This window comes from Salvia hispanica, chromosome 6, assembly GCF_029641045.1.
Source record: "Salvia hispanica isolate PSC_SH4W2 chromosome 6, Shi_PSC_v1, whole genome shotgun sequence".
In the NCBI taxonomy this organism is placed as follows: domain Eukaryota; kingdom Viridiplantae; phylum Streptophyta; class Magnoliopsida; order Lamiales; family Lamiaceae; genus Salvia; species Salvia hispanica.
This window is the reverse complement of record NC_142697.1, coordinates 13,930,853-14,002,941: the sequence shown is the minus strand read 5'-3', so window position 1 is coordinate 14,002,941 and position 72,089 is coordinate 13,930,853. Positions and strand designations below refer to the sequence as shown.

The 72,089-nt window shown below is 35.8% G+C and overlaps 5 protein-coding genes and 4 long non-coding RNA genes across 9 annotated transcripts in view; 5 read left to right on the top strand and 4 right to left on the bottom strand.

The window, feature by feature from the left end:
* Positions 1-340, bottom strand: part of LOC125203089 (glyoxylase I 4-like) — a 2,310-nt gene extending 1,970 nt beyond the window's left edge. Inside the window, exon 1 of the mRNA XM_048101372.2 lies at positions 1-340. This exon is cut by the window's left edge and continues 55 nt beyond it. Within this exon, the coding sequence (XP_047957329.1) occupies positions 1-157 (157 nt within the window). The 5' untranslated portion in view covers positions 158-340.
* A 9,219-nt stretch (positions 341-9,559) lies between these two features.
* Positions 9,560-14,359, top strand: LOC125206244 (embryogenesis-associated protein EMB8-like). Its single transcript, XM_048105527.2, has 14 exons — positions 9,560-9,934; positions 10,027-10,116; positions 10,219-10,280; positions 10,409-10,515; positions 11,127-11,216; positions 11,797-11,919; positions 12,401-12,478; positions 12,715-12,800; positions 12,872-12,920; positions 13,073-13,129; positions 13,207-13,337; positions 13,528-13,611; positions 13,706-13,766; positions 13,929-14,359. The coding sequence occupies exons 1-14, from the start codon at positions 9,672-9,674 to the stop codon at positions 14,283-14,285; spliced, it is 1,638 nt and encodes a 545-aa protein (XP_047961484.2). The 5' UTR covers positions 9,560-9,671; the 3' UTR covers positions 14,286-14,359.
* A 287-nt stretch (positions 14,360-14,646) lies between these two features.
* Positions 14,647-17,182, bottom strand: LOC125204214 (uncharacterized protein At5g49945). Its single transcript, XM_048102807.1, has 3 exons — positions 16,063-17,182; positions 15,096-15,299; positions 14,647-15,016 (listed from the first exon to the last, which is right to left on the bottom strand). Exons 1-3 carry the CDS (start codon positions 17,137-17,139, stop codon positions 14,786-14,788), a joined length of 1,512 nt encoding a protein of 503 aa, XP_047958764.1. The 5' UTR covers positions 17,140-17,182; the 3' UTR covers positions 14,647-14,785.
* Positions 17,183-23,730: 6,548 nt separating this feature from the next.
* Positions 23,731-25,922, bottom strand: LOC125203560 (protein KTI12 homolog). The gene is made up of 2 exons (XM_048101942.2): positions 25,590-25,922; positions 23,731-24,886 (listed from the first exon to the last, which is right to left on the bottom strand). Exon 2 carries the CDS (start codon positions 24,884-24,886, stop codon positions 23,978-23,980), a length of 909 nt encoding a protein of 302 aa, XP_047957899.1. The 5' UTR covers positions 25,590-25,922; the 3' UTR covers positions 23,731-23,977.
* Positions 25,923-27,636: 1,714 nt separating this feature from the next.
* Positions 27,637-29,731, top strand: LOC125204538 (protein DETOXIFICATION 24-like). The gene is made up of 7 exons (XM_048103226.2): positions 27,637-27,967; positions 28,035-28,576; positions 28,644-28,730; positions 28,813-28,869; positions 28,957-29,195; positions 29,275-29,480; positions 29,557-29,731. The coding sequence occupies exons 1-7, from the start codon at positions 27,689-27,691 to the stop codon at positions 29,599-29,601; spliced, it is 1,455 nt and encodes a 484-aa protein (XP_047959183.1). The 5' UTR covers positions 27,637-27,688; the 3' UTR covers positions 29,602-29,731.
* A 14,480-nt stretch (positions 29,732-44,211) lies between these two features.
* LOC125208212 (uncharacterized) lies at positions 44,212-45,450 on the top strand. Its single transcript, XR_007174069.2, has 2 exons — positions 44,212-44,607; positions 45,182-45,450. It is a non-coding gene; the product is annotated as an uncharacterized LOC125208212 (long non-coding RNA).
* A 12,746-nt stretch (positions 45,451-58,196) lies between these two features.
* LOC125208213 (uncharacterized) lies at positions 58,197-60,498 on the bottom strand. Its single transcript, XR_007174071.2, has 3 exons — positions 60,182-60,498; positions 59,153-59,218; positions 58,197-58,625 (listed from the first exon to the last, which is right to left on the bottom strand). It is a non-coding gene; the product is annotated as an uncharacterized LOC125208213 (long non-coding RNA).
* Positions 59,563-60,802, top strand: LOC125197857 (uncharacterized). The gene is made up of 2 exons (XR_007172263.2): positions 59,563-59,955; positions 60,534-60,802. It is a non-coding gene; the product is annotated as an uncharacterized LOC125197857 (long non-coding RNA).
* A 10,607-nt stretch (positions 60,803-71,409) lies between these two features.
* Positions 71,410-72,089, top strand: part of LOC125208017 (uncharacterized) — a 2,272-nt gene continuing 1,592 nt past the window's right edge. The window contains exon 1 of the long non-coding RNA XR_007174045.2: positions 71,410-71,538. This is a non-coding gene — a long non-coding RNA (uncharacterized LOC125208017). The remainder of the gene's footprint in view (positions 71,539-72,089) is intronic.

Here is a 72,089-nt window from a genome sequence, read left to right as displayed (position 1 = left end):
CTTTGACATAGAATTCCACAGATTTCTGCACAGATTTGCAGACATATGAGACATGGTTCAGCGACAACAATGGCAACTCCCCTTTTCTCATCATGTTTTCACCTCCAAATCTGCTCATTATTGCTTCAATCTCAGCAACATCAATCTCAGCCCCCATTGATAATTAATTCTTTGGAGATCGATCAAAATTGGAAGAAAATAACTGGCTCTCACCTTTGTGTGTGTGACAGAGAGAGAGAGAAAGAGAGGGGATATAATATAATAGTGATAAATGATGATAAGCTGTATGAGATGGGAAGTAGGAGGACATGTAATAATGATCTTAATCAGATTTGCATGTTAGGGTGCTGTTTATATAGAGAAAAGAATGGTAGAGGAATAAAGAGGAGAGGGACCGGATGTCCCAATGGCCATTACCAACAAAATATGGGAATAGTGCATTGTCTATACAAATCTACTGTCTACATAATATTCTCATTTTTTGTATCTATCAAAATAAGGGGTTCACATATAATTTTACATTAGAAGCCTAATTATTAATAATTGGGGACATTACGAACTTAGTACTACTTAGACATAAAAATCGAGATGCAATTACTTATATTGAAATTTTTGAAAAAATAACAATAATTTAGAGCATCTCCGGTGGCGCCCTTTCCACTAGAACTTCCCATAAAAACTTCCTGTCACGTCATCACTAGGACTTCCCATTCCACTGCCACATCACTAGGACTTCCCACTAGAACTTCCGCTAGGACTTCCCGCAATAAAATAAATTCACAATTATTCAATTTACGGAATTAAAATGTCGACACGTAATACGGGAAAATTCGAATAAAAAAAATTACATAATACTTAAAAAAAATTACATAATACTTAAAAAAAATTAACATAATACTTAAAAATTACATAATCATAAAAAAGTCGAGAAATACAACCCTCGACTCTCACTCCTCCTCGTCCTTGTCCTCGTCCCCGTCGCCCGTGCCGCTGCCGACTCCGACGTCCCCGCCCCCAATCTCGACGCAATAATCATCAATGGTTGGCATTCCTAAATCGCGCTGACGTGCGTCGATCACATCCTTGCACATCCTTTTGTACACAGGATCGTGCGTGCTAAACCACCTATGTATGTTCTGACTCAGGGTCTTCGTTAGCTGTGCGCGGGCGAGACGGTCGTACTCATCTGGGGCTTCAGGGGCCTCTGATTGGACATCGAATGACCCGTTGCAGCTGCCGCTCCCCCTCGCCATCCGCTGCACAGCCTTTTGCACCATCGGGCGACGACGACGGCGAGAGTCTGATCGTGGTAGCGGGGACGCATCCTCGGCTTCGGGGAGCTCATGCGAACCAACACTGCTGTTGCACTCACCGGAAGAGTTGATCTTCGTCCGCTTCCAGCCCGAGTCGACACCCGCACAAAACTTTTGTGAACTCCTGACCACGAGAAAGGCCTCCCATTGGTCAAACTCTTTGAACTTCAATTCTTTGTCGGGGTACTGGGACAAGACCCGGTTCTTCACATCCTCCTCAGACATGCCGCTGGTTGCCATGCGCAGATTGTTTTGGTAGAGGCCGGCAAAACGACTGAGCTTAGGCCTCAACCGATCTCACTGTTTCCGGCATTGCTCGGGAATGCGAAGCTTCGCCCCAGCCGATTTGAGTGTGAGGTAGGCCTCACTAATGCGATGCCACAATCAGTCAATATACTGGTTCGCCCCGACATAGGGATCCTCGACTACACCGACCCAAGCCTTCGCAAGCGCGACATTTTCCCACACGGTCCAGATCGACCTCTTCCCCGCTCCTCCTCACCCTCCTCCTCCTCTGCCCCTGTTTGCGAGGAAGAGCCCGGGGGTTTGCCCTTGCCCCTACCCCCACCCCAGGCCTTGCCCTTGCCTTTACCCATGCCCCTTGCAGCAGGCTCCGCCTCATCGGGAGTTTCACGGAACGACGATAGCCCCAACTCCTCAAAAGAGAAAGTCTTGATGCCGGCGTACTGAGTCTCCGGAATAGTACTAGGGGAATCGTCGGACAACAAATCTATATATGGAGGATAGACAGATTCCCTAGGCGTCCTCGGGCTCCTGTGCTGCATCGTCCCACTCATCCCCGGCGTCATACTCCCCATCCCCGCCATATTTGGCGGCATACTTCCCATCCCCGCTGCCCCGGGCATCATCCCACCCATCTGATTCATCCAATTGTACATATTGTAGAACATTTGGGGAGTAATCTCCGCCATCCCCGCCATTTGGGGATTCACCCCTGCCATCTGGGGATTCATCCCCGCAAAGTTTCCCTCCGTTCCGGTGGGAAACGTGGGTGTGTTTCCTCCGCTCGTGGTGGGGGAGTTCCTATTGTACTCCATTTTAGTAGAAATGAAACTTGTAGGTTTAGAGAGAGAAACTTGTCAACACAAGTGGTGTGAATGAAATGAAGTTCAAGAAGTCCTATTTATAGAGTTTTTAAAAAAAAAATTATTTTTTGGCGGACGTCCGCCCGCCCGTGGGTCGGATATCCGAGCCCATCCGACAGGCGCACGGGACGTCCGTGTCCTACCATTTTGCTCACTACGGTGAACGTCCGGTCGGACTTCCGCGACGTCCGCCGTCGGAGATGCTCTTAGAACACCAAAAGAAAACGTTCTTAAATAGTTGAAGCGGAGAGAAATTAAAGTAAGAGAGAGAATAATGTACTAATAAAGACTCTTCTCTGCATTATTCTCTATGAGTATACTCTCTCTCCATTTTAACTATTTAGTACTCCCTCTGTCTGCGAATAGGAGTCCTATTTTTTCCATTTTAGTCTGTCCGCGAATAGGAGTCCCGATTCACTTTTACCATAAATGGTAATAGGGTCTCACCTTCCAGTAACTCACTCTACTCACATTTCATTTAAAACTAAGTGAGATCCCTATTCCACTAACTTTTTTCACTTATTTTTCTTAAATTTCTTAAACCACTTCTAATGGCGGATGGATGGAGTATAAATTTTTCAAAACGAGTGCGAAAAGGAAATGTGCAAACACTAATCGAACGAAGTGAGTACTAGGTTTGAACGAATCTGAATAATTGCATGAAATTTTTGTATACATGAAGATTGAACTTGTAATACTAATAAATTACTACGTACTATAGCCATTTTCTAATATCACTCATTTCTACTTGTAATACTATAGCCTTTTTTATAATATCACTCATTCTTAAAGTAAAAGAATTCGGAAAATTAGGACCTCATATATAAAGTAGCTAGCAACTACATGGACCTTATCTGCACGTTTTGTCTACAAGAATTCTAACAACAAATCAATTACTCTTATCCACCGACGATAGTTATCAAGCAACAATTTATCTTATCTTGTCTATACTACTTATCAGTTTAAAAATTTTCATTTACTTTCCTTTTATTTTGAAAAGTAGAAAATTCATTCCTCGGACAATAGATATTTTAGACTGACTTCTTTTCGACCTGATACATTACATTGTTGTTATAATTATCATACGCAATGTCCAACAATAAAAACGACTTGATCCATGTTTTAATTATCATAATGGCATAAAAATCATGGGCGTATACTGTTGCGTATCTCATCCATACCGCATTTATACTTTTTGTTGGGACATTAAATTTTTTCTAGTTATTTCTTTGCTATGATTGTTATACATTTCAAATTAACAAAATTTATTAAAACATATCTTTCTGAATTTAAATATGTTGAAGAGATTCTTTATTAAAAAATGAACCTCAAAGAGAATACATCCTTTTTTATGCAATAACCGAGCCACCTAGACGACGAGCCATAAGTCCAATATAAATCAGCAACAAGTCTAAGGTGCAAAAAATAATAGACTCAAGGGAACACCAACCAAGTCATAGCTAGAGCTAGAGTCAGTGGCGTATCCAGGATTTTCGATATGGGGATGCGAAAAAATTACTCCGTGCGACTTAAAATTTCACGATGTGACTAATCATTTTTGTTCTCTTTGTTATGTTTCATTAATGTGCCAATATTTAAAATAAAATATGTGTTTATTCTTTTTACCAAAAATCTTCATTTTAGATAAATAAAAAATTATTTTATAGTATCACGTAGAGAGTAAATTATGCAATGTCCTGCGTATAACCTAAAAATGCCCTACGTATAATTTTGTTATGCATTTTTGTATTATATATAATGAGGAGGTTAATTTTATAAATATTACTTTATGATACTTACTCCAAATTAGTAATTACTCCAAATTAGTAATTAAACCTGAGTTGTTTGTAAAATATTATACACTATATACAAGTAGGGGTGCACTAGGGTGCCACCATAGTTAAAATAACATCATACCACCAATATAGTCCGTTAGATCTCATCTATGGACGCCTAGGATTAAGTTTCGTGAAAAAACACGGGTTTGCAGTCTACTGTATTAGATATTGCAGTCTACTGTATTAGATATTGCAGTCACGGTAAACTGCAATATTGTTGTGGTAAGACTGCAATATTCAATGAACAGCACTGCAATCTGGTAACGTAAAATTAGAAATTTCCTATTTTACCCCTCTTTATTTTTACACGTGGCAGCATGACAAACACACGATTTTCAGATCCAATAGCTTAAAATAGTGGTATGGTGTTACAATAAAGATGATTGTCATCTTAGTACATCCCTATACAAGTATCTATTAAAAATAATTAATGAAGATTATTTATGAAAGAATATAAAATTGGTATTAAAAAAGAGCAAGTTAGTAGTGGTTAAAGTAATAAATGTTTGTTAAAAACAAAACAATTAATGAAACGTACACGCGAATTCAGAAGGAGATATGAATTAGAAACAACATTGAATTGATAAGGAGGTGATATGTACCCCCTTTCTCCCATGTGCATACGCCACTGGCTAGAGTGCTAGACAACACAAAAGCAAAAAATAGCAACGGTATTGATGGTCTCGGGTTTCAGTCGGGTGTGTAAATGCAAGAGTGTATCCAACTGATCAGGATAAGATTCCCAAACTAGCTGAGTCGTTGACACGACAACCGTAACTTGGTATCAAATAAATTTCCACAACCCACTTCTATTGGTTAGTATAGTAGAGGTAAGGGTCGAATCCCACAAGGATGGACACGTTCGGATAACTGTGGTGATATTCCTGTGTGTTTTTGGTTAGCTACCACGCTTTTGGGGTTGGGATTCTACCTAGGCGAGAAATAAAGATGGTACTCTACTGACTAGTAGGCGTGAAAATGACAGACATGTGGTTGTGTTCGTGAAAATAGGGGACAAGGTATCTCAGAGACATGTGAAAAGTAAACAGTTACTAAAAGAGGAAACTTAGACAACAGGGTATGTCTGGTGGCTGGGTGGCTTTCTGACAGGTTTGGAAGGTACAACTGAAAAGTAAGAGACAAAAACAAAAGTAACTAAAAAGCAAAAATGGTCCAAGGCAAAAGTTGATTTTGACGTTTTCTTCTTCACCAAGTATTAACAGAAATCATATGAACACAAACTCCATGACTAAACTCAGATTCATAAATTCAAACTCAAGATCCATTAATTAAAATGCTCAACTTAAGATGAACAGCAGGAACTACAGATTACTTCTACTGACTAACATGCAAGGTGGTATTAACAGCGCAAAACAGGAAACTCATGCACGAAAACTTAAACTGAAACATAACTACAAATTTCGATCAACAACTTCAGATCTAGCCTACTCGAAGGAAAACACATGCGCATACTTAGAAATTAAAAGCGATAACTAGATCTAACTTCCCTAGGCAGAATGAAGGAAACTCAAACCAAAGAGACATACGAAATAGAAACTTCATAACTTAAACGTTTGGATCTTCACCAAGTACTTCAAAAGGCAACAAAGATAAATGTTTGCAACAGATCCAACGAAGAAAGCAGGTAAAAATTAAACTAGAAAGCAAATAACGATTGTTTTGCCACTCCGGGCGGTGAAACTGCTAGACTACTACGACGAACTGGCTGGAACGATGGAATGATAACTTCTCCGGCAGACTTTTGGACGTCAAGTGACCATAGCTGTGGCGAGGAACGAGAGACTGAATAATGCTGAAAGACTGATCTTCTAGAGAGGATTCTACTAAGTGTAGTGGTTGGACTTTCTTTCGAACTCCAAAAAACGAGAACTCTTTCTCTCTCTCCAAGTGGCTTCTTTTATAGGGAGGCTTGCCCTTGCTTTTAGGGTAGACTTCCTTCACAATTTGACTTTTCTGCCCTTGTTTATGATCATCCCAGCTATCCGTCTTCTCCATCTCGAGCCTTTTCTCCGGCATGCATCCTGGTCAGTATTGCTTTTTTTTATCGCTCTTTTCACCTGCGTCGTCCGAATCGTCTCTTACTTACTTGGATCCCTTAATCCTGCACACTTAAGCAATTGTTTTGCAGAACATACATGCATTTCACGACATACTGGCCAGTAACCAAGGCTTAGAATATGACTTATCAGGTATCATAATGCAAAACTGTAAAACAACAAGCTCGTTGTCAATCATGACTTCAGCACAACAAACTCTCTCAAATAAGCCAAATGAGTGAGTATAGAGTCTTTGTCTTAGCAACAATGAGCTTAGATATTATTGTTTGAGGTGCCGAGTTCGAACCCTCTTCACATCATTTCCAATTTCCTTCTTTATATAGGAATTTTTTTAAAAAAAGCAGCAAAATGAGGGAGAAGCAAATCGTACCGTTGTGTGTGCACACTCAAGAATTCCTACCTCTATGTGGATTGTGGATCCCATAACTCGAGTCTCTGACCAGCTTCTAATTTTGCTTCAATTTATTAATCACAATTTTAATATTTAGTAGGAGTATATGCACTAGAGTAATTATGTTCTTTTGTATGGGTAAAATGCAATGGCTTTGTTTCATGATACAAAGTTCGTTGCGAAAAAGTGAGAAAGTGTGTATGCATACATGACTTTCAAAATACTAGTGGAATCAAAAATTGTGAGATATGCTTCAATTTTAATAAAGTGATGCTGAGATGTTTAAATTAAATACTCATCTTATCCATATTAATCGTCTCATTTTTATCATTTTTGTTTAATTTTTATCAATCAACTTATTTCATTTTTGTCATTTTTGATAAATAAACTTCGTGTTTTATTAACTAATTTCACTCGCAATTATTATAAAACTAAGTAGCAGTACTTTATTTATCCCATTGCAATTGATTTATTTTTTTTGTTTCGTTGTCCCACTACAAATGATTGATTTTCATTTTTAACTAAAAATAAAATTCTTAATCTCTTTATTTTATTCTATTTTTATCTCTCTTATCTTATCTTCTCTCCTACTTTATTCAATAAATATCATTTTCTTAAATTATATGTTGAATACAAATCAATCATATCGGTGAGATGGAGGAAGTATATACCATTAACCATTTTCTCTTATTTTTTCAATAAAATCGTATAATTTTTTAAAACTAGTGCCAATCAAATATGAAAAACTTATTAAGGATGGGGAGTATATATTTGTAAAATTAAAGTATAGTTTGTAACAATAATACCTAAGGCTAGATTGAGTCTAATTACCCACAAACCTAAAACTGGGTCTATAAAGAACCCGGAAGTCTATCACAATATTAATTAATACCCCGCACATCTCATTCTTAGTGAATCAATTTCTTTTTGACTCGAGATTTTATATAGTAGTATTATTTTATTAGTTGAGTAGAAAGAAAATAAAATAAAGATGTTGATATTTTTATTTTAAAAAATGTGTCAATTAGAATTGGATATACTTATTAAGAGAAAAATATATCGTTTAGAATGAGATGAATATAATTTTTTACAATAAATCGAAAAGAAGACAAAACCTATTAGGAAGAATAGCAATATTTCCAAAGAAATTACACCCGGAAAATAACAATTCTATTTTTAGAGAGTTTCAAATGGGATACTTTCTACCACATAAAATAAATGTCATAATTTTTTTTTGCTGCAAAGATGTTACATTTTTTTTTATAGAAAAAGTTTAACATCAATATAAATATACTATTTTCTCTCTTTGTTTACTAATCCCGTGCTATTACTCAAATATAACATCTATTATGGAAAGAAGAATATAAATATACTATTTTTACTCTTCGCTTACTAATCCCGTGCTATTACTCAAATATGACATCTATTATGGAAATAAGTACAAAAGTCTAAAGGTATAGGAAAAAAGGATTGGATGAACTCAATGATTTTAACTTTTAACCTTTAGATGCCATGAGTTTTAAAATAGGAGTATTTATTTTCTTCTTCCGAAGTTGCATAAGTACTACTTCAATCAACTAATCCTAAAAATATTCACATTTCAAGGACGTCCAAGATTACTGAGTCACTTTATTTTTGGCAAAAATAACAATTTTAATTTCTCAAGTAAGTCTTTTAGTAAGCGTATCGTATATCAGCAGCTTTTTAGTGTATAAGCCGGTGGAGGTTTGTTGAAGATGATGTTACGCGGCGTTCAGAACCAGTCTTGAAGTGGAAGTGAATGAATTAGAAAAAACGAAAAAATGAGACGACTCTTTCTTGAACTATATCATAAACAAATCTTCTCCTCTACACTAATCACGAGTTTTTCTCTATTTCTCTCGTATATCGTCGTAACGCCCTTAATGCTAGGTTTTGAAAAAGACTTTTCATGTCATTCCCATTTAGGTCCGATTCGGATCCCTCCGTTGTTTCCTTTTCCTTCCGCACCCTTTCCTCGAAATGAGAAAGAAGATGGTATACTTGAATTGTATTATTTAAGTGCTTATTGCTTTCAAAAAATCCTACTTCTACAATTGGTGGGTCACCGGGTTATTCAAATAAGTCGTGTTTTCCGTGGTTTTCCCATGTTACAACTTCCGTACCAATTCGGTCGATCCGGAATGGATCGGTTAAACATTCCATTAGGGGGGGGGGCATTATCTGCTTTTGACTGATAGAAAGTATCTCTCTTTTCTCCCTCTCTGACACGAGATTCAATCTTTTTAAGGAGGACCGATCGATAAATCATAGTTTTCCATCGCTTGTATGGAACAAACTGTTCGTCTTCCTCTCCGTAAAGGGTTGTCCTTTTTCCGGCAATAGGTGGATACATGAAAAAGCTTCCTTGCGTTTGAGGCCCTTTTTCCGAAGGGTGTACTTTATCATTGGATTTCTTCCTTTTTTGTCCTTTATTTATTATTCTTTTCATTTCACAGTAAGAATTACATTTTGTCATTTTAGTCTATCCCATAACAAAAGTCACATTTCACTTTTACTAATCAGCATGTCTCACATTCCACAAATTCAATTAACTCATATTCTATTATAAAATTAATATAAAAAAATGAATCTCATACTTCACCAACTTATTCAGTCTACTATTCTCTACATTACTTAAACACCAAATGTGACTCTTATGATGGTTAATATTTTTTAAAAGAAATACTCATGAGGGACGAATTTGGTAGGTTGAATTTGCAGCAACGGCAAATTTAGTTGTCAACTGTCAAGATTACTATATTTTCCTTGAGTACGTGTAAGATTTCTATTGGATGAAAGTAAGTCAAACATGATTGGGGGAAATTACCGGACAAGACTACTTTCTTCCTTCTCAATTCACCCAAAACACGCACCGCGTGTGACTGTGTGTGCATATCATCATCACCGATTAATCGGCGACGACAATGGAATCAATAAATAGGACCGAGTTAACGGCGGTTGAGTCTCCGTTAGAGATGGTGCTCACGGCGGCTTCGTTGATACCGATCAGTCATCATTTATTGGGATTTTCGTTGATTTTAATCGTTTTCCTCTACAATTTTCTCGAGATTCATTTCCTGCAAGACCTGTTCACCGGATTCAGGGGGCAGCCGGTGGTTTTGACTATCGATACTTGCTCTCAACTCTACCGCGACGTCGTTTCCAAGTGTAGAACTCTTCATGGAAGGTATCAGAATAGCACTATTTTTTATGATTCCGCACTTTGCTGTATTGTCTTTGCAGCTAACACTTGTGCTTTTGTTTTTTCTTTCAAATAAGGTATTTATCAACTCCATGGTTATGTAGTCCAAATCTCCAGACAACTTTTCTTCATTATTTTGGAAATCCCCCCAAGGTCAGATACAAAAGGTGAGAATGTGCATAATTGGTTAGAATATTCTGTACAGTAGATTCCTAATTCTGAGAAATAGTTATGTTTGAGTGTTTGAACTGATTGGATGCATTATGCAGGCACATTTTTGTGACCTCTGATGGTGGAACTCTAGCTTTGGATTGGGTCGAGAATGCCCAAGGTAACACGGTATTGTTTTGTTCGATATGTTAATCTTAGACTAGCTGACATATCACAATGAAGAAACCTCATTTTCTCCATATATGATACTACTGGTTAACTCGCTTTGGCTTTGGTTGTTCGTTGTAGTTAAGGGGCAAGCCTTTCAAGTTGATGGTCATGGTCATGTGCAGAAAGATGGTGAAAATCCCATCTTAATTATTGTTCCTGGTTTGACAAGTGCATCTGATTCAGCTGTAAGTTATCTACCTCATATCATTCATGGTGTAATGCATCAGCCAAAAAGTAGAGTATGATTTGTTTTGATTGTAATTTTGATGGTGGCATGTTTGTTGGGTGCATCATAATGACCTAAACAGCAAAACAAATCATACTCTACTTTCTGATTTGCATTCTTCTAAATGTGCAATATTAAGCTCATTTCCACTTAGACAACAAATGTATTGTACAAGAGAATATAAGTTATGTATTGCATTAATTTGTTGGCAACCTATATTGTCTACCATAGTAACCAGTTGCATATTGTTGGCTTCCAGTTAAAAACAAAGTATGTTGTCCTTTTTTCTCGAGAGACTATGCCTAGTGTTATTTATTCCCAGAGCACCAACGTTAGTAGACTATCGCCTTTCTGTTATCTTCTTGCATTTGCTGATATGACATCTTTCATTTTTATCTCCTAAAGCTGATTAATTTCAGTTGTATAACCACCAATGTCCTCTTCGAATTCATTCATTTTCATTATGTTTTTCAAGGTAAATATTACTTTCTCATAGCTTGTCCAACACTTCACACTCACATCTTGTGCTATCCCTCTGCCATTCCGATCTCTGATAATATTGTTACGCAGTATGTTAAACATCTGGCATTCATTATGGCTAAACGAGGATGGAGCGTTGTTGTAAGCAATCATCGGGGACTAGGTGGTGTATCGATTACTGTAAGTATTGGCATTTGAACACTGATAGCTGTAAGCAATCATATTGTTATGTTCGCTGTGTTACTCTTAGACTAGCTGACTTTGAATACCTTTTGGATTTATAAATTACTTTGAAAGTTCTGCAAATTTTAGGTGAATGTAGTTGTACCTTTTGGAGTTCTTTGAAGTTCTGCACCACTTTTTAGTTTTGTCTTAGATTTGATTTAATCTCACACTCAAATATAATAAGTTGGATTATCTATTATAGTTAGATAACAGCATGGTAATAAAATATTCATATTCAGTTGATGATTGCAATTATTGAATAAATAAAATAAATTCCATAGAAGATAGAAGTAAGACCGGAGCTTGAGTACCACGGTCCCTTGAAAGGAACATAAAAATACACAAAATCCTTTCAGTAGGCTAATCATATAGGGACAAGTCTATCAGGTGAAAGTTAATAGTACATCTATTTTGGATGGAATAAAACAGTTCTTCTTATGTCTAAATTATGTATAAATAAAACAGTTCTTCTTATGTCTAAACAGTTCATGTGCTTTCTAATGTTGAAAACATCTCTGAATTACATATTTTACAGTCGGACTGCTTCTACAATGGTGGATGGACAGAGGATATAAGAAATGTGATCAACCATATTCACTGCCAATACCCCGAGGCTCCATTATATGTAGTTGGCACTAGCATAGGTGCTAACATGCTGGTATACATACTTGTGCTCTATACTTTTATAAGAACAGACATTGATGGTATATTTTTGTAGCTGTGCTCTTTTAACTGTATATGGATTTCCCTTGCAAGGATCTGTAAGACCGCCTTTTAGTAGAGAATATTACATACCATTTGAAATACTTTAATCAGTTTAGGAGTTCTTCGAAGAGGTTCAATATACCCATGTACAATGGTTGGCATCTATCACAATAATTCAACAGATTCTGGCTCTTAATTTTGTAACTGTGTAGTTCTGACATGTCAGTATTGGAGTTAGTCTGTTAAAAAACGGCAAGTTCTAGATGCATAAGTCATGATTTAACAAACCAAAGGAAATATGCGTCCGGTTAAATCATGGATGATACAACAGTGACATGCCTTGAGCTTCTTCGGAAAGTCATTGCTCAATGATTTTTGTGCAGTTAGGTCTTGCATCTCGCTAGTTCGTATTTCTCACTCACTTGTGATTTCAGATAAAATACCTTGCTGAGGAGGGAACGAGTGCTCCTGTGGTTGGAGCTGCAGCAATCTGTTCACCTTGGGATCTTTTGGTTGGTACATGTGTCTTATCACCAGTTTTGTTTGCTTTTTGTCATTTCATATCTGCTTCATTTTGCATATCATTAGTGTTTATTTGTTTGTTTTATTTATATCATCTTTTTTTTAGTTGTTTATGTAATCCATATCTGATTTCCAAGAGAACAATGCATTTAACATTTACATTCCTGTTACCTTGATGATGTATGTTGTTAGGGTAATCTAAATTGGATTCCCTGTCATTTTCCAGATATGTGACAGATTTATGAACCGCAAACTCATACAGAGGCTTTACAACAAAGCGTTGGCGGTTGGCTTGAAAGACTATGCCCAAATGTATGTCATCTTAGCTCATCTTCATTCATACTTTTTCTTTAATTGAACATTCACTGTGTGCAAATTTCTAGGCATGAAGCTGTCCTTTCTCGAATTTCAAACTGGGAAGGCGTTCAAAAGGTAGCTTTTGATTTTATAAACACACTTGTCGGTATTCAAACAATGTTTTTCATTTGAGTTCCAACATTATTATGGATTCTATAACTTCATTGAAAAATTCTGCTTTATGTTGAATGAAGATGATTAAACATGATTAAACCTCACATCTGCAGTCACGTTCAGTTCGGGACTTTGATGATTCAGCAACTCGTGTTCTTGGTAACTATGAGGTAATAATCCATGCTCGGAATCATCTTCTCCTTGTAGCCAATGTTGAAGGACTGAATGATCTCATGGTTTTCCTCAGACCGTGGATACCTACTATAGGCGTTGTAGCAGTGCTAATTTTGTGGGAAGTGTAATGGTGCCCCTTCTTTGCATCAGTGCTTTAGATGATCCTATATGTACACGCGAAGCTATTCCATGGGATGAGTGCAGGTACATAGTCTGCTCATCAACTATTAATCAACTTTCAATTGCATTTGTAATGATTCTAAAGTATGGAAAGACAAAGACGTTTGGAAAGAGGGAAACTACCCCAAACTTGTTTGAAAACTTTCTTGGAATCAATGTTAACAAGGATCCTTGTGCCTTTTTGTTTCCTGTTCTTATACATAATTATTTTCAGGTTAAATAAAAACGTTGTGTTAGCTACAACAGAACATGGAGGGCATTTACCTTTTTTCGAAGGGTTAACTGCAAAAAGTGTCTGGTAAACTATGCTCAACTGAATTAACTGCTTTAAAATGTACTACTAGTTAGTTGGATATGGTTTCTTTTTTACTACTTGATTTATCACTTTGTAGGTGGGTAAGGGCCGTGGATGAATTTTTCAGTATTCTGCAATCCAGTCCCCGGAAAATAGAGGTGGGAGAGAAGTTGTTTCTTTATTACTATATGCTGATTGGTTTTTGTTTGGTGCAAAAATAATCTATATCATCTCATTTCTATATATTAAGATAGTTACTTATTCTGATATGTATAAAACATGAATGATCAAGTAGCATCTTTTTGGGTGGTGAGTCGCAGATTTCAGTCCCCTCCGTCAACCCCGGAGAGTCATCCATTGATCAGGCCCCTTACGTGCATCTCTCTGAAGACGGCATGGTTGGTGGAGTAAGCGATGAAACACAAGTCGAACACCAAGAACAAAATAAAGCTGGAGACAGAATCCATGCTGAACTCAGCCAGCCACCAAATACTGATCAAGGTATGGCCACCATTGTTGCTCCGGTGATGAAACGCCTGAATCAACTCTCTCGTCAGAATCAGACATCTCTGTGGCTGCTTGCCTACATTGCCTTCCTTACTACCTGGCCACTCGTGGGCTCTGCTGTGTCTGTTTTCCTCCGTAAAAGATTTAAAGCTCGTTTCTCCTCCCCATAAATTGCACCTCAAATGCGTGTATTTATCTGTAACACATGAGATATATATAAAAAACACAGCATCAGTTTTACTGACGACTACCAAGCTTTGATGCTTCTTTTAGTCAGCAAATTCTATAACTCTTTTAATTCAACTCTGTTTTAATCAGAATCCATCCATCAAAAACAATAACAATAGATCCTAGGTTCCATTCATCAAAAACAATACTATACGAAATAAGAAGAATGCTGCTTTATGTTTACTAGTCCTCATATAAGTTCCATTTCTTTGTAAGTGGGGTATGGATCAAAACCTTTTTCCAAATAAGAGGATCCTAGGCGTTACATCATATTAGGACTAGTGCAACTGCTATATTCAAGCATCAGTGAAAGTATCAAGGTTGAAAAAAGACCAAACTGACTGTGGCATACATGTAAGAAAAATTTCTAGTCATTGGAGACAGCCGTAATCCAAATGTAAACGACAACAATGACATAATGTCTAAAGCTGAAATTTCAGATCTAATGAGCCTTGGTCATCTTCATTTTCGGCATGGCCTTCTTCATTTGGCGAGAACGGTCTTTAGCTTCCTTCTTGCGAAGAGCCTCAGCACTCAGCTTCGCCTCAGCCTCCTCCAACTTCTTTCTCTGCTCGGCCTTCTTCTTCTGCAAAGCATCTTGTCTCGCATACTGAAGTTCTTTGTACAGCTCCTGAGCAACCTTTGCTCTGGCTGCTTCTGTTTTCGATCGAGCCTGGCATACAATCCGTAGTTCACTAAGTAACCCTTTAACCACAATACTGAAAACATACCGAATAAGATGTTATACTTACATGTGAACTGAGCTTGTATCGTCCAATCAGGTCAATATAGTAAGGTACAAGAGCAACCAAACGAGTCATATCAGCCATGTTATTCTCATCAGGGAGAGCAAACTTAAACATGAGCATCTTTTTGCTTGACCCTGGCTGTTGATCCGAGAAATGCATTGAGATAAAACCCTTTCCAAATTTTTCAAAAGCTTTGTCGCCAAAAACCTGTATCAATTCCAACGAGAGTATTACATTACGCTCATGAAGAGAGGAGGTTTATTTGACCAGACCCTCCTTTTCCATGTACTAATACAAAAGCATGTACAAACTTTTCTATCAAACAGAATAAAAGGCATGACAACAAGACAATAGATAAAAGTATCACGAGAGAAAGGGAAAGCAATCTCACACATCAGACAGACAAATGCCAAGTATGAAGATGCCACAACATTGGTGACAAATATCACAACAAACATACACAGGTTTGGAAATAAACAAAAATTAGGCAAGATTGAACATAAGGTTTAGTTTATTTACCATATCCCCAAAACTTCAAAGCTCGTCAATGTATGAATCTTAATAAGACATCTACAAGTTAACTAAACACAACTGCTTGCAAATACTTAATACTATGAACAAAGCTCCAACCGTTTCACAACAATGCCAATGAAATAACATGATGCATAGTGTGTGGCTGTGTGCTATAACTAGACTAAGTTTTCTTGAGATTATTGCACAAATCAAACTCTACTCTATCTCAGAGTCCTAATAATTATGATACTAACATCCATTGTTATTATCAAAACAAGAGTTTACAAAACAGCAATATAGCTCATTCTAAGAGTTTAGAGAAAAACCTCGCTAAACCCTGAATATGAAAATCCCATTACTCTATCGTGAGATGAAGAGTTGCTAAATCATTGAACAGATAATAAATCCATCACCAAATAAATACTGCAATTTGAAGTGATAATGCATAGACAAAAACCTGATCAAGCACAGCATCAGTGATCAAATCGGTAGCAACCTCCTTGGACTCTGAAACCACCTGCAGCTCATCCGCCACCCATTTCCTCCCATTCGGGGGATTGACTAGCCCAGCGAACCTCTGCAGATCCCTCAGCTCCTTGTGCATCGTCTTGGCCATCTTCTTCCTGGCCAAAGCAAAAACCACCTGATCCATCGAGTCATCATTCATGTAAACCTCAAACGTGATCTCATCCTTGCAGGGCACCACCATGTTGTACAGCCGCGAAATCAAATCGTGCCGGCTCTTGAGCTCCATCGTCGCCAGCAATCCCGAGCAATACCTCCTACCACTCGCGTAGAACTTGAACACACTCTTCCCTTCCTGCAACAGCAGCGGCGAGTCGTCGGTCTCTCCGACTCCCAATAGGCTGAAATTCTTGTCGAAGATCGAGTCCTTGGTCGCGAATTTGCTAGCCCAAGCCAAAGCCAGATTCTCATTCTCCTTTTTCCCAGTGAAATAGTTGATGGCAAACACGATTAGGAATGAAACGCACGCAATCTCAACGGTAAACGAGGTAATCTTCCTAGGAACCTTCGCATCCGAGTTCAGATCATTAACCGAATCCTCGGAGCCCGGGACCGGATCCGATTGAGAGGAAGCAGCAGCAGCAGCAGCAGCAGCAGTTTCAGTGATAGGTTCAGTCGGAGGGATTCCTTCGAATTCGTCTTCATCCCAGTAGTCAAACGACGCGGGCTTAGGGTTTTGATTTTGATTTTGATTTTGATCGGACGGCGGGGATTGAATCTCGGTCTCGGGAGGGCCGTGGTGGGACTCAGGGGTGGAGGTGGAGAGAGTAATCGGAGGAGGAGAGGAGCGGATGAAGTCCTCGGATTTGGGTTCCCCGAGGGCGAAATCGTCGTCTTCATCGGCGTCGAATCCTTCAAAGTGGGGTTGAGCGGCGGCGGCGGGAGTGAGGTGGTGGAGGAGGAGAGAGAAGATGGAGAGGAGGGCGAAGAGGTAGAGGAAAGCGTCGCCTCGTGGGAGAAGGAGAGAGAGAGGGGATTTGAGGAGTGAAGACGAAGATCTAATCGCCATTGTTGAGATTGAGAAAGTGGGTGCTTTGCTTGATTGATTTGATCTCTATTTTCGACTATTTATATTTCCCAAAAGATATCAAATTACTAGTCGGAATAGGATTTATTATCCATTATTCAATATTATACACATATCTAAATACATTCGACAAAAATTCAAATAAATATATGCAGGTACATTTTGCAATCCATTTACTCAAATTTTTAATACTGTACAATAATTGTGACTAAAATATATTTTCAATTGATTTCTATAATATACTATTAATAAATGATTTGTTCAATTAATCAATTCTTAGTAAACAACTTTAATTATACTGTAGCTCACCTTTGATCACACCTGTTTTAAAAATAAATGACAGATACTTCTATACTTCAAGTACTAATTTGATAAAATGATTAAAACTGAAATATGGATTTTTATTTAGGCTTCAGATTTACATAATTTAATAATCAATATAAGTTAAATTAATACCAAAATTACATAATTTAATAATCAATATAAGTTGTATTGCGAACTAGATCCGCATCAAATCTTTTCATCCAAAACACGTCAATTAAATATATACTCTATATAGTAGTATAAATTACTTGATAAATATTTACTTTATAAATATTTTAATAAAATAGTTAATGCATCAAAACGGTATAACCCTCTCCTAATGAAAGTATAGTAGGGGTGGAGAAAATACTAAAATATTGATTTTATTGTATCGAGAAAATACCAAAAATACTGAATATTTTCTATACTACTATAATTTTTGGTATATTATCAGGGACGGACGCAGAAAAATATCCTAGTAAGGGCTGACTATATACTTCCTATGTCCCGCAGTAGTGAAGCCATTTTTTTACACGCATTTTAAGTAAATGAAGAATAAAGTATATGAAATGGAAAAAAATAGAGAGATAAAGAGACAATAAATTAAGAGAGTAAAGTAAATGAGAGAAATTTGTTTACTTTTACTAAAAACGGAAATGACTTCACTACTATGGAACGGAAGGAGTATGTCTTATAATTAATACTCTCTCCGTCTCACTCCAAGTGGAGCATTTCTAATTCGGCATGAGGTTTTATGTAATGTTGATAAGGTAAGAGAGGAAAAAAGTAGAGAGAGTGATATTTTCATACTTAGAGAGTATTAATGTACTAATATTATTCAGATTGGAAGATCTAAAAAAAGAAAATGTGTTACTTAGAATAAGACGAAGAGAGTAGTATATATTTCTCCCTAATCATAAAAAATGTGTTTTTTTATCACCGTTGATAGATTTATAATTCGTTAATACACAATTTATTGAAAATAAGTTATGAATTTGGAAAGGAAATTTAATACGCAACTTATCAGTTGGTTATTTAGAAGGAATAATAAGTACTAGCACTATTATGTTGAAACAATAAATGAACAATCACAAATTTTGAGATAATTCTTCATTTTTGTCTGCAATTTTTTCCCCAAATTAAGTTCAGTCCTTTATGTCGTATATTTTTTGATGATTTAGGCCATGGATGATTTTTCAAAAATTTAAGAGAACTTAGAATTAGAAAAACAAAAAAAATTACATTTTGGGTAAGGGATTAAGTCCCACCCTTCTCCCAAGTGTGTCCGCCCCGGTTTTCACATACCGCGGCATATGAAAATTCGATATATACTATAAATTACGGTAATTTGTGAATTTGATATGTATAATGTAAAATATGAATATAATTATAGAGAAGTGGTCAATGTTTAACTAATTTTAAGTGCATAACTAGAGAATAAATCTCAGTCACACATTTTAATACCTCAAATTAATCCTATGGCTTAAGTAATCCTATTGCTTAAATATAGCCCAAGGGCATTTCTGAAATTCAATATTATTAGTTCAAACTTACAGTTTCTTCACCATCACCATATATCCGTGATTTTTTTAGCTCATCCACGATTCACAATTTCTTCCAAAATTCACGATTGAAACTATCACGAGATTGGACACCATGATTCGAGGTACTGCAAAAAGATGAAAGAGAAGACAAAACAGAGGCAGTGAGAATCTCACAGAAATAGTTTACTTTGTAAAATGTTTAGTTCACTTTTGAACGATTTTTAATATTTGAGTGAAGAATATTGGTTACAGTGTACTGTTTTTTCATATAGTGAAGTATATGCCAATATTGAGTATATAGTGAACTATTAAATGCTTACAGTGAAGTATATTGAGCATACTGGTATACTGTTTTTTTAATTCCAGTTAAGTAAAAATGATTTTTAATCTTTCATAAAGTGAAGTATATTGAGCATAAAGTGAAGTATATTGTGCATGTCTTATAGTGTAGTATGTCTTATAGTGTAGTATACTGTTTTTTTTTTCATTTTCAGTGAAGTATATTGTGCATATAGTGAAGTAAATTGAACATGTCTTATATTTTACTACTTTTTCACTATGGTGAAGTATATTGTGCATATAGTGAACTATTAAATGCTTACAGTAAAGTATATTGAGCATACCTTATGGTGTACTGCTTTTTCATTACAGTGAAGTAAATATGATTTTTTTTTAATTTTGGTAATAGTAAATGTGATTTTTTATTATTACATAAAGTGAAGTACTCCCTACGTCCCATGTTACTCGCATTTTTTATTTTAGGCCGTAAATTTGAGAGTGATTTTTCAGTGTAATTAAATTATAATTTTAAGTGTTATGAGACACCACTTAATAAAGAGCACTTAACTTAATGTAACATATTAATTAAATACATTAATTCTAACTTAAACTAAAAATAGCGTAAGTAGTTTGGGGCGAGCCGAAATGGAATAGTGCAAGTAACATGGGACGGAGGGAGTATATTGAGCATAAAGTGAAGTATATTATGCATAAAGTGTAATGTTCTAATGATGTACTGTTTTTTCATGTAGTGAAGTGTATTGAGCATAAAGTGAAGTATATTGTGCATGTCTTATAGTCTACCGTTTTTTTGTTTTTCAGTGAAGTAAATTGAACATGCCTTATAGTTTGGAGTAGTTTTTCACTACGGTGAAGTTTATTGTGCATATAGTGAACTATTATATGCTTACAGTGAAATATATTAACTTTACAGTGAATTACAGTGACACAAATATGCTTTATAGTGAAGCAAATATGCTCTGTAGTGGAGTAAATAATCAACATAATATTGAATTTAATTGAAATGGATGAGTTTTATATTGAACTAAATGACACATATTATGAGTGAGACGTTTAAAGTTTACAATCATTTTTCCACATCTATCTTGATATTGTTGCTACAATCTTGAATATGCTTTGATGTTCTCACCAAGTTATTCAATGACTAATAGTTTGTTTCCGACAACATTAATGCACTGCAATACTTTGCTCTTAGCCTTTGGAGTATTCTCTTATTGCTTCTTTTAGACAATACATTTTCAATCTTGTTTCCGCTCACCATAGTAACAATCATCATATATTTCACTCTAAGGTCTATACACTTCACTTAAATCAGAAAATACAAAATACTATAAGACATACATCATATACTTCACTCACCAATCACCATAAACTGATTCATTGCAAAGGTAAAACACTTCATTATTGCTTCTTTTAGGCAATACATTTTCAATCTTGTTTCCGCTCACCATAGTAACAATCATCATATATTTCACTCTAAGGTCTATACACTTCACTTAAATCAGAAAATACAAAATACTATAAGACATACATCATATACTTCACTCACCAATCACCATAAACTGATTCATTGCAAAGGTAAAACACTTCACTCTTAGCATTTATTAGTTCACTTTAAGCTCTATACATTTCACTGATATTAAAAAAACCAAAATAACTATATGGCATGCATCATATACTTATTATATTTAAATAAGATGAAGAAATGTTAACGGAAAATGAGTTCTAAATCGGTAGAAATGATTTATTATATTTTTGAGAAATCTTTATGTTTTGATTACATTTGTTCGATCTTGACAACAGTGGAACGTTGAGTTCTAAATCGGTAGGAATGTTGACGATAACGGAATGAGGCAACGGCGACGGCGTTGACGTTGAGTGAGAATAAATCGATCGTGGGAGAACGAGAAGAAGAGAAGAGAAGAGAGAATCGAGCGGGAGACATGATTTTCATAAATGAGAGACTAATTAGAGTGTAACCCTAATTTTTTATGTGAAATGGCCATTATACCCCGCCTTGTTATAGTGAAGTAAATCTGTGATAGAGTGAACTGATTTCTACTTCAAATTCAAAAATCACATGTGTTAATACTAGCCCTTGATTTTTTATGTGAAATGACCATTATACCTCTGAGTGGAACATCATAAGTTTGTTTTTAATTTCCAAAAACACTATACAAATACAATATATCATTTCATATGATAGAAATTTAACTTTATAACAAATATATGTAACAATTCATTTAATATACGATTTTAACCTGTTTATGAATGATTTATTAACTATTCCGTATTAAACCAAAAAGTTACAATAAGATAAATTAGTATTGGAAATTCCAATGAATATTTATTTAGCAAAAAAGAAAAAGAAAAAGGGAATTCAATTTTTAAAACTCCTCTTAAAAAAATGCTAAATTTTAGAACTCTTTTTTTTTATAAAAGAATTGCCAACATAAATTAGTCCGGCCGAGCTACTATACTTGATATCAATCTTACCCATATATGAATATTATTGTATTGTTAGTTTGTATTTTTTGTGTATTTATTTGAATTTTTAGGTATTATTTGTTATATTTCCAGATATTGGATTATTATTTTACTAATATTGAACTATTTAAAATTATAATAAATTCGGATTAAAATTACACATCAGTTTCAGTTCGACCTACCGGTTCTTAACCGGCCGGTTCCAGTTCTAGGATTTATGAAAATTTGAAACTAGTTAACCGGTCAACCAGTCCGATATATATTCCATATAATGGTATATCGCGCGTTGTTTATGTGTGTGCGACACTCAATCATAATATGTCTTCTGTAACATGTGTCATTGTGCATCTTATTGTTCTAGTGGTTATATAGTTTTAGATATATAATGATTGGTTGTAAATTGTAATATTGTGTAGATCTTGAGTTATAAATCCATAATTCTTTGGTTTCTTATATTTTGTCAAATGATGTGAGATTGACCATCCATCATTTTTATACCTCTAAAGAAATCTCGGTAAAATGACCCGAGTAAATCAGATCCCTGCAACCTACAATGATGGAATTGGCGGGGCCTTCCTATACGACACTAAACCATAAATCGTTGGAAAGTCCATTGAAGTCCCTTTTTGGACTTGGTAACATTTTATTTTGAAATCATTATGTTCATGTGAACTGGTAATTATTTTGAAAAAGAAATACTATGCAAAACTTTGATTGATTATATTAAAAAAATTAACTATTTATCTTACTTGCTTTTTATTGGGTTATTAGGCCTCCCAACTTGTAAAAAAATTCCAATGAAATTGATTCATGTAACTATTTAAATAGATCTAATTAAAACATATAAAACCACCTTTATGGTAGGAACCGTCCATGTTAACAAAAGACACAGAAAAAAGCGAACGAAGGGGGAAAATTGTACTCAAATTTCCTGCACAACACAGTCTCGGTTTTTACTATCATCGGAGGTCCAAACGTTATCCAATTGTCTTGAAATTTGATCTGGAGGTAAAAGACTTGTCAAGCTTCATTCTAAGATGTGACTGGAAGTGAAATAACCAATGGCGGATCTATGTTAGAACAAAGAGGTACGACTGTACCCCAAAACATTCTTTTTACATATTTGTTCTCTTGTGCATTGTATAACCATGAATTTAATCATAAACCATCAATATAGTTTCAGATAGGAAGCAATGCTTGAAAATTAAGAGGGAAAAGAGAGATTTAATGGTGGTTGCCAATTTGTGAGGGAAGGGAGAGATTTACAGTGTAGTAAGGGTGTTTGGCGTGAGTAAATCTGGAGTGACAGTATTTTTATCAATTTATAAATAATATCCACATGTCAATTTCTTTTTTTTTTTTTGATAAGTAAATCAAATATATTCCATGAAAACGCATGTCAATTTCTTGTTGGTGTATTAGGTGATGTTTTATTAAATGTTGGAGGTGATCCGCACCGGAAAGCATCTATTTAAAACCAAAATTTTCTCTTTCAAGTGTATATTTCATCAATGTTTTTACCCTCTTTATGTTTATTATTTTCTTTTTTCTTTGGTACGAATCTATTCACTTATTATTTTCTAGTAATAATCTATTCACTTATTTTCTCTTTTCTGTATCGTTAGTTTTCATCAATATTGTTATTCTCTTTAACCTATTTTCTTTGTTCATTATTTTTTTTTACCAATCTATTCTTCTATTTTATTTTTCCTATTCGCATTTATAATGCATCTAAGTGGATAAATTATAATTATGTTGCAAATGTGTTTAACATTTTTTCTTTTGTCAATTTTCTTATAAAGTATTTTAATTTTTTGAAAGCATATAATGATTTTAATTTGTATATATCCAGTAGAAAACAATTGACACTGAAAGCAAATAACATTGTCTAACAAAAGATAGATTAGAAGCAAATAACACTAGTCTAACAAAAGATGGATAAGGAAAGTAAGTTATAATATGTATATATGCTTTGACCATTAACCATACAACACGAAACAAACAGCACAATATCTTCGAAAAATAAGCTTAATTTAATGGTACAGTGCTAAATCACCTTATCCCAAAATCATGGCCCGGTTGCTCCAAGGTCTTGTCTCCAGCATTGCTTCCAGGGATAATGCAAAACTCTACGGCATGGACACTGCCGTGCATTTGCAGAACGTCGAGAAGATTTTTCTCTGGCACTAATTGCTTTCTAATTCCCTGTTCAAGTAATCCACAAACATTCTCTTTGCACTATCAGCATCTGAGGGTGGTGGCGGACCACTCAAGCTCGACTGCCCTGTTAATTTTATGAAAGTTCGCCTGAGCCTACGCAGCTCGGGGAGGCCAACATGCCTTGAAATATCAACACTAGGTAAGCCCGGCCCAAGAGTCACGCCATTGAGGGGACCTCCGGCTGCATGGGACTGTGCTTCCACGATCATGTTCATTACCTCAAGTGTTGCTCTATCCAACTCGTAGAGAGAATTCGCCTCTGTTAGTCGTGCACCCTGTGTTGCAATAGTAGGCTGCAATACTTTAACATCCTTGGTTTTTGAGTCTACTCTTTTTGTCAGGTATCTCACAGCATCGACTATGGCAGCGGACGATTTTTCAATCCCATCTCTGGAGGGCCATAGCTCAAACAATGGTGAATCCCAACGGTTTCTGCTATCTGGCCTCTCAAATCTTCTAACCAGATCTTCAAATATTTTATCATCATAAGTCGCCTCTGATTTATCCCTTCGTTCTTCATTCCATTTCCGACAGTATGTCTCTTCAGTATCACAGTGCACGACACAGTATCTTGTACCAGCTGCACGAGCCAGACACCATAGCTCGTATCTGTACCCCTTTATGCTGTTTAAAGAATCCACTATAATAATATTGTCTCTGGTCAGAGATCTATCAACTTCAGATCTCAAAACTCCTCTTAAATTCTTTTCTGATGGCATGTTAGCATAGCCCTCGTTCCGTGTGAGGTGAAACAAAGATTCATCAACGATCCGAACTGATGGCTTCGGTTCTGCATCTTGAAGGGCTTCAGCCAGGCAGGCTGCGGCTGTTGACTTCCCACTACAAGGCTGACCACAAATAACAACCAAAGCCATCTGCAAGACTTGTTTGTGTAAGCTTTATTCCATATGAAGCACTATAGCAATGCACAACCACTTCTTTCGATAAAATAGTGTGCATACAATAAAACTACTTGCTACCAAAATCTACTGCTAAGAGTAAGACTATCTTTTTAACAGTAAAGTAATTCCGTATTAAGTTATCGCAAAACTCAACATTGTGAGATATATAGATAATAGTAGTAGTATTCATTTTGAACCAATTATGCCAGACAGTAACAGTACCATATCTAGGGTTTAGGGTAAAAAGGAACATAGGCAATGTAAAAAATTCAAGTAACAGATCTCAAACCCATTCCAGTCTTATAACTCTACTACTTCCTTTCATGACATCCACCATTGTCACTAAATGTATCCAAATACCTATCTTGTGCTCTTTTTAGCAATCATTTTTTACATGTCATCTTAAGTTTCCCTTGATGTTATTATGCCTCATTTCACTGCTTTCTACTTAGAGCAATTAGGTTGGGAGATATATTTTCCCAAATTAATTGAATATATTACAACTGAAGAACCTATCTATTCTCTGCAGCTAAATTATTGCAAGATCCAGCTAAAGTAAAAGAAGACGCCCAATTTTCATACGAAACCCTAACCTAGATTTAACTCCACATATGAAACCACCAAAAAAACATAAAAAAAATAAATAAAAAAAAAATCAATTCGGAAACATACGTACCAAAAATATAAACCAATTTACAGTGAGCCTGAAGATAGAGCAACGACGAACAGCGAACCCTAGGTATCAAAAAGCCTCCTTATAGAATTACAATTCCTGATTCTATTAATAGAGGCGAAATGAAGAATGAAGCCAATTGGAAACAAAAAGGCCAAGAAAATCAGATTTGGGAGAAAAATCGCACGGATCGGAAAATTCAAAGCTAAAACCTAGAATTACGCTAGTATTACGAAAATATTAGAAAACTACGCAAATTAAATCTAGGTTACTCTTTTTGGGTAGTCCTAATGGGCTTTGATTGTGAAGATGGGCTGTGCAGTTTGTGAGTGCAAATCCTCATGCATTCTAATTTCACTCATATATGCACTGTATTTTACTAGTAAAACATGGCCACGTTTTCCAGATTTATTTTTAAAACACTAAAAACAGTAACGAATTATAGAAATATAGTATACCACCCAATAACATAAATAGGTCAAATTTGTAGGGAACATGTTTAATCATATAAAATAATTGGAAATTTGTAGGAGTCGGGAATATAGAGAAAGATTAAAAAGGGAAATATTTTCAGATTAAGGATAGTAAGGTGTTGGCGGCAACTAGAAGTTGGCTGGCCACCACCACACACTAAAAGAGAAAAACAACCAATGTTTTAAAAATCGGATCGGTGAGTGAATCGCCGATGATACTGGTTCATGGTTCAACTGGTTTAACTACTGGTTGAACCATTTTATTGTTTATCATACAAATATTTATAATTAAATATACTCTTACAAAATATATTAAAATTTAGTGAGTAATAAAAGTAATATATAACAAAAACATGTATTAAAATTTATATATAAATTAAATAGGAAGAGTATTTAAAATAAGTGAATGACAATATTTACATAATAATTAAATATATAAATTATTAATTAGTGTAGTTAAAAGTAGTACATATTACATATATATAAATAGATAAAATTCATATTAATTCAAAAAAATTTATGTGGTGAAATAATATTATAGACAATATATACAACTAAATATGAATTTTTAGTTCATTTGGATAAATATATACTATATTACTTTTATTAGTTAATACATAAAATTAAACGTGAATTATTAGTAAGTTTGGAGTAATATTTAATAAAGTGATAACTATATTAATAATATATATAATATTAAATGTTAGGTAAATTAACTATTTATGTATATATTATACCAATAAAAATAAAATTTAGTAACTGATAATTATAATTAAACATATCACAACTAACAATTATTTAAAAGTATAAAATTAACATAAATTATTAATTTGTGTGGAAAAAAAATTAAAGGTTTAATTTATAAAAATAATTAATGTTCACATTATTTTATTCAAGTGCATGTGGTGGAGTGGTAGAGTTGTTGGTATTTTACATAGAGGTCTAGGGTTCACCCTAGTATTCTCATATTTATAAAACATTTTAAACATAAAAATCGATTTTCGGTTTCCGGCTGGTTTAAACATAAAAATCGATTTCCGGTTTCCGGCCCAGCCGGTCTGAGCGGCCGGTTCTGATGGTTCAAGGCGGTCCGACGTGCTAACGGTTTTTAGGGACGAACCAGACCGAATCAGTCGCCGGTTCGCGGTCCGACCGGATAATACTACTAATATAAAAAAAATAACAGAATTGTTATTTTCTAAATGCAAAACCGAAAATGTAACACATAATACTCCCTTCCGTCCCATTAAATATGAAACATTTGATTTCTGGTACAAGATTTAATATAGTGTTGTTTTGTGAGTTATTGAAAATAGAGTAAAGTAAGAGTGGACAAAATAAAGATTATGTTGTTTCCATTTTAGGAAATGTATCATTTTAATGGAACAACCCAAAAAGAAAAACGTTTAATTTTTAATTGGACAGAGGGAATAGTACTAATGTAGCAGGTTTTGTTTATTATTACCAGTGTCTTTCTTGTTACATAACCACGTAGTAGCACGTAGCCACGTACTATTTAGATATTTTGATATTTCGTGTTTACGACATTGCACGAAATTTCTACTAAACAAAGCTTTCACATGGAGCCCTCTCCAATAAATTTTCAACTGCTATTATTATTAAAATAAAATGGCAGAGGGGATACAGATCGAGTTTACAGCAAGCATGGACGATAACAGCCTTGAAGAGAGGCTTTTGGATCGAAAAGAAGATGGTGATTTGAAAGCAAGAATATGTGAAGAATCGAAGAAAATATGGAGGATTGCCACGCCAAGTGTGATCGCAAGAGTGAGCTCTTTCGGCACCATCGTCGTCACGCAATCTTTTATCGGCCACATCAGCGCCGTCGATCTTGCCGGCTACGCTCTCGTCCAAACTCTAAGCGTCCGTTTCGTCAACGGCATATTGGTATCTTTTTTCATTTCAAATGTTTAAGTAGTACAAGTAGTGGTTATGATTTATGAGATGTAAACAGATTGGGATGTCGAGTGCAACCGAGACTCTGTGTGGGCAGGCATTCGGGGCAAAGCATTATGAGATGATGGGAATCTACCTGCAGCGCTCATGGCTCATTGATCTCATCACTCTCACTCTTTTCCTCCCTGTTTTCGTCTTTGGGGCGCAGATCTTCAAACTCGTTGGCCAACAGAAAGAGATAGCGGAATCTGCTGGCTATATATCTCTCTGCTTCATTCCATACGTATACGCACTCATCTTTAATTTGACCATACAGATGTACTTGCAAGCGCAGCAGAAGAACATGATCGTTGCCTGGCTATCGGGTTTGCAGTTTGTGATCCACATTGCTTTTTCTAATCTTTTTGTGTATGTTTTGGATTTTGGATTGGGTGGCGCTATGGCGGCTCTATGCGTCTCTTCTTGGTTTCTTGTTTTGGGGGAATTTGTGTACATTTTCGGAGGTTGGTGTCCGGAGACATGGAGAGGTTTTAGTACAGCTGCCTTCAAGGATATATGGCCAGTTGTGAAGCTCTCACTGTCATCTGGTGTAATGATATGGTAAAACTCATAAATTTCTCTAATTCCATTCCTTGTTGTTTGTTATGACCTCCTCCCTCTGTTGCAGTCTGGAGCTGTGGTACTATGCAATTCTGGTGTTGCTGGCTGGATACATGGAAAATGCACAAGTTGCTATAAATGCATTTTCCATTAGGTATGTAAACACTCTACTAATTCATGTTTTTTTTACTACTCCATCATTTACTGAGTAGTAGTAGTATTTTATTTAATTGCAGCCTCAATATAGTTTCTTGGATGTTGATGTTCATCATGGGCATTATGGGTGCTGCATGGTACATGATTTAATCCTTCCTCTCCTCTCCTATTATCTCCTCTTTGTGATATGACTGAAAAAGTGTTTCCCTCCCTCCCTCACTCAGTGTTCGGGTTGGAAATGAGCTAGGGAGAGGAGACGCGGGAGCGGTGAGATTCTCAATCAAAGTGCTAATGGGCACCTCTACTTCGATAGGGCTCTTGTTTTGGATCATCTGCTTCCTATTCAGCACCAACATCACATATCTCTTCACCGATGATGAGGCAGTCATCCACACAGCCTCTCGTCTCTCACTTCTTCTTGCCTTTTCGGCCTTGTTTGCTAGCATTTACCCGGTCCTCTCTGGTCAGTTTCAACTCCCAAATACAGATTTTGTTGTGAATGTTGAGATCCCATTTTGTGTGTGTTTGTGTTGTCTTGCTAGGTGTGGCTATAGGATCGGGTCTGCAAACGAAGGTGGCGGTCATAAATTTAGTTTGTTTCTATGGAATTGGACTGCCGGTAGGAGTTGTGCTTGGATACGTGCTTCATCTTCAAGTAGAGGGGATATGGTTAGGGCTTGCCTTTGGAGTTCTAACTGAGACTTGTGCCATGATCTACTTGGTTTGGAAAACAAATTGGGATAAAGAGGTCACTAATAATACCAACAAATTCTTTATTCCAATAATGGATATTATCATAATTTTGTTTTCTTTTCCTTGAACAGGTGTTGAAGACTTCAGCACGTCTAAAGAGATGGAACTTGGAATAATTTGATTCTGAAAATCAGAGTTTGTTGTGTATGCTTTTTCAGTTGTAACTTGAAAGTTTCATGGTTTTCATATTAAAAATGTGTAAAATCTTGATTTCCCATATTAGCAAATAACGTGTACAACGTAACATGAATTGATTGCCTCTAACTACATCAACATTAGCCCAATTCTCGTTTGTCACGAAAACGTGAACTTTTCAACTCACCCAAATTGCAAGTTGAGTAAAATAATGTGGCGATCAAATCTTCACTTTAAATTAAAACTAGTATCACCCACCCTATTTTTTTTATTTAAACTTATTTTATACTGTAAAATAATTAAATATTATTGTATGACATCTGAAATCATAAATACATAGAATAAAAAATAATTATTAAAAAATACAAAATCAGACAGAGAGAAAAAATAACACATATACCTAATGAGAAACTATATTATTATTTCAAGTTCTAAAATCACAAATTTATACAATAGCAATTTATTGTACCAATAACTTAAACATGAAATACAGTTGATAACAATGAAGCAAAAACTAATTATAAAGACAAATATCTTACAACAGAAACCCGATATTTTCACGAACAGTGAGAGAATAAAAAAGTGTTGCACTATGAAAAACCTGTTACATTGGACAGTAGAAAGAACTGTCTAGATTAGAATTACTGAAATAATGAGGAGGTGCAAAAATGTTATCTCACCAAGCCAATTCTTAGGCCAGATAGTTCTTCATCACTGATCAACCCGTGCCGTCTTCTCCCGCGAATCAATACCTCAACCTAGTTGTTCATAATTAATGAGAGACCACAAGAATACAATCAATCACAATCTAAATTAGCTTCTATCAATAATAATAATATATCAGTATAAAGTACAACATAATACTAAATGAAAGGATCGAACTTGGATAAATCAAGATTACCTTGTCTAGAGCAAGAAGCCCGGCCATAATCTTCAAGATGGTTGACTTGTACATCCACATACATATTTAAATTAATCTCTTCATAATTTGACGACTATATAAATCCCAAAATTAATAGGTTAGTGGGTAAGTGACAATGAATGTCATTAGTGGGTAGGTAATTATAAAAAAAATGAAGAGTCATAGTATTAATATTCCATTTAGGTTACAATTTTGGGGGTATTTAGGTAAATCAATTATAATTCCATTGTAATCATTTTAAAAGAATTGTTACATGTATTATTTTGTACGAAGCTAAATTATTATATGGATGTAAATTTTAATTCCATAATTGTAGGGATGGAATTTAACTAATTTATTTTGTTTCCCTATAACTAATCCATGACCATGGCTATTCCAAATAAAAGTAATCACACGGTATTTTGTTTGTAAATTTAAAATTTAACACAAATTTGAATTTCATAATTGTAGGAATGGAATTTAACTAATTTATTTATCATTTTTAAAGAATTGTTACTGTATTATTTTGTACGAAGCTAAATTATTTTATGGATGTACATGTAAATTTGTATTCCATAATTGTAGGGATGGAATTTAACTAATTTATTTTGTTTTCCTATAATTAATCCATGACGATGGTGTTAAATTTAATTAATTATTATAATCAATTCTAAATAAAAGTAATCACACGGTATTTTGTTTGTAGATTTAAAATTTAACACAAATTTGAATTCCATAATTGTAGGAATGGAATTTAACTAATTTATTTTGTTTCCCTATATTAATTATCACACGATTAATGCAAGTGGTAATCATTTTTTGTTTCCCTACGATTAATGCAAGTGGAGCCTTAAGTGGAAGGAGTGGGAGGTGGAAGGAGGTTACGTGCATAATAATTTTGTATATAAATATGTCATATATATGGTAAAATACCTACTTACTACCTTATAGAACTAAGCATACCATTTTCATGACGCCATGGAACCATTCCACACCATGCTCAGTAAGCTCGACGAGGCTTCTTCAATTTCTTTGGTTGTCAATGTACGCTGCATTCGTATTTGTGACACAACTGCTCCCGGAGACAAAACCATTGTGATCAGCAAACAGTGTGTTTTATAAGATCGTGCGGTACGTTAATTTGTTGGTCGTCGAATGTTTATTTGCAAAGTAATAGTAAATCATAACTTTTGGACTTTTCCTACAGGGCACTAAAATCCAAGCTACTTTCCCACGAGCTTTGCACGCGCGGTTTGGTGGAATACTAAAGGATAGTCCTCGCAATCCCCTAACAAATTATGCATTTCGGTTGATTATGTTTTCAAAGACACAAATGTTTGAAGTGAATGAACCACAGTTTACAAAAATGACGTTTCAGTTTAAGTCATTTGAGGAAATTAGTCAGATTGCCAATATAGCAGTCGAACCACTTTTTGGTGACTTCAACATCTTAAATTTTAGCGTTACTTTCCGTTTCTATATCTCCTCGCTGCTTACTTATTACTTTTACAAATATTATTGGTGTGATTGTCAATTGTGGCCATATTGTCAAACACTTTACATCTAAACTCATTGAAATACAACTATCAGATCCACAGTACGAGTTGAATTATTGTTTAGTTTGCTCATTTGTTGAATGTATTTTAAACACCGCTTTCTGTAGGAATAACATCCTCTATTGACACTGTGGCATATTGTAGACTCCTATCTTGTAGCAAAAAAGGTGATGCGGTCACCCTGGCCGCCCCCACACCCCAGCCCGACAGTTTGTGAGGGGGTTCAATCAGGGTACATAGCGGCCCGTTAGAGAGGAGGCCTTCAACCCACTGTCCTGACAGGAGACCATCTCCCAAGGCCTCACACTTGTGCCTGAGAGATGGAAGCTCCCATACGCCAGTAGTGGGATTCGAACCCAGCTCCTTGTAGCAATATCTGCTCCCCCGGAACCAACTGCGCTAAGCCCCTGCGGGCTGTAGACTCCTATCTTGAACAAATGGAAAGAGTTAAAGGGAAAATTCCTATTGCCATTGTCCAATTCTGCAAGCCTACTTTATTTCGAGGTGGGGATGGTTTTTAATTATTTATTTATTGAATGTATTTATTTTACAGTGTTGTTACCCGGAATAACATAAATTTAAAATTTCAGGGGCTGTTCGTGCGGGCACGCATTTTAGTGCATCCATGGTTCACATTAATGCAAATATTGATAAAATTTCCAAATTGAAGGAGAGGTTTGTTTTTGCCCCTTACATTTGTATGTGTTTTTTGTTACATAAGACCATTATAAGATTTAACCTCATTTGATTGTTTGATATCTTACCATGGGCGTTCTATCTTGATAGGATTGCTAGCGACGCCTCTTTTGCAAGTCATGAATCGACTGTTCCTTTTACATCTAATGAATTTGATGCTATTGATGTTAAATCTTTAGGGGATGTGCTCCACCTAAAGGCATTTTTTTCCCTTTTATTTGATGTTTTATTTAGCTCACGATTATTTATTGTGATGCATAGGATGGTTCTTACTGGCTATGTGGGAGAATTGAAAATATCGAATGTCATTATGGTCAATGATTCTATATAGAATGCAAACAGTGTGTCAGAAAATTTTCAAAGGTGGGCAATAAGTTCGACTGTACGAACTGTGAGGCGTTCGATGGCATTGAATGGAATAAGGAATATATGCAAAGTTTACAGTATAAGTATAATTAAGGTTAGACAAGATGACTTTGGTTTAAAATTTTTAATATAATTTAACAATCTACGGTTGTAATTTATTTATTCCTAATTAAAATTTATTTATCATTTGTTCATTACTGGTACTTAATTTGGATTTAGTAATCTATAATCACATTATACAAAGATACTGTATTACTAAATTCAAATTAGGGTAAGAACTCTAAGAGATAATTACAACAAATAACTAATAATATGATTTATTTTTATTATATAAGAATAATATACACTGAACTATATTGGAATCAATTCATGAGTTCTTTTATAGTCACCATCTTCCTCATATTTAAATCATTCAAATTATTAAATTCATGGTTTTAGCTAGAGTAAATAGTGCAATACAAATAAAAGTAAAAACAATCAGCACGGTACATAAAAAAGTATCTCAATGTACTTTCATGGTCTCATCTTATGTTTTGCTCTACGGATAAATATTTTAATACATATTGATTATTGATTTTGTGCATTGTAAATTTATTTTGTTCCTTATTTTATTGTAGTTTTAGATGAGGCGTTCCTTCTCAAAAAATCATACACTAGATTTATCACCATTTTCTTCATCAAACTTGATCCATGCTTTGCTCTTACATTCGAGTGCCCTAGAATTTTCCATCAAATTCGCTTTGAAAACACCTTTGCGTCCCATTTTTTCATGAGAAAGACAAGTGTAGCAGGTGTATGGTCGACGATGTTATATAGGTATGATTGTGAGTAGGAAACTCTTCATTTATAGGGTTTGTTCGTGTCATTAGTGAGACATATTAGTGGGATGGTAATTACAAACTAATGGGAAAAGTGGGAATCGATTATTTAGGTAGTGGAGGAGTGTTTAGGTAGTGGAGAATCTAAAATCAAATCAATTTATTTTATTAGAATTAATTTCAGAATTTTGAGAAACGTGGGAAACCTATTAGGATTATATATTATATATTTATTAGAATTAATTTCTGAATTTTATAGTAATTGCATTTATAATCCTCAACATAAAATATTATTCAAAATCTCTCAAAACTCTCCGTTTTGGGGGTATTTAGAGAAATATTCTTTTAAAATAGATATCAAATCAATTTATTTTATTAGAATTAATTTCAGAATTTTAAGAAACGTGGGAAACCTATTAGGATTATATATTATATATTTATTAGAATTAATTTCTGAATTTTATAGTAATTGCAATTATAATCCTCAACATAAAATATTATTCAAAATCTCCCAAAACTCTCCGTTTTGGGGGTATTTAGAGAAATATTCTTTTAAAATAGATATTATTATTTAAATAAAATTGTTTTTTCTTTTGAATAAATCGTGGTAGTAGTAAATATTAATCTATTCATACGGTTACTTGGTGGTTAAATTAGTGGGTAATTATTTGAAGTTAGTGGGGAGTTATTTAAAGTTAATAGGGAGTTAATGGGTGGTTACATTTAGGGATGTCGATGTAGCCCACACCCCGTGGGTCGGCCCGAATAGCCCGCCAAATTTACAGGGTTATGGTTGAAAATTTCTAGCCCGATAAAATTACAGCCCGACTAGCCCACGCCCGATTAGCCCGCAATCCGTTAGGGCCAGACCCGAAAACCCGATAGGCTAGCCCGAAAATCCGATAAAATTTCTATCGTTCTATTTGTTTGACTCTAATTCGACACTTCATTGGTTATTTTATGATATAGATTACTAAAAAAATAACTTTCAATTTTATATATTAAATATATAAATTATATATTAAATTTTTATTTACATAATAATAGATATATAAATTAGAAACTTCAAATTCACTAAAAAAATATATTTAAATTTCTAAAACATACTTTAAAATTTCTTGATGTTTATTTTTATTTTGCATAAATCTCAAATATTAGTATATGATCGTGTTTATGTTTGAGTTTAAGCATATATCTCAAATATATCATAATTAAATATTTACATTTTATAAATATAACTATTTTCACCATTATTTATTGGATTAATCGCATGTTAATTTTATCGGTAGCAACCCGATTAGCTTGTCGGGCTAGCCGAAACTCGAGCTTTTAAGGTTAGAGTTGAACTTTTATAACCCGAAAAAAATCACAACCCGATTAGCCCGCACCCGATTGACCCGCAACCCGAATTAGGTTGGCCCGAAACCCGGTGAGCTAACCCGATTGACATCCCTAGTTACATTAATGTTCTTCTCTTTTTAGTGGGTGTGATCTGATTATTCGAGTTTCTTCTTTTTTATTAGATCATAGATTGTACAGATACATATGTTTAAATGCTCTTGAATACATCAAGTTATTCAACCATTTTGCAAAGTATAAATAGGAACAAAATTTGAAACATCGACCTCAATGCTGAAGAGTTAAAAATCCTTTCTTTCTCTATGAGGGAGTAATAAATTCAGCTTTTTATGAATTGCATTTTGCAAAAGAAACCCTTCGATAAGTGAAAGATTTGATTTTTTCAACAACATTTTATTTAAAAATTGCTCATTTACTGTTTTATGGACCCTTATAGGTGTCCCTTGCATATTTGGGGTTTTGACGTGCGATGACATGGACCAGGTAAATTATTAGAGTTATTCTGTGTTTCTCTCATCCAATTCATTTATATGTTTGATAAAGATTTCAAGTTCATTTGGTCAGTTAAATGTTTCAGGTGATACATGAAAAATTGAAAAGTTTTCACAAACTAGCAAAAGGGAACTTCAGAGCAATGCATTTGAGATTGGTGGCTACAAATGGTAAGATCTAATTTTGTTACTCGTATAGTTCATTGTTGATATTGATTCTAAATTTGTTTAATTAATTTTAAATTAAAAATTAATGTTTTAAAAATATATTAATCTGTGCATAGCAGAGACGTAATACTAGTACTAGACTACTAGTAGTAATCCACTATTTATTCGTGAAAATAAAGGACAAGTGGGGCAAAATTTGGTAAACACTCTTATGACTTATTTGTTGGGGTAATCGCAGCGGAAATTGCAAATTAAATAAATCCACAAAAGAATCTATTTAGGAGATTATGTGGATCGATTCAATATCATGCTTGAACATGTAGAGACATATAATTGCGCAATTAATCACATAATTTAAATTAAATTATGATGTTGAATACTTACAATAATGATTCTCCAAAGAATCGAAGTGGCTTGCTACTTCTCCACGTGTGGATCTTGAAGCTTGATTGTGAATGCAAGACCAAAGATCTTCTAACCTATGACCCTTAACTCTATAGATCTAAATTCCTTGTGGGAGGAATCTTTTAGAAATTATAAGGATCTTGAAGGAGAAGACAAGAAAAACCAAGAACACACAAAGAGGAATTTCGAGTTCCTCTATTAGAGAGAGAGGGCTGAAAATTCCAAGTGTGGGGGCTAGGGTTTTGTGTTGTGTATTGTCTCATCTCCCTACATCATTATTTATAGAGTTTATTATGGGCTAGGTTAGGGATCTATGGAGTTTGGATTGGGCCTCCCCAATTGGACCTTTTTTACTAATTAAATTATAACCCATAATTCAATATAAGGCCAATGGAATATTTCTTGTGCCACTATCGAAGAAATACTGACCACCCATCCAATCCGTGATTACAAGCAATCCGGGTTAACCTCTTTAATATATTATTTCCCGTGTATAAGACTTTCTATATCCATTAATTAATTTGTAGTCTGCTATAGACTTTAAATTAATTAATATCTTTTTATTTCCAAAAGCTTGTCTAGTACGAGATGTATATCAAAATATACTTTTCCTTTTCTATTTATTCTTGGATTAAATCCAAACCGACCGGGTTTCCGAATAATAGAACTTCTCTCGAACACCTCTTGGGGATATAGTCAAACCACGCAGGCACACAATTCAATGTAATAATAAAACTGACACCATACTAGTTATTAATTACTACTACCCAAGATATCAGGAATATTGGGTTACGAAAAACCCGCACCTATTTATAAGTCAAAGCAGCGTATGATTAAATAACGTGTGTCCTATATTATTACAAAGATTAGGAAATATTAAATCTCCAAGACATCGTCTTACAGTAGATAGCAACAAAGACGTGTCTATACTTTAGATCCATTTAATGTTATACCACACCAGTGTCACTAGTCATTCTCAAGGTAAAGACGACTTTTGGATGGACACTGCAACCTTTCACGATAGGTAGCCAAAGCCTATCTAGGTTGTGAAAAAGTTTTACTTCTACAAGGTACCGGTTAGGCCACCTACTGTGATGACCTGTTCCACGACCCAACCTTCAATGTAGAAGACTTAGACTGATTTTACTTTCCGGCGCTTTAATTATATAATTTAATATATAATTAAATACGGTCAATACCCATTAAAGTAAAATACACAGTATGAAGAAAACATTTATTATTCTCATTAAATGAAGAATGATTACAATATACAAGCAATTTATCAAATTCAAAATAAACTCGAAAAATGCTTTTTAGTATATATGTTCCAACATTATCCAATATCCACAGCCCCATTATTAATTTATTTTGTCGTTTGGGTTATTTCCGTCTCAGGTAGGGGTGGGAAACAGTTTTCGGTTATTCGGTTAACCGAGAATCGAACCGGAACCAGACGGTTATCGGTTAACCGATAACCGAAATTTACGATGTTCGGGTCGGTACCGGTTTTACGTTTTGTTCTAAGTCGGTTATCAGTTATAACCGACCGGTTACCGGTTATAACCGATAACCGAAATTAAATTAATTTTAATTTCAATTATATATTTATTTAATACTTGAAATAATTGTAATTTACTTTCAAACTTTGTCATCATAGAAGAAATTGTAGTAATTTATATCTAAATTTTGTCAAAGTCTCGTATTGCAATGTCAAAAAAGCCCATTTTAATTTGTGTCACTAACAATTACAGTATTATACTTATAAATTTATATCTCAAACTCAATAAAACTCTTAAGCATTACTATTTTAAAAATAGAATATCCCTTCACTTATTATTGGAGAAAAGTTTTTAAATTATAGATCATGTAAAGTTTAAGTCTTTTAAAGTGTCTAAACAATTTATGTATTATCGGTAAATAGGAGTATAATAATAATAATTAAAAAAAGTAGATGAAAAGTTAAAAGTTAAAACCATAAACAATTTTAATTTCAATTATATTTTTAATTAATAATAGAAGAAATTGTAATTTACTTTTAAACTTCATCACAATAGAAAAATTTGTAATTTACTTCCAAATTTTCTAAAAGTCTCGTATTACAATGTAAAAAAAAATCTATTTTTCACTATCAATTATACCTATACTATCTCAAAATTTATAAAGTTTCTAAGTAATTTTAAAAGTATGATCTCTCAAAGTCAATAAAGTGCCTAAGCATTACTAATATTTTAAAAATAGGATAAACCTTTACTTATTATTGGAGAAAAGTTTTTAAATTTTAGATCATTTAAAGTTTAACTCTTTTAAAATGCTTAAACAATTTTATGTATTACTTGTAAATAGAAATAATAATAATAATAATAATAATAAAGTAGATAAAAGTTAAAACATAAACAATTTTAATTTTAATTCGGTTAGTTTGGTTATAACCGATAACCGACCGGTTCTAACCGAGTCGATTAATTAAGTAACCGAACTTGAGATCGGGTCGATTTCGGTTAGTTTTTTTATAAAATTTTGGGGTCGGTTAACTGACAAGTCAGTTCGGTTATTAACCGAACCGTCCGAATAACCACCCCTAATCTCAGGTCAATTCAGGTCTGAAGGGGTTGGCAGCGGAAGCGCTCACATAAATCGATTACATAATAATCCTGATCTATTTAGCAGATTATTTAGACAAATTCTATTCGCGTAATTTTCACATGTATCATGCTCATAACTCAAATAAATCATGCTTTAAATTAATTAAAACCTAAAACATGCTTTTCTACGGTTCAACTATTATACCTTGATGATTCTCCAAAGAATCGAAGATAGCTAGCGCCTTCTCCACGTGAAGATCTTTAGTACTAAACCACAGATCTTCTGTCTGGTTCCCGGACTGCAAACTGATATCAGGGTGGTCTAATCTCACCAGTGACTAGGACTTAAATAAAGAAGACGGAAAACTTATCCCACGAAGGAGAAAAATCGTCCCTCACAGTATAGGAGAGGGGGACGAAAATTTTGCTAGAAAATAATGTGTGTTTTCTGTCTCCTTTATTCTCTTATCTATATTAAGTCACATATTGGGCCCAGACAGGGATCTATGGAAGGTTTTGGATATGAGCTCCTCCAATTAGCTTTTTACTAATTAAATTAAACCCAATTTAATATAAGCTTATAATTGGAATATTACGAGCAGCAACTACAGAAGCAATATTGCACTCCCCATCCAAATCCGAAATTATAAGTACTTCGGGTTTCCATTGCTTGATATTTATTTCTCGCGCTTAAGATAGAAACATCCATTAATTAATTATTGTTTGCTATGGACTTAATTAATTAATATCTTATTTATTCCAAGAGTGGACTCAGCAAGAAATTCTTATTTATTATTCATAGAGTAATCAAACTCCAACTAGCTAGGTTCCGAATAATAAAACCTTATTTCAAGCTCCTCTTGAGGATGTTATCAAACGAGACTCACCTCGCGCACGATTCAACATAATAGAGATCCTAGCACCGCTAGATATTAATCACCACTACCCAATATACCATGCTTATTGGGTTGCGAAAAACTCGCACCATTTGGTAAGTCAAAGTAGTGCATAATCAATACTGTATACTCAATGCTAACGTACATTGATTAAGAAACAATAATTTACAAGACCTCGTCTTTCAGTAGATAGCATAAAGACTGTCTCGCTGTTAGATCCATTTAGTGCTATACCACACCAACATCATCTTATTTCAGTAAGGCTTGGAAATAATCGGGCTTGGAAATAATCGGACTGACATTGCAACCTTTAATCGGACTATCTAAGCCTATCTAAGTTGTGAAATTCTTCTTTTTCTTTGTTCAGAACTGATCGTGTTACCTTAAAGTGAACGACGCCCACAACCGGTCTACGAAGACAAAGACTTAGACTTTGTTAAGTTACTTATACATTTAAACATGTAATAAGCATCCATTAAATGTTAAATATAACAACATTATGACAAAAATAATCTGTTTATTCCTTTGGAAAATAAAATAAGAGTTTTAACAGTATTCAATCACTCGAAAAGTGATTTCTAGTATACAAACTCTAACAAGGTCAATATATAATTTTGTTATTTTTTAATTTGCAATAATATCTATGATCTCTTGTAATAATATAAAGTCGCCTAAAATAAATTCTCAATAAATTATTAACTAATCTAAAGTAATAATTTTGATATATTAATATAATAATTTTCTTAAAAATTATAAATACCTTGATTCTAACAACATCATAAATTAAGATAGTCAAGTGAGGTTATCTCTTTTATATTCACATATTACACAATTATTTGATAAAAAAGATGAGATATAAGAAGATTTCCAAAGTAAGATAAAAAATGCGGGCTTCGTGTCAATATAGACTCATATGGAGTTTTTTTTTTTTTATTGGTAGACAAGAAATGAGATAGAAATGTTATCCGACTAAATTTGTGAGATACATATCCTTGTATTTTGAGGAAAAAATTGTGGACTTGGATGGGCCATAGAAGATAATATAAGTTTCCATGATAAATTAACTATGATACCAAACACTTAGAAATAACTCAATGTTTTAAAAATCGGATCGGCCGGTGAACCGGTGAGGCTACTGGTTCACGGTTCAACCGGTCCGACCGGTTCAATCACTGGTCGAACCGTTTTACCTTGTAAATATAAAATTAAATATACTCTTACAAAATATATTAAATTTAGTGAGTAATATATTACAATTAATATTAACATATAACAAAAACATATATTAAACATTTTAAGTAAATTAAATATTAAGAGTATTTAAAGTGAGTGAATGGTAAAATTTAAATATTTATTAAATATATAAATTTTTAATTAATGTAGCCAAAAAAATTACATATTTTACATATAATAAATAGATAAAATTCATATTATCTCAAAACATTTATGTGATGAAATAATATTATAGACAATATATAAAACTAAACATCAATTTTTAGTTAATTTGGATAAATATATACTATAATAGTATTATTAGTTAATACATAAAATTAAAATTTAATTATTAGTAAGTTTGGAGTAATATTTAGTAAATATGGAGTAATAAACTATATTAATAATATATATATTACATCAATAAAAACAAAATTTAGTGGCTTATAATTAAAATTACACATATCACAACTAAAAATTATTTTAAAGTATAAAACTAAACACAAATTATTAATTTGTGTGGACAAAAAATTATAGAGTTAATATATAACAATAATTAATGTTCACAATATTTCATTCAAGATCATGTGGTGGAGTGATAGAGGTGTTGGTTTCTTACCTAGAGGTCTAGGGTTCAAACCCCTCTAGTCTCATATTTTAAACAAGCTTTAAACATAAAAGTCGGTTCCCGGTTTCTGGTCCGACCGGCCGGTTCCGGCGGTTCAAGGCGGCTTAACATACTAACGGTTTTAGGGACCGGACCAGACCAGTTGTCGGTTCGCGGTCCGACCGGTCAATCGATCGGTCCAGTCCGGTTTTTAAAACACTAACCAGACCGCGAACCGGCAGCTGGTCCGATCCGATTTACTACATTCCTTTTATGTAATTCAATTCAAATTTACTGCATTCAATTATAATTAATTAAATCTCGTTTAACATAAACTACCTGCTATTAAATTATAAATTTATTGGATGATATAATTGTTTGGCTTTGGTTCTATTTGATTATTTATTCATCAAAATATATAAATAAATAAATTTATTGAAGTCTAACAGTATTAATTAACTAATTAGATATTCCACTTTAAATTAATTAAAAATTATTTTCACATAAATATGCATGATTATAGTGAATGCGAATTTGGTTGTCTGCCACTCTATTTATGCTTTGGCATTGTAATCCGTGGGCACAACCGCCACCACCCTCTAGGCCTCAATATTCACTTTTTGCCGCAAATAATCTCATTTGTTAGGCCATCCATAATTCTTGACATAAAATCCGCTCCAAAATCCACCATAATTTACTTAATGTTTACTATTTTTTATTTTTATATTTCAAAAAAAGAAGCGTAAGTCATCGCACGCACGGGCGCAACCGCTCGGCGCACCCTCCTTAAGTGAATGCAATAGCGCATAAAATTCCGCCGCATGCAGCCAGCCGAAATTCCAGTGCTATTTTAGTTGCTCTTAGACCATGCTTATCTCTCTCTACCCTATTTATGATTAATAATATTGTAGATGTTTTGGTTCAGGACGCTCTTCGAGTCACTCATTAGGGTACTCTTTTTCTCCTTGGAGAGTTTTATCCCATGGGTTTTTTTTCCTCAAGGGGTTTTAACGAGACCCGTCCACTCTGAGTTTAAATGGGTGACTTGAACTGTGTTCGTCCTTGTTTGGGGCTTGCCCCATGCTGATTGTTGCTTAGTCTTTACCATGTTGTTTTGTACTAGCTGTCTTGTGGCTTTTTCCCTTGTACGTCCTCGGGTATGCCCGAGTGTATGTTGTTAACGTTGGTTTTGATTCTATTTGATTATTTATTCATAAATAATAATAATAATAATAATAATAATAATAATAATAATAATAATAATAATTGTCACGACCGCACTTTGCTCGGGATAGCAAAGCCGGGAAACCGTGACTAGGGGTGGGAGATAAGAAGAGGGGAACAGAAAGGGGGTAAACAATATCTGAATATCCACTCAGAAATAAAGAGGGAAACAACTTCAAATTAACTTTTAATCACAAGAACTCGAATGGGGATCTTACTCTTCAACAAATATTTATCAGAGTATAGAAGAACAATACGCAGCGGAATGAACATGGTCACATGTATGGAGACATGCACCTCTGAGAGCCTCTACTTAAAATATAAAGAAAATCATAAACTCTTCTCAGCATTCTCCACCGTCACTGCTCAACCTGCACATTTAGAAATATATGCAGGACTGAGTATAAAAATACTCAGTGAACACATTGCCGAAATATACATACATAAAATAAAAATATTGTCATGCCATCACAGTAACACTCGAGGGTTTTCTCTTAAAAGGCCGAGCTTACTAAATTCTTTGTGAGCTAAAGTTCGACTGATCAGTCTAAGTTCTTTCTTTCTTTTTCCATATCTGAACACCAAGTGCCGTGGAGATGGTGCTCTCCCACGGTCACCTACCTTTTCTCCAGCCGGGGAGGTGGCCACCTCCCACGGCCTCCATAACTTTATTTGTGACCCGTGGAAGGTGGCCACCTTCCACGGCCACTTGTGTACACTAATCCGAGTAGGGACACCACCCTCACTTGGACCCGAATTCGATTCTTACGTTCCAACCAAACAGATAGGCATAAAACATATCATTTATGGCAAGACAACATCATTTACATAAACAACAAACATAGATTCACATTTTCATATTTTCATCCACATTAGTATGTAGGATAGAAAAGTTCACCTCGTACGCTTAAATTGCCTAACTTGAGATTTCTTACTCCAACCTCAGCTTGCTTGCAGAGATAGCCTTTTCGCAAACAATATAATATACTAAATCAGCCTCTAGAATCAAGTAACTAAAAAAAATGCATGCATTCTACGTGGCTGTTAACTTTATCTTTCGCTCCTTAATCAATTATTCGGAAAGAAAAATTGGGTTGTCGTGATTTTAAAACGTCGTTTTAAACTCCTTTTCAAAATTTTGGCGGCCGCCCAGCCATTGGCGCTCTCCGAAATTCTTGGGTTAAAACTCCAGCCCAAACATTAATTGAATTGCAAGTTCAAAGTAATTATTTTAACCCACCCTTATTCCTCCAATTACTTTAGGGAAACCCAAAATAAAGAAAGGCCCAAAACTAGACTCTCTTCTCCACTATCGGTACACCTCTACCCCTCATTCATTTTTTTTCCAAATTGAGAAAATCCCCAAATTGAGAAATCCCTTCATCCATCGTCCGAGAACGCCGTCGCACCACCACCAGTCGACTGCACAGCGCCGCTGCTGTCACTGTTCCGAGCAGCCGACGCCATCGTACGCCGTGGAATCACCGTGGCAGCGCCGCGACAGGCGCCTCGCCGTCGCTACTCTGCAGCAACGTCTCGCCTTCGCCGCTGCTGCCATTCCGCCATCGCCGCTGACCAGTTCGAGGAGCAGTTCATCGATCCTCTCCAATCTCCGTCAACGGCTGTTCGGCAGAGACCCGATTCACCCCGATCGGCCCCGAAACCAACCCGAACAGCCTCGAAACAACCCGGAGCAGCCCCGAAAGGTAAGTTCTTTATTCAAATTATGTTTCTTTCGCATTTTGATTTATTTGCCGTGGGGTGTATTCGGTTCAAGAGATTGAATTATTGCAAGCAAGAGGTGATTCAATTGTTGATTGCTCGATTGTGTTATTGATTTAGTTCTTTGTGTGGGAGATTGATGTGTGACACTATGCTATGATGCCAAGATGATAAAACTCATAACTTATGATTAAAAGGGAAGGTCTATACCTTCTGTCGAAGTTGAAATGTGGTGTACACTACAGAATTTGTTGGGAAAGGATGAGTTCCTCAGATTGGGCAGCTTCGGTTTTCTTAGATTGTATGAGAGTTAAATAAAAAGGGTAGCAGTTTCTTCTACTTCTTCCTCCCTCTCGGCTATCTCTTTCTTTGGTTTTTTGCTAGGATTTGCATTTTGTGAAAGTGAGAGTGTGAATTTAAGAGAGAATCAATCTGGAAGTGATTAGGATTAACTCCTACTTAATTGGGTGATTTAATGGCAATTAGTGGCTGAATTAAACAGTGATAAATCCTCATGATTAGGATTAATTAGGATTAATGTGGGTGGTTTGCTTGCAGGTAACAGCCGGATGGAAATTCTTGAAGATTCATGCTGAAAAGAAAAACGTGTAGTAAAGGAAGAGAGACACGTGTAGCAAAGGAAGAGAGAAGGATTGGGCTCAAAGTCTATCTCCCACAATTTTATTCACTTTCATTTGGACTCATTTATTTGTATAGCCCAACTTGTATCTTTTATTTATTTGATTTAGTTCATAGGACTAAAGTCAAATTCGTAACATATAAACACTGAGCTCTATTTAATTGAGAAGCCCAAAATATTTACTTCACATTTTGCATTTCTTTTATTAATTAAAGTTTATGAAAAACTTTAATTAATTTCGTCGTCTCGTTCCCAACAAAGATTAACATCACCCAACGCAACCAATTAATATTTATTTTTGTTCTAAATATTAATTCTTCAAAATCGATCGATGATTTTAATCACGCGTAAAATTAAATATTATCTTCTTTTGTTTTCTTCACAAATTCCATCTTAAATCACCATATCGCATTCAATGGGAAAAATTGTATTATTCGAAAATCACGGGTGTTACATCCTACCCACCTTAACAAAAATTTCATCCCGAAATTTGTGTACGTCGTTGGAACAGTTCCGAATGTTTCTCCTTCACCATTTTCTCCAATTTCCATGTTGCCTCTTATAATGCTTTTGACCTCGAGCATGGGGCTAACAAGAAACTATTTCGGCATTTTCTCTTCAGGTATCCTAATATAACAAAAATCTAAATTTCTTCGCTTCTCGTGGTTTTCTTCATCTTATTTGTTATTCGTGCATCAATCCTCAACTGCTTGTAAAACAAGTTTCTCCATATTACCTTTCTCGAGAGTCTATTACTCGAGTATATAGTATAACGTTTAATCTTGTAGGAGCTCCTTAAAAGCGATAATTAATAGCGTAATCTTCAACACCTTGTATTAGTTACGTCAACTCTGGTCGGCGTATCACTTATGCGCGTATCCGCCTAAGGGGACTTTCCTCATGTGTATACGATAAGATCGCTCTAGGAGACCTTAAGTTCCGAGCAAGATTCCTCGCATTGTAACCACTATTAACTTATAGTTGCATGCCGTATCTCCATGGTGCTTTTAGTGCGTCATAACGATCATTCTAGTAACACATCGCAATCATCTTCGTACTCCTCCTCAACATGCTATTAGGGTCGTTTCTCTGTCACATCGCCACTTTTGACATATTACGCAAGATTGGATTCATCTAATTAGATCGCAAGAACTATTTATCGTCGTTGCAGGGATACATCACTTAGCATCTCCTCTCGTCTCGCACTCTTTCTCGTCTGAAACTTCTTTTCATACGCAACGTCGTTTTGTATTCTCCTTGTTTTTAACGTTCAGGGAAAACGATAGGAAATTGTAACTACCCATCTAAACTCGAGCTCAAGTAATCTTATCACTTAGGAAAGTGAGGTTGCAGTTGACACTTCTTAACTAAATTCGAGCACGTTCATCCTAACCTATCTCTTAGTCATTCTATGTTCGCACGCATAGCTCATAGTCTCATACCTCACTTCCATCAACAAATTCATAATCTACCTCATACCTCAACATCTACAAACCATCACTTAAAAAGATATAGGTACCTCGCATCCAATGTCACAGCACCTTCGCGTTTCTCGTTCACTTCCGCCATCCATGTTCTTCTAAAGAAACAAAAAGTAAACTAATTTTCTCTTAAAACTCAAAATATTTTGTAACTCACACATTTTCTCCAAACTAAAATGTCTTTACTTTCAAACTTTAAAAGTTTTTGATTCGAAACAAGCATCATAATAAAACTCACTTAAAAAAAATTTGAATTGTCTCTCTCACTTTAAAACCCAACTCAAACTCAAATTCCTCCTTCAAAACTCATTTGTTATTGGATGATTCTTCTTCCACAATTCCCGGGCTTCGATTAAATTGGATCTATGAGTCTTTTACTTAGAAATTTTACTCTTACGCAGAACTCTACAATAAATTCAAAGCTAAATTAGTTTAGCTTAGTTTAGCCAAACCATAAAAAAAAATATTAATAGAACCTTAATTTAAACTTAGGCTAAAGTTCAATATTATATTTTCTCCCAAATGATACCATTTTCGAAACTGGACCAAGACTCTCACCCATATTCAGTCCACAATAATTAAATTTCGAAATTGGGCTTCCCTTCATTTATTTAAAGTAGCCATTATGATTTTTTAAAAAAAAAAATTGGGCTCATAATAATTTTCTTACTCCCTTGACCCAAGTAAATAAAATGCTAGCCTAATAAGAAGAACCCATATAAAAATAAAAACCCACATCATCTTCCTCACTCTAATCCTAACTAAGATGAGAGGCTCCCTCACCCCTCACTTGCTGTTTCTCTTCTCCATCTCCCTTTCTTTCTCTTTCCTTTTTCTTTAAAGTTTATATCTTTAGATCGAAGAATTTTGGCTTTTAAAATTTCAGATTTTGTGAAAGAGTCCACCTCAAAAATGTTAAAAGGTTGCGGGGCTGCCTTTGCTGTCACGGGACTTTCGAAACATCATCGCCGGAATCCGGCAGATTCGTGTCTAAGGAGATAAGTCTTCAAACTGTGTGGTTATCGTGGTTATAGGACTTAGGTTGTCTACTTTATGAATTTGGTAGCCTTTGAACAATTATCTTGCTACTTGTTAAATGCTATTTGGAAGTTTCAATGGTGGAATATGTTGTTAAACTTGTTGTGGCAGATTCTATTTTCAAATTACATGCATATGCTTTTACATATTACATATGTAAGGAATAAGATCCTTATCTTCTATTTTATTTTTCATATTTTTCAACTCATATCGGCACGCATCAGCTTAAGGTTTGATGTCAGTTTTCGCTTCCCTGATCCAAACACGTATTCGTTGTACGACATCAACATTTCATTTAGCGCGTTTGGTGCTAATTTTTTTTTTTTTTTTTTACCAATTTTGTGCCAGGCCCTCATAGGTGGATTGTACGAATAAGTTTTCAATAAGATTGGAAATTATAAAAAAATTGGCCTCATCACTTCCACTCAAGATAAGAATAGAAGAAAAGCTGAAAGGGTCTTAACCATACTCTTAGAGTTTGAGAATGTTCATATTAGGAGTTTCCTAGATGGAAAGAGTTGTAAAAGAATGAGGATATAACTGATGTAGATTTCTATAATTGGTGTCAACAATATAATCTCGAGGATTAGTAAATTGAAGAGTTCCAAGGATTAATCGATGAAATATTTAACATAGTGACTGAACAAACTAGTCGTAAGTGGATAGGAAAAGCAAGCAATTGCTCAGAAGTGCTGATGGACTTTAGTCAACCATCACGTGACACGACGCCACATCAGTAATTTATCAAGGTTTATAGAAAATTTAGAAACAAACTCATAAAGAAAGACAACTCGAGTAAACTAATTAAGAGTGGAAACAAGCGGTTAGGTTTAAACTTGGAGCTGCAGAAAAAGCTCGAAACATGAGAGAATAATTGTAGAGGAATTGAGAAGGGGGCTACTCATACAATAAAAGAGTTTGCCATCAATCCGTGTTTAAAAATACAAACAGGAGAATTAAAGATCTTGAAAGAATATATCAAGCTTGAAAGAGAGCAATCATCTTAGACATATGATCATTCCGAAGGCCATAATTTATGCAAGACTTGGGATAGAGTATGGTAGTAAGAATTCATAGAATCATAATATTGTTTTCATCCCAAATGAATCAAGGGGTAACTGTAACCAATCAGGGGTGTACGAAAAAAACATGAGGGTAAGTTCACTTTATTTAAATGGATCACGACTTGATATAAAATATAAAGAAAATTGTGGTGACGCCTTATAGACATGAGTAATTCAAGGTCTGGATCAAACGAGAAGGTATTATAAATGCACCAAGTCAAGATGATACCCAAAAAAAAAAAAAATTTGGGCTAAGGTGCGAATAGTAGATCACAAATTCTTTAGGGAGGGAGCTAATAATGTCTTTACCTTGAAGAAAAATTATGTGTGCCGGACAACAATGAGCTTAGAAACAAATCATGAGTAAGGCACACGATAACTCTTACAACACCCACCCTGAAAGCACCAAGATGTATCAATGATATCAAAGAGAAATATGGTGGGATGGTACGAAAAGAAGTTTCCTCACATTTGCGGAAAAGGTATAACAAAGGGCTTTGTGATATGTTTGCCTAAATCAAATAAGGAATTATTGTTATTTGGGTAATCATTGACCATCACATCGAATTGAGAACTACATCGAATTGAGAACCGAGGATCACCTCGAGACTTTGAAAAGCTTTCAGAAGGAACTAGGCACTAAACTAAATTTTAGCATGGCATTTCACTTAGAAACAGACAAGCAATCAGAAGGAACACCTTGAACCCTAGAGACTATGCTAAGAGCAATCGTGTATGATAGATGAAACAATTGGGAATCTATGATATGGATCCATGTATTTTGTGATCCATTTCCCAAGGATTACCCATTTAATGATGCTTGATCTAACTATTTTTGTGAGATTGATTTTCAATTTATCAACACTAGACACAAGATAATAAAGATCCAACCAACAAAAATTGAATCTAAACAAGAATGGATGGAAGATTAGGAATGGAAAGCATGTGTATAAAGATGAGATAAGAGAGCTACAACCATAGGACCTTAACCAAAAAGATGGAGACAACCCTAGGCAACTTTCATTAGCTCTATCACCCCTTGGCTCCACTACTCAATGGATACACTCCATTGATGCATACCTCTACTTGAATCAATCAAAGATGGAAACAAGCAACCTTCAAGGAAGGAATTGGATACAATCCTCAAAGAGGAAACTCTCTAGGGTAGAAACTTTAATTAAGCCAAAAAATCTCCGGAAATGGAATAACATCAAGAGGTTTTTATACTAAGGGTCCAAAAATAGAAAGTTGGCCCACAAAATCTAAAAAACGGCAGAATCGCCCGGTCGGGCGTTTTTCACAGGCCAAAACGCCCGGCCCGGGTGTTTTCCCTGTTCCCGGGCGAATTTCCACACTGAGCCGGGCGCGCGAAACGCTCGGCCGGGCGTCCTCCTCGCGTCCTCAGGCAATTCGCCCGGTCGGACGATTTTCACATGTGAAAACGCCCGACCCGGGCGTTTCTTCTGAAATCTCCGGCCGGCCCTCGTTCTTCAGCACGATCCTCAACTTTGGCCCATTCGTCCTCCTAGGCTCCTCCCGCTTGGACTTTTGAATGAAAGTTGCGAGTCCATCCCGAAGCCGCCTCGTCATGGCTCTCGTCATAGGTCCACCAAGTGAGGTCGTATCATCCTCCCCTTCTTGGAAAGGATTTGTCCTCAAATCCGGGCTCCCTACAACATCAAACGGACTTAAATCAGTGACGTTGAACGTGCAACTAACATTTTACTCACCGGGCAAGTCGATCACGTATGCATTGTCGTTGACGCGTTCCAACACGAGAAAAGGCCCATCTCCTCTAGGAGCTAGCTTGCCCTTGGTCTTATCGGGGAAACGTATCTTCCTAAGATGTACCCACACCCAATCGCCGGGTTCAAAAACCACCTTCTTGCGCCCCTTGTTCACATGGCGGGCCACTTGCTCCCCTCTCTCTCGGATCCTCTCTTGCACTTGAGTATGCATCTCCTTCACGAACTTAGCCTTTTCCTCTCCCCCTACATCAAGCATAATTGACAAGGGCAAATCCACCGCGGACAAATCCAACGGGGTGAGGGGGTTAAATCCATATACAACTTCAAAAGGAGACAATTTAGTAGTGGAATGAAAAGTCCTATTGTATGCAAATTCGGCAATAGGTAGACACTCCTCCCAAGACATATTATTATCAAATACTAGAGTACGAAGGAGGGCTCCTAAGGACCTATTCACTACTTCCGTTTGTCCATCCGTTTGGGGATGAGCGGTAGTAGAAAAAAGAAGCTTGGTTCCAAGACTTCCCCAAAGGGTCTTCCAAAAGAAACTTAAGAATTTGACATCCCTATCACTCACAATTGTTTTTGGAATCCCATGCAATTTGACCACCTCCTTAAAAAACAAATTTGCAATGAATTTAGCATCATTCGTCTTCCTACATGGAATGAAATGAGCCATCTTGGAGAACCTATCTACTACTACCAAAATACTATCATTCTTTCGAGAAGACATGGGTAGGCCTAGCACGAAATCCATGGAAATGTCCACCCAAGGTTGTGTAGGTATAGGTAAAGGAGTATAAAGCCCAAAGTTACTAGACTTAGACTTGGCTTGCCTACACTCTATGCATTGTCCACAAAATTTCTCAACATGTCTCTTCATACAAGGCCAAGAGAAATGTTCACTCAAAATATCAAAAGTTTTTGACACCCCAAAGTGTCCCATCAAGCCTCCCAAATGAGATTCCTTAATCAATAAGTCACGAAGAGAGCAATTAGGAATGCAAAGCTTATTCTCTTTGTACAAGTAACCATCCATCCTATAATATTTATCAAAAGACCCTTTTTCACATGCTTCAAAAATAGTGGCAAATTCGTGATCATACTTGGAAGCACACACAACAAGCACTTGTTTTCTCACATGCATCACATAATCATCACTTGAAAGAGCATGAGGCTTCCTAGAAAGGGCGTCGGCAACAACATTTTCCTTCCCCTTTTTATATTTGATCACATAAGGGAAAGTTTCTAGAAAAGCACTCCACTTAGCATGTCTTTTATCAAGTTTATGTTGTCCCCCTAGGAACTTAATGGATTCATGGTCGGTGTGAATTACAAACTCCCTATGCATGAGATAATGTTGCCAATTCTCTAAACACCTCACTATAGCATACAACTCCTTGTCATATGTGGGGTAGTTTAATTGGGCTTGGCCAAGCTTTTCTGAGAAAAAGGCTATGGGTTTCCCCTCTTGCATGAGCACTCCTCCTACCCCCACTCCACTAGCATCACACTCAAGCTCAAAAGTCTTGTCAAAATTAGGAAGGGCTAACAACGGAGCATGAGTAAGGTCATTTTTCAAGGTGTTAAAAGCTCTTTCTTGCTCCTCTCCCCACTTAAACTCGACATTCTTTTTCACAAGGTGATTAAGGGGAGATGCCTTAGTAGAAAAATCCCTCACAAACCTCCTATAGAAGCTTGCAAGACCATGGAAAGATCGAACTTCACTCACACTCTTGGGTGTAGGCCACTCCCTAATCGCCTTCACTTTCTCCTCATCTACTTTCACACCATCCCTCCCCACAACGAATCCAAGAAAAACAACCTCATCAACACAAAAAGTGCATTTGGATAACTTGGCATATAAGGCATGCATTCTCAACACTTCAAGCACATCCCTAAGATGATTAGCATGCTCTTCTACACTCTTACTATAAATCAAGATATCGTCAAAATACACCACCACAAATTTTCCAATGAAAGGACGAAGCACATGATTCATCAAACGCATGAAAGTGGAAGGAGCATTAGTCAATCCAAAAGGCATAACAAGCCATTCATATAAGCCAAATTTGGTTTTAAAAGCGGTTTTCCATTCATCCCCTTCTTTCATGCGAATTTGGTGGTACCCACTTGCTAAATCAATTTTGGAGAAACAATAAGAGCCACATAGATCCTCAAGCATATCATCTAACCTAGGTATAGGGTGCCTATACTTAATGGTGATCTTATTGATGGCTCTACAATCCACGCACATTCTCCAAGTCCCATCCTTCTTAGGTACCAAAATAACGGGGACGGCACAAGGTGAGAGAGATTCTCGAATCAAACCTTTGGCAAGGAGTCCCTCGACTTGCCTTTGAAGTTCTTGAGTCTCCTTTGGGTTTGCTTTATATGCCGCCCGGTTGGGAAGAGAGGATCCCGGTACAAAATCGATTTGGTGCTCAATCCCTCTCACGGGTGGGAGCTTGTTTGGAAGCTCGTCCGGGAAGACATCCTTGAAACCTTGCAAAACACTTTCAATCAACAAAGGACAAGGATTAGTGTTAGTATTTAAACATAAATCGTTCCGGACCATGAGGAGAATGGTTGAACGGCTTTTTAGTGCCCACCCAAGGTCGGGAGTCCTAGCTAACAAGCAACCTTTTCCCCCCCTTGCTTGTGGTTTTTCTTGTTTAGGTACTTTATTTTTACTCTCACCACCCCCACTCTCACTTGGCTTTTTTAGCTCACCCTCACTCACAAGCCTTTTCTCTCTATCCCTTTCCCTTTCCCTTTGTAGATGTTGATGTGCCTCAAACACATCCTTAGGTAAGAGGGGCTTCAACCTAACCTTCAAGCCATTCACCATGTAGAAATATTCATTGGTGAAACCATTCTTATACACCCTCCTATCAAACTCCCAAAGCCTTCCCAACAACACATGACAAGCCGTCATTGGAATGATATCACACATCACCTCATCCTCAAAGACACCATTCTTCAAGGGAACTAAGCATTGAGCCTTCACCTTTAGCTCTCCGGACTCCCCTAGCCATTGAAGCTTGTAAGGATTGGGATGTTTGTCAACTTTCAACTCCAACTTGGCCACCAATTGTTCACTTACCACATTAGCACAACTACCTCCATCAATAATCACCAAACAAGTTTTAGTTCGTACCTTGCAATTCATATGGAAGATGTTGCACCTTTGCTCCTTTTGCTCTTCAAGGTCGGGTTGTACATTGAGCATCCTTAGCATCACTAGTGTCTTCAATCCCTCATCCTCTTCTTCCCCACTAGAATATGACATACGCGGCTCCACACTTGCCTCCTTGCCTTCTACCACTCCATCATCCTCATCCTCACTATGCACGCTACCATCTTGCCCAATAACCATCACCCTTTGGTTAGGGCACTCACGTGCATAATGACCATAGCCCTTACACTTGAAACATTGCACCTTGCTATTTTCCGTTGAAGAAGGATTTTTGTTAGCTTGTGGGCTCGGGTTTGGCGATGCCTTGTATGGTGTCTTGCCTTGAGTAATAGGTGAACTCTCCATCTTCTTGGAAGGGGTACTCCACTTGTTTCCTCCCATCCCGGTTTGGTTAGAGGCCACCCTCGCCTTGCTAAGAGCCACTTCTTTTCCTTGCCTCTCAAAGGTTTCGGCAAAACTTAGTACTTCCCCCAATGTGATCCCCCTTAAAGCCTCAATTTGGACTTTATGCTTCAACGAAGTGTTGAGACCATGGATGAATCGGTCTTGAGTGGCTTCCTCCGATTCATTCACTCCAATCTTGTTCATCAAGGCAAGAAGTTCATAGTAGTAATCCATCACACTCATGGATCCTTGCCTTAGGTCTTGAAGTTCCCCACGAAGCTTGTGATAATAGGATCTAGGCACAAAGGACTCCTTCATGATTCGGCACAACTCATTCCATGAACGCACATCTCCCATCCTAGCTATCCTCCTTTTCCTCAACACATCATTCCACCAAGTATTAGCATTACCCCTAAATTCGGCCAATGCAATCTTTACCTTGTCACCCTCGGAATAGTTGTGGAGGGAGAAGATTTTCTCCACTTGAGATTCCCATTCCAAGTAGGCCTCGGGGTCAAACTTGCCATGGAATTCGGGTAGGTTGTGTTTCAAGGTCTTGGACGGATCATCAAACCTCGGTCGGGGCTCCTCCTCATAGTACCTATCCCTCCTAAATCTATCCCCATAAGGCTCCATCCCTCCATGTTGGTTTCCTACCCCAAAACGACCATATCCCCCATTTCCTCCTCCAAACCGCCTATTGACTCCATTACCCCCCCCCCCCAAACCTTCCATTCTCCAAATTGTTAACCCTATCCCGTACATTCCCTCCTTGCCACCCCTCATACTCCTCCTCTTCCACATTTTCCTCCGGACCCTCATTGGGCACGACGTTGCCCATAGGAGTGGGAGGCCTCGTCCCCCGTTCTTCCTTCCAAGTGTTGAACTCTTCAAATAGAGTGTTTTGGGCGGCAAGCATGCGAGCTTCAGATTCTTTTGCCCGAACATCCATTTGGGTCACCAACTCTTGCTTGAGTTCCTTCATCATTTGTGCCATCATGCCCACAAGATCACCTTCGGGTTTGGAACTACTTGAGCCCGCCCCCTTCCTTACTTCCTCCTCATGGACGTCCCCCATCTTGTTAGATCGAGTAATAGGAGGCATCCAAGTTACCTACAAACACAAAAAAAACAAAGACTAGAAACTAGCCTTAGATATTAGCAAAATAAGAAAAGAGATTTAAGAAGCTAACTCACCCCAATGTAGTATCCCAACACCCCCCAAGTCACTCACCAATGTCACTCGGTAGGTTTAGAATATAGTGAGGCTAGTATCACACACTCTCGATCCAATTCCCACTCGTTGGCGCCCGGACAACTCAATCAAGGTATACACCTCAAGAACATATGGACACCAAGTAGTAAATACCAAAGTAATAATGATTAAACATATGAAAGCAAAGAAAACTAGGCCTAGAGCAAACACACACACTAAAGAACACAAGACATGGGATGAAGCTTTATGCTGAAATCTGGCTGATATTTATGAATTTTTTTGGTATTGATCCCCGCGCCCAATTTGGATGAATTTTGGTGGATAGATTCTCAAACAAGTCTATATCAAGGGAAAAATGGTCATATATAGTCAGATTTGATGATTGGATATGTTTTGTATGGTTTTCCCCAACTATGCCAAAACAGGGCAATGATGTTAATCTCCACGGTTGACTAGGCAAACGAAGGAAATTTTTGATGAACTTTTGCAAGTACGTAGGTCACATAACATAGATCATACACACCAAATTTCAGCTTAATCTAAGCACAATTGATCAATCCGATCATCCCAACAAAACAGAGCAAAAACAAAAGACCAAAAGGAAAAATAACCCAACCCAAAGCAACAAAAGATCAAACACCTAGTGGGTACTAGGCTCTAGATACCAAATGATATGGATCCATGTATTTTGTGATCCATTTCCCAAGGATTACCCATTTAATGATGCTTGATCTAACTATTTTTGTGAGATTGATTTTCAATTTATCAACACTAGACACAAGATAATAAAGATCCAACCAACAAAAATTGAATCTAAACAAGAATGGATGGAAGATTAGGAATGGAAAGCATGTGTATAAAGATGAGATAAGAGAGCTACAACCATAGGACCTTAACCAAAAAGATGGAGACAACCCTAGGCAACTTTCATTAGCTCTATCACCCCTTGGCTCCACTACTCAATGGATACACTCCATTGATGCATACCTCTACTTGAATCAATCAAAGATGGAAACAAGCAACCTTCAAGGAAGGAATTGGATACAATCCTCAAAGAGGAAACTCTCTAGGGTAGAAACTTTAATTCAGCCAAAAAATCTCCGGAAATGGAATAACATCAAGAGGTTTTTATACTAAGGGTCCAAAAATAGAAAGTTGGCCCACAAAATCTAAAAAACGGCAGAATCGCCCGGTCGGGCGTTTTTCACAGGCCAAAACGCCCGGCCCAGGCGTTTTCCCTGTTCCCGGGCGAATTTCCACACTGAGCCGGGCGCGCGAAACGCCCGGCCGGGCGTCCTCCTCGCGTCCTCAGGCAATTCGCCCGGTCGGACGATTTTCACATGTGAAAACGCCCGACCCGGGCGTTTCTTCTGAAATCTCCGGCCGGCCCTCGTTCTTCAGCACGATCCTCAACTTTGGCCCATCCGTCCTCCTAGGCTCCTCCCGCTTGGACTTTTGAATGAAAGTTGCGAGTCCATCCCGAAGCCGCCTCGTCATGGCTCTCGTCATAGGTCCACCAAGTGAGGTCGTATCAATCTATCTTGACCTGATAAAAATAATTCGTATACAATGATACTAACCATACGACCATTAATATGACACTATACGAGAGAGTACACGGGAAAAATGCAGATCACCACTTTGCTAGGATGAAGGTAAAAATTATTGACTAAAGTCGTTTTCGTAATTTACAAGGGTGGTTCACCATCTGTCGTCTCTTTTTTGCATGATAAAGAAAATCTTGGTAACTAGTTCGTTTCATAACTATATCTGACGACTATAGTTGAAAATCATGGCTTCGTAGTGTTCTCAACAATTCATAATGGTCATTCTCGTTTCGCTTTACTTTTTACACAAGTTTAAATTCTTTTTACTATGTTGAAATTATATTCTTCTGCCATGTACGGATACAACGAGTGTAATATCTTTTGTTATGAATGGATTGTCACCAAGGGTAGTGGTCAACCCAGATTGTTCACTTTTGGTAGGACATAGAAGAGAGATATCTAGTTCCTTTCATTTTCTGAAAATATCGTTCATTCCCAGCTCAAATGGTTTTAACTTTCTTTTAGATCGCATACTTTTCTCATTATCGCTCGGGAAAGCGAAAAATGTTAGCAACTGCCCTTCTATGTTCAAGTTCATACTGTTTTCTAAAGGAATGCACAACTTAAAAAAAACATTCTAAGTTCTTAGAAACTTTAATTTCCCTTTACATGCAACATGATTCATACGCTACTCGAAAAGATATATTCTTACCAAAAACTTTTCAACTTTTCTTGATAAAGAACAACCTTCTATTTCGTAAACTTTTTTTTTGTTTTGTTTTTGCAAATAACTAATATCCTCTTCCACTTTCACATTTCACTATTTTTACTAAAAACAAAAGTTACTTCTTCCTTCATCATATAAATTCTTTACTCGATAAAGACACATCAACTCTTCACTTAAAACTTTTACCAGATAAAAACACATCATTTTCTTTCTAAAAAAAAAAATTTCCAGCTCTTTCTCGAATGGAACAAACTATCATTTTCTCTATAACTTACTTCCGAGTCTCTACTCGATAGAACTCATCTTTCTCAAAAGTCTCATTTTTTTCCCTTCATTTGCTTGAAACAAAAACCTGATAAGACTCATCGTCCCTTTCAATAAAATTTCATATTTTCATACTGGACCCGTTCATTTGACCGTCGATCCCTACAACTTTCTCTTTTTAAACCTCTTGAACATCTCAAATTGCTTTTAAAAGAAAGAACAAATTACCTTTTTCTCGTTGAGCGCGATTGGTGGGAATGCTGAGAGTTCGATAACTAATTAGATAGTCTAGTGGAACAAGTCTGACTGGTAACTGAAAGAGACTCTTGGGTTCAGAGCATCAAAGAAACTGCTTTGATACCACTCTGTCACGACCGCACTTTGCTAGGGATAGCAAAGCCGGGAAACCGTGACTAGGGGTGGGAGATAAGAAGAGGGGAACAGAAAGGGGGTAAACAATATCTGAATATCCACTCAGAAATAAAGAGGGAAACAACTTCAAATTAACTTTTAATCACAAGAACTCGAATGGGGATCTTACTCTTCAATAAATATTTATCAGAGTATAGAAGAACAATACGCAGCGGAATGAACACGGTCACATGTATGGAGACATGCACCTCTGAGAGCCTCTACTTAAAATATAAAGAAAATCATAAACTCTGCTCAGCATTCTCCACCGTCACTGCTCAACCTGCACATTTAGAAATATATGCAGGACTGAGTATAAAAATACTCAGTGAACACATTGCCGAAATATACATACATAAAATAAAAATATTGTCATGCCATCACGGTAACACTCAAGGGTTTTCTCTTAAAAGGCCGAGCTTACTAAATTCTTTGTGAGCTAAAGTTCGACTGATCAGTCTAAGTTCTTTCTTTCTTTTGCCATATCTGAACACCAAGTGCCGTGGAGATGGTGCTCTCCCACGGTCACCTACCTTTTCTCCAGCCGGGGAGGTGGCCACCTCCCACGGCCTCCATAACTTTATTTGTGATCCGTGGAAGGTGGCCACCTTCCACGGCCACTTGTGTACACTAATCCGAGTAGGGACACCACCCTCACTTGGACCCGAATTCGATTCTTACGTTCCAACCAAACAGATAGGCATAAAACATATCATTTATGGCAAGACAACATCATTTACATAAACAACAAACATAGATTCACATTTTCATATTTTCATCCACATTAGTATGTAGGATAGAAAAGTTCACCTCGTACGCTTAAATTGCCTAACTTGAGATTTCTTACTCCAACCTCAGCTTGCTTGCAGAGATAGCCTTTTCGCAAACAATATAATATGCTAAATCAGCCTCTAGAATCAAGTAACTAAAAAAAATGCATGCATTCTACGTGGCTGTTAACTTTATCTTTCGCTCCTTAATCAATTATTCGGAAAGAAAAATTGGGTTGTCGTGATTTTAAAACGTCGTTTTAAACTCCTTTTCAAAATTTTGGCGGCCGCCCAGCCATTGGCGCTCTCCGAAATTCTTGGGTTAAAACTCCAGCCCAAACATTAATTGAATTGCAAGTTCAAAGTAATTATTTAACCCACCCTTATTCCTCCAATTACTTTAGGGAAACCCAAAATAAAGAAAGGCCCAAAACTAGACTCTCTTCTCCACTATCGGTACACCTCTACCCCTCATTCATTTTTTTTCCAAATTGAGAAAATCCCCAAATTGAGAAATCCCTTCATCCATAGTCCGAGAACGCCGTCGCACCACCACCAGTCGACTGCACAGCGCCGCTGCTGTCACTGTTCCGAGCAGCCGACGCCATCGTACGCCGTGGAATCACCGTGGCAGCGCCGCGACAGGCGCCTCGCCGTCGCCGCTGCTGCCATTCCGCCATCGCCGCTGCTGCCATTCCGCCATCGCCGCTGACCAGTTCGAGGAGCAGTTCATCGATCCTCTCCAATCTCCGTCAACGGCTGTTCGGCAGAGACCCGATTCACCCCGATCGGCCCCGAAACCAACCCGAACAGCCTCGAAACAACCCGGAGCAGCCCCGAAAGGTAAGTTCTTTATTCAAATTATGTTTCTTTCGCATTTTGATTTATTTGCCGTGGGGTGTATTCGGTTCAAGAGATTGAATTATTGCAAGCAAGAGGTGATTCAATTGTTGATTGCTCGATTGTGTTATTGATTTAGTTCTTTGTGTGGGAGATTGATGTGTGACACTATGCTATGATGCCAAGATGATAAAACTCATAACTTATGATTAAAAGGGAAGGTCTATACCTTCTGTCGAAGTTGAAATGTGGTGTACACTACAGAATTTGTTGGGCCGAAAGGATGAGTTCCTCAGATTGGGCAGCTTCGGTTTTCTTAGATTGTATGAGAGTTAAATAAAAAGGGTAGCAGTTTCTTCTACTCTCTTCCTCCCTCTCGGCTATCTCTTTCTTTGGTTTTTTGCTAGGATTTGCATTTTGTGAAAGTGAGAGTGTGAATTTAAGAGAGAATCAATCTGGAAGTGATTAGGATTAACTCCTACTTAATTGGGTGATTTAATGGCAATTAGTGGCTGAATTAAACAGTGATAAATCCTCATGATTAGGATTAATTAGGATTAATGTGGGTGGTTTGCTTGCAGGTAACAGCCGGATGGAAATTCTTGAAGATTCATGCTGAAAAGAAAAACGTGTAGTAAAGGAAGAGAGACACGTGTAGCAAAGGAAGAGAGAAGGATTGGGCTCAAAGTCTATCTCCCACAATTTTATTCACTTTCATTTGGACTCATTTATTTGTATAGCCCAACCTGTATCTTTTATTTATTTGATTTAGTTCATAGGACTAAAGTCAAATTCGTAACATATAAACACTGAGCTCTATTTAATTGAGAAGCCCAAAATATTTACTTCACATTTTGCATTTCTTTTATTAATTAAAGTTTACGAAAAACTTTAATTAATTTCGTCGTCTCGTTCCCAACAAAGATTAACATCACCCAACGCAACCAATTAATATTTATTTTTGTTCTAAATATTAATTCTTCAAACTCGATCGATGATTTTAATCACGCGTAAAATTAAATATTATCTTCTTTTGTTTTCTTCACAAATTCCATCTTAAATCACCATATCGCATTCAATGGGAAAAATTGTATTATTCGAAAATCGCGGGTGTTACAATAATAATATAGTACTCTATCCGTTTCTTCATAGTTGAGGTGAAACTTTTCGGCACGGAGTTTTAGGAAGGAATGTTAGAGCATCCGCAACGGCGAACTTTCCGTCGGACATCCGACCGGCGTGTCGGTCGTCCGCGCGGGACGTCCGCTTTTAGGCGTGGAAGGCGAGGATGCGACATCCGGGGAAAGTCCGCCATTGTGCAGTGGGAAGTTCTTATGACGTAGCAGGAGGTGTTTTGGGAAAGTCCAATGGGACATTCGCAGCATTGCGGATGCTGCGGATGCTCTTAGCCGTGTGTTAAATAAATAGATATAAAAGTATGAGAAAGGAAAAGATAGAGAGAATAAAATATAGAGTGAATAAAGTATAGAGAATAAAGTAGGAGAGAGTAAAATAAAAAAGAGAAAAAAGTTACAATATATGAAAATGACTCAACTATGAAGGAACTTTCCAAAATAGAAAAATGACTCAACTATGAACATGAATTCGTATTACCATTCAACCGATTAACTTATAGACATTCCACTTAATTGAGTTTGGTGCTTTGACTTCATATTTAATCTAATTCGGTGTCTTTTTCTTAATCTATTTCAGGTCAATTTAAAAACTCAACATAATAAGTTAGTCAAAATAATTAATTAATAGAAAGTTAAATAAGTAGAGTAACACTAATCCTAAATCTAAGTAAACATATTCTTAAAATCATACTACAAAATACATGTTCATCAACTACATATTCACTTTATATGAAACTCGTTAAAATCTATGTTTAAATTCGAATATGGATATATATCTTTCAAACAAATAGGTGCAATAAAATTTTCACATTCCATTGTATAGGAACAACGAACATACAGACAAGATTGTATTCTATAATATCATGCAGGTCCATTTGTTCTCTAACATAAGTGACAAAATATAAATTATTCTCTCTCATAGATATCTATCTAGATGCTTCTCCTACCAATCACGTACTGCACATACATTAACGCCATATTATACTACGTATAATAATAATACTGGAGTTTTATTTTGCCCTTGAACTATAAACCAGTAATGTATAGGGCATTCACAATTGGGCCCCGCCCTATGCACCGCCACATAAATATTTTATTGTCTGCTCCTTCCATCTGCAATGGGGCGGACTATTGTCCGCCCTAAGCCCTGCTCTAAAGTTTTTTCTTCTATTTTATATTTAATTTATGTTTGCAAATATATCAAGCTAAATAAATTTAAAAAAGGCAACACAAGGCAAATCCTACATTTACTTAATTTTTTTTTAAAAAGTTACAAAATTAGAAATTAAAAAAAAGTGCACTACATATAAAAAGAGGCTAGTTCAGTAATCCCAACTTGCGGCAGAGGCCATCAAGCATCCGCTGGAGGGACGCGATTTGAGCCGGGTTGGTCGCCTGCATGAGGGCGTTGTGTGTGTCCAACAACGTCCTATAGTCGGAGGAGGCCACCAAGTCCGTGTAGGCATGTGCCGCAGCCGAAGTCGGGGCAGTGGTCACGCTCAAGGTCGGGGCCTAGTCAGGCGGCGCGGCGGCAAAGGATGTCACCTTGCCCTTGCCCTTGGCAGTCTTGATGCCAGGAAGACGCTGGGAGGACATCGGTGTGCCGGAACTCTCATCCTCGAACACCGGATGGTTGAGGTCCATAGGAGCTGCGCCGCTGTCGCTGGTCGTATAATCACCGGCGAAGGTGTGCTTCGCCCTCTTCTTCGCCGCCGTCGATTGGGGCAGCACACCTCCAACGAACTTCTTCTTCTCCTTCAAGAGCGCCCAGGACTGGTAGTGCTTGAAATCGCCGTACAATGACATGTACGACTGCACCGCTTTGTCGCGCACATCCAACAAACTCTCGCCGCTTCCTTGCTCCCTCTCGCACTTCTCGTACTCCCCCGAGAACATATTGATCTGCTTCTTTATTTGGTTCTAGTGCTTGCGGAGCTGCTCCATGTGGCACTTGCTATTAATTAAGTTTTCCTTACAGATTACTATACTATACTAGCTGTTTCAAATTTAAATGAGATATTGATAAAAATATAAAATTAACAGTATAAAATATTGTCCCAACGCCTGAGCATACTTTCTATCATAAAATATCTTGATTATATGTTTTATGTGTTTCAAGTATCATGATAAAATGGACTGAGAGAAAGGGGCCAAAGTGATTGGATTTTTTATTTTTCAACTTTTTTAGAACCAAGAAATAAAAAGGTTATAAGAATGGTGAGTGCTGAGAATAAAAACGAATGCATAAATTCGAAGTGTCGTTTACATATTTGTGGTTCTGGAACATTGAATTGATGTGCTTGATTTCAACTCTGTATTCATCATCTACCCTCAATTTGAGAATAAAAAAAGCTTAGGTCCTCTGTATTCATCATCTACCCTCAATTTGAGAATAAAAAAAGCTTAGGTCCTTTAATTTTATGTGAACCATTTTATCTTATAACTATTGTAGCATTCGACGTTTCATATTCAACAATAGTTTATCTAATTCGTCTATATTTTTTTATTTTATATGCAGTGTATTATAATTATGTATTGAGATATAAAATACAGTATTAAATATACATAGCGAAAAGATACAAAATAATAGTAATAAATAATTGAGAGATGAAAATAATTTTCAGTAGTTCGATCACAAAAATCTGCATGTATTGAAATTATATGTGTAATACTAGTAAAAAATTTTCAGTATTATCAACTATGAAGTTTTGTTTGTTGGTCGTTGTGGCGGACCTACCAAGGGACACGGGGGACCCTTGGAACCCCACCCATTTTTAGAATCTACTATATATGTACTACTCCCTCCGTTCTCCATTAGGAGTAACATTTTGACCGGACACGGGTTTTAAGAAATGTAAAAAAAAGTTGGTTGAAAAAGTTAGTGAAATGTGGGACCACATTTTTATATTAGTTTTATAATAAAATGTGAGTGAAATGAGTTAGTAGAATGTGGGACCTACTTACCATTTATGGTAAAAATGAAGTGCTATTCTTAATTGGGGACGAACCAAAATGGAAATTAGTAACTCTTATTCGGGGACAGAGAGAGTAGTATTCATCCAGTACTTACAGTATCATTCCATAGCTCAATTGGTTAGGAATAGATCTGCTCAAGGTTTACTGAAAACCGGTGGTTAAAACCAAAATCGTAACTGGCGGTTACAGTTCTGAACCGAAACCGTGAGAATTTACCCAAATCGAAACCGTCGATTTTTGAACCATGGTTTGGATCAGGTTCAAAAAATTTTGAACCGAAACCATGACGAAACTGCGAAAAATTGCCAGAAAACCGTGAAACCAAGCCGGAATTGCAAAAAATCGGCAGTTCAGAACCGTGAAAAAATCGTAAAAATCCACCAGAAAACCACCGGTCGAAACCGAAACTGAAACCGACGGATTTGGAACTGGAACCATAACCGCGAAACACCCTCGCGGTTCGCTTCCGGTTCGGCAATTTCCAAAACTGGAACCGGCGGTTCCGAACCATAACCGCCGGTTCTGGAACCGTGGGCACCTCTAGTTGGGGGGCTGGCCTAGCATCTCGGACGTTGCAGGTTCGAATCCTACTTGTAGCAGATATTTGTTGATTTTTGGATTTTATGCTATTTAGCTAAATAGAATCATTTATCCATTAATTTATTTAGGATTCTTTTATTTTCTATAGCTAGATTGATTCATTTGTCTACTAATTACTCCCTCCGTCCATAAAAAATAGAGCAATTGGTGTATGACACAGATTTTAATGTAGAATTGGTAAAGTAAGAGAGAAGGAAAAAAGTAAGAGAGAAGGAAAAAAAGTAAGTGGAAAGTAGTATTAGTGGAATGATGTGTAGGGTTATTATTTGTTGAAAACTTTCCATAAATGAATGTGCTCAATTTTTTGTGGACAACCAAAAATGATAAATGTGCTCTATTTTTTGTGGACGGATGGAGTATTTCATTTGTTCGATTCTCATAGTTAATTCATTAGCTGATAATTAATTCATTCATGTTTTTTTACACCAATAATTTATATAATTTTGTTTATTTTTTATTTTATGTAAATATTGTTAATGTAACATCACAAACTAATAATTTTTATAATCTAAGAATAAAAATATTTATTTAGTTATATTAGGCATATATCATATTAGTAAATTTAATTATAATATATGTTATGCTTTTTATTTAAAACTATATTTTTTATTTTTTTTTTGGCGTTTACACTGTCTGTGCACTTTAATTTATATTGCTCATTCTCAAATTATTTAGCTCACATTATGTGTATTGGTCATGTGTGATTGTTTTTGGCGTTGTTGATACTAAAAATATGCAACAATTGTTAACGTTAGTTTGGATCCCCCAGTATCAAAATCTTGCATCCGCCACTGGCCAAAATCATACTTCCTTCGTCCACCAAAATAGAGTACATTCATTTATGTAAAGTTTTCGACAAATAATAACCCTACACATCATTCCACTAACACTACTTCTCACTTACTTTTTCTCCTTCTCTCTTACTTTTTTCCCTTCTCTCTTACTTTACCAATTCTACATTAAAACCCGTGTCGTACACCAATTACTCTATTTTTTGTGGACGGAGGAAGTATAAGATTTGCTGAGTTTCTGGTAGAGACACGAGTTATCGTCACTTGAACTAGAGTAGGAAAAATGAATAAATGGAAAAGGAGATTGCACTTTGATTTATTAATTACTTGATTAGTTGATTTTTTCATATGTTTGGAATTTTATAATCATTTTAAATAGAGACGGAGCCAGGAAATAATCTTAAGAGGGGCAGGAAAATGAATAAATGGAAAAGGAGATTGCACTGCGATTGATTGATTAGTTTATTAGTTGATTTTTTCAGATGTATGAAATTTTATAATCATTTCAAAGAGGGACAAAGCCAGGAAATAATATTAAGAGGGGCAAAAATATATATAAAGAAAAGTTTGAAGAAGATGGGAGCATTTAGTAAATAAATGGTGTAAATTAGCAAAAACGAAATGTATAGATATGCCCCCCCCCCCCCTCCCCCCAATACATTGGCTCTTACCCTGATTCCAAAGATACGGGGTATTAACGTTATTTATGTGCATTTAAAATTAAATTCTTAAATTCAAATGTGTTTAGTCGACAACTTCTATAGATAATTAGTGCAACACTTAATCTTGTACAGTCGAACGCACGATTTTCATCGTCAACACGCGAAATGTGCACCTATTCGCATCTGCATAGCACACGTTTAATATACTTATGTGGTATCAATTGTTTGAATTCACGCAATTCTTATTAAACATGCGTGTACAAGTTTGGTAAACATCATGTGAATCTGTCGAAGTCATATAAAAATCTTACCAGACATGTATAAGGTCAGCTTCGATAATGCTTGCAATAGTCTGTTTATATGAATCTAGTTGATTCGTGCTAGCATGCCAAACCTAAGCACATAATTGGTATGCATGTTAGTGTTGAGTTCGGTGAGTGTAGTGGTGTAGCCAAGATTTGACTTGAAAAGGGGAAAAAGTAAAGTATATGCGAAATGTTTTTATAATTTGAGAGGTGGCATTTAGTGTAGTTGATATATATACTTGAAAATATGGTAGTGATAAAATCTAAAATGGCAAACTGCATCTTTCATACAAACTCTAAACTTATATATGGACCGTTAGATTTCAAGATTTGATGTCGACAGACAAATAACGTCAACAGAAAATGTCAATACAACGTCAATTAGTTGACAATGTTGACGTTATGTTGACATTTTCTGTTATCAGTCATATGTTGATAGGCCCAAGGATAGTTGCCCCAAAGAGCAACCTTAAAATCATTGGATTAGCGGTCGCACTCTTTGAATTGCCTACAAATCAGCACGTTGAATAGTCAATTGGTCCATCGGTGTATATCCTTGACCTAACAACAAAAAATGATAATATAATTGTCATTTTAACTTTTGATTCAATTTTATATAAAATCAAATATGATAGGAAAACAAAACAATGCCATTATAATTTTACATAAAATATGCCAATATATCCAAACTGACATATTTTGTTATCATATCATATTTAATTTTTTTTATATTAATTTAATTTTTATGGAAAATTTGAAAAAATATTAAATTTATGATTTTATATTTTAGTTTAAAAATTATGGGATTAACATGATTTAAATGGCAATTATTAGTAGGAAAAATATACTCCTTCCTTCCCATAGTAGGACTCCTTGCTTGTCTCGGGACGAATGTTATGAAATAAAAAAGAAAGCAGATGAAAAAAAATTAAAAGAATATATTTCTCATTTTTATATGATGAGTGAAATAAGTTGGTAAAATGTGGGGAAATGATATTCTGAAATGTGAATAAGTATATTTTTCGACAAATAATGTACAAAGAAAAAAATATAGTCCCTCCGTTCCATAGTAATGGAGGCGTTTCTTTTCGGCACGGAGATTAAGAAAAATTGTGTTAGGTGAGTTAAGTAAAGGGAAAATAAAGTGGAAAAAGAAAAAAGGTAGAGAGATGAAGAGAGAAAAAAGTAAGAGCGAGTAAAGTATGTGTGGAAAAATGTGTTGACTTTTACTAAAAAGGGAAATGACTCTATTACTATAGAATGTACCAAAATGACAAAATGACTCTATTTCTATGGAACGGATGGAGTAGAAAACTTACATATTCTTTGAACCATGATGCATAATGATCTTCTAATTGTTGCTATATCTGAGGAGGTGTTATTCCCGGAATCCACCCACACAATTGTGCAATGAACATACTATTTTATAAAAAAAATTGCTAAATAACATATAGTTAGTTAAATAAACGAGTATTGAGCAAATCAAACTTACTACTCGAATTCCTTTGCTTCTTGAGTATTAACTACTCCCCCGCACCGCTTAAGATGACACGTTTTCTTTTTAGTTTGTCCCAATTAAGATGACACGTTTTCTTTTTTGGTAACTTTCTCTCTCCAATTAATACACTCAGCCACTTTTTCTCACTCCTATTAAAATATTTATCTTTCTTTATCTCTCTACTTTAACACTTACACCCACCTTCTCTCTCTTCAATTAAACACTTTAACCAATATTTCCTAAAATCTCGTGCCGGCTAAGCAATGTGTCATCTTAGCCGGGACGGAGGAAGTGATATTTAAGTTTGTGCCGCTTTGTATTCCACTTCTGACAAGAATCGTGTTTGTCCATTCCCAACACATCTCGTATCATATGTGAAAATTGGAAGCATATCTTTGGGGTGAGCAAAACCTTCTCCATCATCATTACGAGGAACATTTCTACCTTGGCAATGGACATGTGATTCGAAGTAATAAGTGCAGAAATGTGATGCTTCCTCAGTCAAATACGCATTACATATAGATGCTTCAACTGCACCTTTGTTCTTGACATCTAACTTCAACTTGAGCATGTACCATTCAAATAGACACATCCATCGAAAATGCACCGGACCTGCGATCAACGCCTCATATGCTAAGTGGATTGGAAGATGCTCCATGGAGTAAAAAGAAAGACGGGGGAAATATCATCTCAAGCTTGCACAAAGTAACTGCAATCGACTCATTATACTTTGTCATATCAATTTTCCTTATCACCGTAGCCGTAAGATCTCTGAAGAAATTGCTCAACTCGGTCAAAGGTTCACATACTCTGTGTGGAAGTAACTCACGGGGTCCAATTGGTAACAATCGTTGCATAAACACATGACAGTCGTGGATTTTCATACCGAACAACTTATGTTTCTTTATATCAATGCACCTTAATAGATTGGAAACATAACCATCTGGGAATTTCAAACCGTGTAGCCACTTGGGCAGTAATTCCATACTTTCTTTGTCAAGCGTGTAATCAGCCTTATGATATTTTCCACCATGGGGCCAAAGCTCGGGTCGTATACCAAGCAATTCCAAATCCCTTCTTGCATTAACATTGTCTTTCGTCTTTCCTTGGTATTGAAGTTATTATCTAAAACATTCCCCTCTATGTGCATGACATCCAAATTGTGGCGAATCACAAAGCCCAATTTACATAGGCCCACAAATATTAGCTCATTATTAAAGCTCAATAGTTTAAGCAATCATTCAAACCAATGCTACACCAAATATAATCCATTGTTAAGACCCAAAAATTAGCAAATTGTGATTTTTTTGGTGTTTTCAGTTCAAACCGGTGATTTTTTGTGTTTTCAGGTCAAATCGGTGTTTTTGCTTTGATCACACATCTCTTAATGAAATCAATGCTCTCAGAATAATAACTTAATATATCTTAATAGAAGTTATTTGTATAGTGCTTAGTCTTACTAATACCATGAACCGTAATATCTAGTTGGTTCTGGAGTGGACAAGAAGAAATGAGACATCTACTATCAATTGCGAGACATGTCCAAGTCACATATGTTATAGCTGCGATGTTCAAGCCAATTTCTCTTTATATTTTCCGACATGCAAATGTTATGGCAGATAGTGCAAGCCGACATGCATATGTTATGGCTGCGATGTTCAAGAACATATAGATAGTGCAAGCCAATAGTAGATAATTGTGCCAGTACATTGAAATAATGTATCGAGATCAAATGCGCAAATGGCAAAAATTGACACCGTACGACATAGCTTGACCGATCCAAGTGTTATATAGATCCTCATTATATGTCCCAAGTAGATTAAAAAAAAGCAAGCAACGTGAGTATATAAGAAAATACTATACAAAAACCAACGATGTAATTGAATCATTTTTTAATTGATAAGTTAATCATGAGTTTGTATAGTTAATGATATATGCTTGCTACACTTCACTAAAACACAATTTAAACTAAATTTTTAGGCTCAGAGATTAAGAAATTTTGTTGAAAAATAGGAGAGATGAATACAATAAGAAAGATAAAAAGAGAATAAAGTAGGTGATGGAATAAAATATGATGATTGGATGTTTTGTTTTTTTCAAAAAAGGAAATGACTCAACCTAATTTGGTTATCACAAAAAGAAATACGATTCAACTTAGTTTAGACAGAGGAGCAATATTTTTCTCCAATCTATTTTTTGAAAAAGAAAACGATATTAGCAAACAATACAATACGACATGACTTTCATAACATGAGATGAAAAAGTATGATTTTACCTAGCAAACAGATTAAAAACCGTTTGAGAAGCCACATATGAATCAGACTCAATAATCCATATTCCCTTAATGGCATCGTTGATATGAGCCAGACAACTTTAGAAAGAATTGTGTAGTTCACATCCATAGCCAAGCTTGAAGTTGCATATCTTAGTGCAAGGATATAATCAATTGCTAACTAATTAATAATTTAAAATTAAAATTAATTCTTAATCATTAGATTAGGAGATATAGTGGTTGATATAAACTCAAATGGATTATATTTTAAATTAAAATAATTTTTAAATAAAATTAAAATAATTTTTAAATAAAATTAAAGTGTATTAGTGTCAATTCTCTCTTATTAAAATAATCCCAAAACTTTAAATTTACGTAACTCTCTCGATATAAATTATATTTTCGTAAAAAATATATCAAATTAAAGGTAATTTTGTAAGTATTCAAACGAGATCTCAATTGCATTCCGACAACGTTCGGATGATGAAATTTGATAACTTTTATTTCAGGTTTCATATATGTTGATAATCAGATTTTTTTTATCAAAAAATACATTAAACATTTTCAATATAATGCATGTAAAATCTCAATAAATCTGTGTTGATATTTTCGTGTACTTGTGTTGAAATTACCCATTTGTTGATATTTTATCTACTATTTACTGAAATTCGTAAGGTTTAATCTCATCCACTCATTGTAATGCTATAAGTAATATAAGAGGACTCTCTTAGTGCAATCCTGTAACATTCCAAAAATGACCCTAGAAGAAATACAATGTTTCGATTTAATTATTGACAATTTATGGTTTTTGACTGTCAAGAATAGATTTTGAAAATAGGAATAATTAATAATTATAGTTAGTAAATGTTATAAGTCTCATATGATGGGAATTGAAGAGATTAGAGGCTAAGTTTACATGAACACATTTGTATGGGTTAGTCTATAGGCCATAACATATTATTAAGAATTCTTTTGATGGTCTAAAATAACTATCTCTCTTAATATGTTAAAAAGTGGTGGCAGAATTCAGATTAGCAATTGAGATATTTTATCTTTTGATTTATGATTTATGTAGAATAGTCTAGAGAGGTAATAAACAATTAAATTAAATCTAAGAATGCCATTTGTCCAATCCTTTCACCGCTCAATTAAATAAAGAATTTTAGACCACGTATATAAGAATGAACATAGTCATTTGGGAGGGGGGTATTATTCTACAGCACATCTTGGCCTCTCTGTTTTTCTCCAATAAACAAGGAACCACCTTCCCAATTTTAGAGATACTCTCAAGAAAAATTGAAGAAATAAATGTATATATGTCAACAATTGTAGAAGATATAATCGAGGTAACACTCTCTTATCACAGCTTATTTTTATAGCTTAAAATTTAAGAAATGTTGAGTTGATATAATTTGGAAATTCAAAAAGAAAATGTTAGGAATTATGTACGAGGATTATTTGTTGAATTATTGGTTAATATCTGGTGGTTATGATATGGTAAATATGATTTGAGATAGAAAATGAAATGAAAATGGAACTTATAATGAGGATAAGAAATACCGTCACTTTTATTTGGGCAGTAGAACTATTGGTTATAAGAAGTATGATAAGTAGTAATTATAATAATAAATGCATATATTTAATTTAGACTTGATAGAATGCATATGATGATATTGTTGGAAATTGTAAAGACATTGAGTGTATTATTACAAATTAAAGTTAAAACCTAAAATATTATGGCTAATAAGTTTACTTTAAGGATTTAATCATGTGTTTGTGTTAAAATGACGACACCTCTTAAAGTGACACTGTGACACCACATATACAACAATATTATAAACGCTACACATCAATATTATAAACGCTACACAACAATCTATAGATTGCTATAGCATGT

What these genes read in the sequence shown, in the direction of transcription:
- LOC125206244 (XM_048105527.2), top strand. Translation starts at nt 9,672, where the DNA reads ATGGAATCAATAAATAGGACCGAGTTAACGGCGGTTGAGTCTCCGTTA. An exon ending in GTTCACCTTGGGATCTTTTG is followed by an intron (nt 12,479 to 12,714) that starts GTTGGTACATGT and finishes GTCATTTTCCAG; the next exon opens with ATATGTGACAGATTTATGAA. An exon ending in ACTGGGAAGGCGTTCAAAAG is followed by an intron (nt 12,921 to 13,072) that starts GTAGCTTTTGAT and finishes TCACATCTGCAG; the next exon opens with TCACGTTCAGTTCGGGACTT.
- LOC125204214 (XM_048102807.1), bottom strand. Translation starts at nt 17,139, where the DNA reads ATGGCGATTAGATCTTCGTCTTCACTCCTCAAATCCCCTCTCTCTCTC. An exon ending in CTGATGCTGTGCTTGATCAG is followed by an intron (nt 15,300 to 16,062) that starts GTTTTTGTCTAT and finishes GAATTGATACAG; the next exon opens with GTTTTTGGCGACAAAGCTTT. An exon ending in GATACAAGCTCAGTTCACAT is followed by an intron (nt 15,017 to 15,095) that starts GTAAGTATAACA and finishes ATTGTATGCCAG; the next exon opens with GCTCGATCGAAAACAGAAGC.
- LOC125203560 (XM_048101942.2), bottom strand. Translation starts at nt 24,886, where the DNA reads ATGGCTTTGGTTGTTATTTGTGGTCAGCCTTGTAGTGGGAAGTCAACA.
- LOC125204538 (XM_048103226.2), top strand. Translation starts at nt 27,689, where the DNA reads ATGGCAGAGGGGATACAGATCGAGTTTACAGCAAGCATGGACGATAAC. An exon ending in GGCATTATGGGTGCTGCATG is followed by an intron (nt 28,870 to 28,956) that starts GTACATGATTTA and finishes TCCCTCACTCAG; the next exon opens with TGTTCGGGTTGGAAATGAGC. An exon ending in AAACAAATTGGGATAAAGAG is followed by an intron (nt 29,481 to 29,556) that starts GTCACTAATAAT and finishes TTCCTTGAACAG; the next exon opens with GTGTTGAAGACTTCAGCACG.